The sequence below is a fragment of the Corythoichthys intestinalis genome, chromosome 9 (genome assembly GCF_030265065.1).
Source record: "Corythoichthys intestinalis isolate RoL2023-P3 chromosome 9, ASM3026506v1, whole genome shotgun sequence".
NCBI classification, from domain to species: domain Eukaryota; kingdom Metazoa; phylum Chordata; class Actinopteri; order Syngnathiformes; family Syngnathidae; genus Corythoichthys; species Corythoichthys intestinalis.
In genome coordinates this window covers 17,128,093-17,200,181 of record NC_080403.1, presented here as the reverse complement: position 1 = coordinate 17,200,181, position 72,089 = coordinate 17,128,093, and the positions used below count along the sequence as shown (strand labels likewise).

Genomic DNA, 72,089 nt, shown 5'->3' with positions numbered 1-72,089 from the left:
GCACCGTTCAAGTATCGGCACGACCGGAATTTTCGCGTGACACAGGAAACTTTACAAATGGCCCCGAAAATTTTTCCGTTCGTCCGTAAACGGCAATTTTCCGTGAAAAACAAAAAAGTTTCAAAATGTATCTAGTCCTACAATTTTTGACCAAATCACATAATTTGGGCATCAAAAATTCCGGGACGGGGAGGGGCATAAAAGTTGTATCCAGAATTTGGGAAAAAATTACGCTTCCTCGGAAATTTGCCAAAAACTATCCCATTCATTTCGAATGGGAAAAGTTCCCATTCACTTCCAATGGGATTTCCAATGGAATTTACATTGCATTGATGCCATTGACGGCCATGCATGTCGAATCTACTGATGCCAATGTACTTGGATTCAATTGACTATATGGATGTCGATGCCATTGACTGCCATGGACGTCCAAAATTTTTCCCATTCATTTTCAATGGGGAAAAAACAAAATTACCCCAAATCAACAGAAAATGACCAGATATCAATAGGACGTGTCCCCCAAACTTCCCCAATTCCATTGACGCTTATGAAGGGTGCCGCCATTGACTTACATGGACGTCCAAAATTTTTCCCATTCATTTTCAATGGGGAAAAAACTACATTTCTCCAAATCAACAGAAAATGACCAGATATCAATAGGACGTATACCCCAAACGTCCCCAACTCCATTGACGCTTATGGGGGGTGCTGCCATTGACGTCCATGGACGTCCAAAATTTTACCCATTCATTTTTAATGGGAAATTTTTTTTTTCCCCCAAATCAACAGAAAATGACTAGATATCATTAGGACGTGTCCCCCAAATGTCCCCGATTGCATTGCCGCTTATGGGGGGTGATGCCATTGACGTCCATGGACGTCCAAACTTCCCAATCATTTCCAAAGGCATTTCTTCATATTTGTTCATTCTATTGATGCCAATGTACTTGGATTCCATTGACGCTTATGTAAGTTGATACCATTGACGTCCATGGACGTCCAAAAATTTTCCCATTCATTTTCTATGGGAATTTTTTTTTTTTTCCCCAAATCAACAGAAAATGACTAGATATCATTAGGAGGTGTCCCCCAAATGTCCCCGATTGCATTGCCGCTTATGGAGGGTGATGCCATTGACGTTCATGGACGTCCAAACTTCCCATTCATTTCCAATGGCATTTCTTCATGTTTTTTCATTTTATTGATGCCAATGTACTTGGATTCCATTGACGCTTATGTAAGTTGATACCATTGACGTCCATGGACGTCCAAAATTTTTCCCATTCATTTTCTATGGGAATTTTTTTTTTTTTTCCCAAATCAACAGAAAATGACTAGATATCATTAGGACGTGTCCCCCAAACTTCCCCGATTCCATTAACAATTATGAAAGGTGCCGCCATTGACGTCCATGGACGTCCAATTCTCCCATTCATTTCTAACGGCTTTTACTTTGTTTTTTGCCAATGACTGGCATTATCATCCATTCTATTGATACACCTGAGTGGGGCTAAGATCTGTATCTCCACAGAGGAAAGACCAAGGTGTGTAATTTCTCCCGAAATTGCAGTTTCTAGTTATTATTTATTATATCATCATCTTATTCTCCGCGTTTTTTCGGCGCGCCGCGCAGCCCGAACCGTACCACCGATCGGCACCATTCAAGTATTGACACGACCGGATTTTTCGCGCGACGCGGGGACTTTTTCAAAATCCCCCGAAAAATTTTCCGTTCGCCCGTAAACGGCAATTTTCCGGAAAAAAAAAAAAGTTTAAAAATGTATCTAGTCCTACAATTTTTGACCAAATCACATAATTTGGGTATCAAAAATTCCGGGACGGTGAGGGGCATAAAAGTTGTATACAGAATTTGGCAAAACTTTACGGTTCCCCGGAAATTTGCCAAAAACTCTCCCATTCATTTCTAATGGGAAAAGTTCCCATTCACTTACAATGGGATTTCAATGGAATTTACATTGCATTGATGCCATTGACGGCCATGCATGTCAAATCTATTGATGCCAATGTACTTGGATTCTATTGACTATATGGATGTCGATGCCATTGACGGCCATGGACGTCCAAAATTTTTCCCATTCATTTTCAATGGGGACAAAATACAATTTCCCCTAATCAACAGAAAATGACCAGATATCAATAGGACGTAAACCCCAAACGTCCCCAACTCCATTGACGCTTATGAAGGGTGCCGCCATTGACTTCGATGAACGTCCAAAAATTTTCCCATTCATTTTCAATGGGGAAAAAACTAAATTTCCCCAAATCAACAGAAAATGACCAGATATTAATAGGACGTAAACCCCAAACGTCCCCAACTCCATTGACGCTTATGGGGGGTGCTGCCATTGACGTCTATGGACGTCCAAACTTCCCATTCATTTCCAATGGCATTTCTTCATGTTTGTTCATTCTATTGATGCCAATGTACTTGGATTGCCGCTAATGGAGGGTGATGCCATTGACGTTCATGGACGTCCAAACTTCCCATTCATTTCCAATGGCATTTCTTCATGTTTGTTCATTCTATTGATGCCAATGTACTTGGATTCCATTGACGCTTATGAAGGGTGCCGCCATTGACTTCGATGAACGTCCAAAAATTTTCCCATTCATTTTCAATGGGGAAAAAACTAAATTTCCCCAAATCAACAGAAAATGACCAGATATCAATAGGACGTATACCCCAAACGTCCCCAAATCCATTGACGCTTATGGGGGGTGCTGCCATTGACGTCCATGGACGTCCAAAATTTTACCCATTCATTTTTAATGGGAAATTTTTTTTTTTCCCCAAATCAACAGAAAATGACTAGATATCATTAGGACGTGTCCCCCAAATGTCCCCGATTGCATTGCCGCTTATGGGGGGTGATGCCATTGACGTCCATGGACGTCCAAACTTCCCAATCATTTCCAAAGGCATTTCTTCATATTTGTTCATTCTATTGATGCCAATGTACTTAGATTCCATTGACGCTTATGTAAGTTGATACCATTGACGTCCATGGACGTCCAAAATTTTTCCCATTCATTTTCTATGGGAATTTTTTTTTTTTTCCCCAAATCAACAGAAAATGACTAGATATCATTAGGACGTGTCCCCCAAATGTCCCCGATTGCATTGCCGCTTATGGAGGGTGATGCCATTGACGTCCATGGACGTCCAAACTTCCCATTCATTTCCAATGGCATTTCTTCATGTTTTTTCATTTTATTGATGCCAATGTACTTGGGATTCCATTGACGCTTATGTAAGTTGATACCATTGACGTCCATGGACGTCCAAAATTTTTCCCATTCATTTTCTATGGGAATTTTTTTTTTTTTTTCCCAAATCAACAGAAAATGACTAGATATCATTAGGACGTGTCCCCCAAACTTCCCCGATTCCATTAACAATTATGAAAGGTGCCGCCATTGACGTCCATGGACGTCCAATTCTCCCATTCATTTCTAACGGCTTTTACTTTGTTTTTTGCCAATGACTGGCATTATCATCCATTCTATTGATACACCTGAGTGGGAACCGTACCACCGATCGGCACCGTTCAAGTATCGACACGACCGGAATTTTCGCGCGACGATGGGAATTTTTCAAACCACCCCGAAAATTTTTCCGTTCACCCGTAAACGGCAATTTTCCGATTTTTAAAAAAATTTTCAAAACGCTACTTGTCCTACAATTTTTGACCAAATCACATAATTTGGACATCAAAAATTCCGGGACGGTGGGGGGCATAAAGATTGTATACAGAATTTGGAAAAAATTTACGGTTCCCCGGATATTTGCCAAAAACTATCCCATTCATTTCTAATGGGAAAATTTCCCATTCATTTCAATGGGATTCCAATGGAATTTACATTACATTGATGCCATTGACTGCCATGCATGTCGAATCTATTGATGCCAATGTACTTGGATTCAATTGACTATATGGATGTCGATGCCATTGACGGCCATGGACGTCCAAAATTTTTCCCATTCATTTTCAATGGGGAAAAAACTACATTTCCCCAAATCAACAGAAAATGACCAGATATCAATAGGACGTGTCCCCCAAACGTCCCCAACTCCATTGAGGCTTATAGGGGGTGCTGCCATTGTCGTCCATGGACGTCCAAAATTTTTCCCATTCATTTTCAATGGGGAAAAAACTAAATTTCCCCAAATCAACAGAAAATGACCAGATATTAATAGGACGTATACCCCAAACGTCCCCAACTCCATTGACGCTTATGGGGGGTGCTGCCATTGACGTCCATGGACGTCCAAAAATTTTCCCATTCATTTTCAATGGGAAATTTTTTTTTTCCCCAAATCAACAGAAAATGACTAGATATCATTAGGACGTGTCCCCCAAATGTCCCCGATTGCATTGCCGCTTATGGAGGGTGATTCCATTGACGTCCATGGACGTCCAAACTTCCCATTCATTTCCAATGGCATTTCTTCATGTTTGTTCATTCTATTGATGCCAATGTACTTGGATTCCATTGACGCTTATGTAAGTTGATACCATTGACCTCCATGGACGTCCAAAATTTTTCCCATTCATTTTCAATGGGAATTTTTTTTTTTTTCCCCAAATCAAAAGAAAATGACTAGATATCAATAGGACGTGTCGCCCAAATGTCCCCGATTGCATTGCCTCTTATGGAAGGTGATGCCATTGACGTTCATGGACGTCCAAACTTCCCATTCATTTCCAATGGCATTTCTTCATGTTTGTTCATTCTATTGATGCCAATGTACTTGGATTCCATTGACGCTTATGTAAATTGATACCATTGACGTCCATGGACGTCCAAAATTTTTCCCATTCATTTTCAATGGGAATTTTTTTTTTTCCCCAAATCAACAGAAAATGACTAGATATCAATAGGACGTGTCGCCCAAATGTCCCCGATTGCATTGCCTCTTATGGAAGGTGATGCCATTGACGTTCATGGACGTCCAAACTTCCCATTCATTTCCAATGGCATTTCTTCATGTTTGTTCATTCTATTGATGCCAATGTACTTGGATTCCATTGACGCTTATGTAAATTGATACCATTGACGTCCATGGACGTCCAAAATTTTTCCCATTCATTTTCAATGGGAATTTTTTTTTTCCCCCAAATCAACAGAAAATGACTAGATATCATTAGGACGTGTCCCCAAAATGTCCCCGATTGGATTGCCGCTTATGGAGGGTGATGCCATTGACGTCCATGGACGTCCAAACTTCCCATTTATTTCCAATGGCATTTCTTCATGTTTGTTCATTCTATTGATGCCAATGTACTTGGATTCCATTGACGCTTATGTAAGTTGATACCATTGACGTCCATGGACGTCCAAAATTTTTCCCATTCATTTTCAATGGGAATTTTTTTTTTTCCCCAAATCAACAGAAAATGACTAGATATCATTATGACGTGTCCCCCAAATGTCCCCGATTGCATTGCCGCTTATGGAGGGTGATGCCATTGACGTTCATGGACGTCCAAACTTCCCATTAAATCCCAATGGCATTTCTTCATATTTGTTCATTCTATTGATGCCAATGTACTTGGATTCCATTGACGCCTATGTAAGTTGATACCATTGACGTCCATGGACGTCCAAAAATTTTCCCATTCATTTTCAATGGGAATTTTTTTTTTTTCCCCAAATCAACAGAAAATGACTAGATATCAATAGGACGTGTCCCCCAAATGTCCCCGATTGCATTGCCTCTTATGGAGGGTGATGCAATTGACGTCCACGGACGTCCAAACTTCCCATTCATTTCCAATGGCATTTCTTCATGTTTGTTCATTCTATTGATGCCAATGTACTTGGATTCCATTGACGCTTATGTAAATTGATACCATTGACGTCCATGGACGTCCAAAATTTTTCCCATTCATTTTCAATGGGAATTTTTTTTTTTCCCCAAATCAACAGAAAATGACTAGATATCATTAGGACGTGTCCCCCAAATGTCCCTGATTGGATTGCCGCTTATGGAGGGTGATGCCATTGACGGCCATGGACGTCCAATTCTCCCAATCTTTTCTAATGGCTTTTACTTTGTTTAGTGCCATTGACTGGCATTATGGTCCATTCTATTGATAGACCTGAGTGGGGCTAAGATTTGTATCTCCACAGAGGAAAGACCAAGGTGTAATTTCTCCCGAAATTGCAGTTTCTAGTTACCTTGGTCTTTCTGAAAGAAAGAACAAGGTATTGTTATTGTGCAACTTTATTGTTCTTATTACCTTGGTCTTTCTGAAAGAAAGAACAAGGTATTGTTATTGTGCAACTTTATTATTTTTTTTTATTACCTTGGTCTTTCTGAAAGAAAGAACAAGGTATTGTTATTGTGCAACTTTATTGTACTTATTACCTTGGTCTTTCTGAAAGAAAGAACAAGGTATTGTTATTGTGCAACTTTATTGTACTTATTATTTATTCATCTTATTCTCCGCGTTTTTTTGAGCCAACGCACAGCCCAAACCGTAGCACCGATCGGCACAGTTCAAGTATCGGCACGACCGGAATTTTCGCGTGACGATGGGAATTTTTCAAACCGCCACGAAAAATTTTCCGTTCGCCCGTAAACGGCAATTTTCCGAAAAACAAAAAAAGTTTCAAAATGTATCTAGTCCTACAATTTTTGACCAAATCACATAATTTGGGCATCAAAAATTCCGGGACGGTGAGGGGCATAAAAGTTGTATACAGAATTTGGCAAAAATTTACGGTTCCCCGGAAATTTGCCAAAAACTTTCCTATTCATTTTGAATGGAAAAAAAACGCGCGCTTCACAGCCCGAACCGTTAGACCGATCGGCACCGTTCAAGTATCGGCACGACCGGAATTTTCGCGTGACACAGGAAACTTTACAAATGGCCCCGAAAATTTTTCCGTTCGTCCGTAAACGGCAATTTTCCGTGAAAAAAAAAAAAGTTTCAAAATGTATCTAGTCCTACAATTTTTGACCAAATCACATAATTTGGGCATCAAAAATTCCGGGACGGTGAGGGGCATAAAAGTTGTATACAGAATTTGGAAAAAAATTACGCTTCCTCGGAAATTTGCCAAAAACTATCCCATTCATTTCGAATGGGAAAAGTCCCATTCACTTCCAATGGGATTTCCAATGGAATTTACATTGCATTGATGCCATTGACGGCCATGCATGTCGAATCTACTGATGCCAATGTACTTGGATTCAATTGACTATATGAATGTCGATGCCATTGACGGCCATGGACGTCCAAAATTTTTCCCATTCATTTTCAATGGGGAAAAAACAAAATTTCCCCAAATCAACAGAAAATGACCAGATATCAATAGGACGTGTCCCCCAAACTTCCCCAATTCCATTGACGCTTATGAAGGGTGCCGCCATTGACTTCCATGGACGTCCAAAATTTTTCCCATTCATTTTCAATGGGGAAAAAACTACATTTCTCCAAATCAACAGAAAATGACCAGATATCAATAGGACGTATATCCCAAACGTCCCCAATTCCATTGACGCTTATGGGGGGTGCTGCCATTGACGTCCATGGACGTCCAAAATTTTACCCATTCATTTTCAATGGGAAATTTTTTTTTTTCCCCAAATCAACAGAAAATGACTAGATATCAATAGGACCTGTCCCCCAAATGTCCCCGATTGCATTGCTGCTTATGGAGGGTGATGCCATTGACGTCCAGGGACGTCCAAACTTCCCATTCATTTCCAATGGCATTTCTTCATGTTTGTTCATTCTATTGATGCCAATGTACTTGGATTCCATTGACGCTTATGTAAGTTGATACCATTGACGTCCATGGACGTCCAAAATTTTTCCCATTCATTTTCAATGGGAAATTTTTTTTTTTCCCCAAATCAACAGAAAATGACTAGATATCATTAGGACGTGTCCCCCAAATGTCCCCGATTGCATTGCCGCTTATGGGGGGTGATGCCATTGACGTCCATGGACGTCCAAACTTCCCATTCATTTCCAAAGGCATTTCTTCATGTTTGTTCATTCTATTGATGCCAATGTACTTGGATTCCATTGACGCTTATGTAAGTTGATACCATTGACGTCCATGGACGTCCAAAATTTTTCCCATTCATTTTCAATGGGATTTTTTTTTTTTTCCCAAATCAACAGAAAATGACTAGATATCATTAGGACGTGTCCCCCAAATGTCCCCGATTGCATTGCCGCTTATGGAGGGTGATGCCATTGACGTTCATGGACGTCCAAACTTCCCATTCATTTCCAATGGCATTTCTTCATGTTTGTTCATTTTATTGATGCCAATGTACTTGGATTCCATTGACGCTTATGTAAGTTGATACCATTGACGTCCATGGACGTCCAAAATTTTTCCCATTCATTTTCAATGGGAAATTTTTTTTTTTTTCCCAAATCAACAGAAAATGACTAGATATCAATAGAACGTGTCCCCCAAACTTCCCCGATTCCATTAACAATTATGGAGGGTGCTGCCATTGACGGACATGGACGTCCAATTCTCCCAATCTTTTCTCATGGCTTTTACTTTGTTTAGTGCCATTGACTGGCATTATGGTCCATTCTATTGATAGACCTGAGTGGGGCTAAGATCTGTATCTCCACAGAGGAAAGACCAAGGTGTGTAATTTCTCCCGAAATTGCAGTTTCTAGTTATTTATTCATCTTATTCTCCGCGTTTTTTTGAGCCAACGCACAGCCCAAACCGTAGCACCGATCGGCACAGTTCAAGTATCGGCACGACCGGAATTTTCGCGTGACGATGGGAATTTTTCAAACCGCCACGAAAAATTTTCCGTTCGCCCGTAAACGGCAATTTTCCGAAAAACAAAAAAAGTTTCAAAATGTATCTAGTCCTACAATTTTTGACCAAATCACATAATTTGGGCATCAAAAATTCCGGGACGGTGAGGGGCATAAAAGTTGTATACAGAATTTGGCAAAAATTTACGGTTCCCCGGAAATTTGCCAAAAACTTTCCTATTCATTTTGAATGGAAAAAAAACGCGCGCTTCACAGCCCGAACCGTTAGACCGATCGGCACCGTTCAAGTATCGGCACGACCGGAATTTTCGCGTGACACAGGAAACTTTACAAATGGCCCCGAAAATTTTTCCGTTCGTCCGTAAACGGCAATTTTCCGTGAAAAAAAAAAAAGTTTCAAAATGTATCTAGTCCTACAATTTTTGACCAAATCACATAATTTGGGCATCAAAAATTCCGGGACGGTGAGGGGCATAAAAGTTGTATACAGAATTTGGAAAAAAATTACGCTTCCTCGGAAATTTGCCAAAAACTATCCCATTCATTTCGAATGGGAAAAGTCCCATTCACTTCCAATGGGATTTCCAATGGAATTTACATTGCATTGATGCCATTGACGGCCATGCATGTCGAATCTACTGATGCCAATGTACTTGGATTCAATTGACTATATGAATGTCGATGCCATTGACGGCCATGGACGTCCAAAATTTTTCCCATTCATTTTCAATGGGGAAAAAACAAAATTTCCCCAAATCAACAGAAAATGACCAGATATCAATAGGACGTGTCCCCCAAACTTCCCCAATTCCATTGACGCTTATGAAGGGTGCCGCCATTGACTTCCATGGACGTCCAAAATTTTTCCCATTCATTTTCAATGGGGAAAAAACTACATTTCTCCAAATCAACAGAAAATGACCAGATATCAATAGGACGTATATCCCAAACGTCCCCAATTCCATTGACGCTTATGGGGGGTGCTGCCATTGACGTCCATGGACGTCCAAAATTTTACCCATTCATTTTCAATGGGAAATTTTTTTTTTTCCCCAAATCAACAGAAAATGACTAGATATCAATAGGACCTGTCCCCCAAATGTCCCCGATTGCATTGCTGCTTATGGAGGGTGATGCCATTGACGTCCAGGGACGTCCAAACTTCCCATTCATTTCCAATGGCATTTCTTCATGTTTGTTCATTCTATTGATGCCAATGTACTTGGATTCCATTGACGCTTATGTAAGTTGATACCATTGACGTCCATGGACGTCCAAAATTTTTCCCATTCATTTTCAATGGGAAATTTTTTTTTTTCCCCAAATCAACAGAAAATGACTAGATATCATTAGGACGTGTCCCCCAAATGTCCCCGATTGCATTGCCGCTTATGGGGGGTGATGCCATTGACGTCCATGGACGTCCAAACTTCCCATTCATTTCCAAAGGCATTTCTTCATGTTTGTTCATTCTATTGATGCCAATGTACTTGGATTCCATTGACGCTTATGTAAGTTGATACCATTGACGTCCATGGACGTCCAAAATTTTTCCCATTCATTTTCAATGGGATTTTTTTTTTTTTCCCAAATCAACAGAAAATGACTAGATATCATTAGGACGTGTCCCCCAAATGTCCCCGATTGCATTGCCGCTTATGGAGGGTGATGCCATTGACGTTCATGGACGTCCAAACTTCCCATTCATTTCCAATGGCATTTCTTCATGTTTGTTCATTTTATTGATGCCAATGTACTTGGATTCCATTGACGCTTATGTAAGTTGATACCATTGACGTCCATGGACGTCCAAAATTTTTCCCATTCATTTTCAATGGGAAATTTTTTTTTTTTTCCCAAATCAACAGAAAATGACTAGATATCAATAGAACGTGTCCCCCAAACTTCCCCGATTCCATTAACAATTATGGAGGGTGCTGCCATTGACGGACATGGACGTCCAATTCTCCCAATCTTTTCTCATGGCTTTTACTTTGTTTAGTGCCATTGACTGGCATTATGGTCCATTCTATTGATAGACCTGAGTGGGGCTAAGATCTGTATCTCCACAGAGGAAAGACCAAGGTGTGTAATTTCTCCCGAAATTGCAGTTTCTAGTTATTATTATTATTCAATAATTCTCCGCGTTTTTTTGAGCCAACGCACAGCCCAAACCGTAGCACCGATCGGCACCGTTGAAGTATCGGCACGACCGGATTTTTCGCGTGACGATGGGAATTTTTCAAACCGCCACGAAAAATTTTCCGTTCGCCCGTAAACGGCAATTTTCCGAAAAATAAAAAAAGTTTCAAAATGTATCTAGTCCTACAATTTTTGACCAAATCACATAATTTGGGCATCAAAAATTCCGGGACGGTGAGGGGCATAAAAGTTGTATACAGAATTTGGCAAAAATTTACGGTTCCCCGTAAATTTGCCAAAAACTTTCCTATTCATTTTGAATGGAAAAAAAACGCGCGCTTCACAGCCCGAACCGTTAGACCGATCGGCACCGTTCAAGTATCGGCACGACCGGAATTTTCGCGTGACACAGGAAACTTTACAAATGGCCCCGAAAATTTTTCCGTTCGTCGGTAAACGGCAATTTTCCGTGAAAAAAAAAAAAGTTTCAAAATGTATCTAGTCCTACAATTTTTGACCAAATCACATAATTTGGGCATCAAAAATTCCGGGACGGTGAGGGGCATAAAAGTTGTATACAGAATTTGGAAAAAAATTACGCTTCCTCGGAAATTTGCCAAAAACTATCCCATTCATTTCGAATGGGAAAAGTCCCATTCACTTCCAATGGGATTTCCAATGGAATTTACATTGCATTGATGCCATTGACGGCCATGCATGTCGAATCTACTGATGCCAATGTACTTGGATTCAACTGACTATATAGATGTCGATGCCATTGACTGCCATGGACGTCCAAAATTTTTCCCATTCATTTTCAATGGGGAAAAAACAAAATTACCCCAAATCAACAGAAAATGACCAGATATCAATAGGACGTGTCCCCCAAACTTCCCCAATTCCATTGACGCTTATGAAGGGTGCCGCCATTGACTTACATGGACGTCCAAAATTTTTCCCATTCATTTTCAATGGGGAAAAAACTAAATTTCTCCAAATCAACAGAAAATGACCAGATATCAATAGGACGTATATCCCAAACGTCCCCAATTCCATTGACGCTTATAGGGGGTGCTGCCATTGACGTCCATGGACGTCCAAAATTTTACCCATTCATTTTCAATGGGAATTTTTTTTTTTTTCCCAAATCAACAGAAAATGACTAGATATCAATAGGACCTGTCCCCCAAATGTCCCCGATTGCATTGCTGCTTATGGAGGGTGATGCCATTGACGTCCAGGGACGTCCAAACTTCCCATTCATTTCCAATGGCATTTCTTCACGTTTGTTCATTCTTTTGATGCCAATGTACTTGGATTCCATTGACGGTTATGTAAGTTGATACCATTGACGTCCATGGACGTCCAAAATTTTTCCCATTCATTTTCAATGGGAATTTTTTTTTTTTCCCCAAATCAACAGAAAATGACTAGATATCATTAGGACGTGTCCCCCAAATGTCCCCGATTGCATTGCCGCTTATGGGGGGTGATGCCATTGACGTCCATGGACGTCCAAACTTCCCAATCATTTCCAAAGCCATTTCTTCGTGTTTGTTCATTCTATTGATGCCAATGTACTTGGATTCCATTGACGCTTATGTAAGTTGATACCATTGACGTCCATGGACGTCCAAAATTTTTCCCATTCATTTTCAATGGGATTTTTTTTTTTTTCCCAAATCAACAGAAAATGACTAGATATCATTAGGACGTGTCCCCCAAATGTCCCTGATTGCATTGCCGCTTATGGAGGGTGATGCCATTGACGTTCATGGACGTCCAAACTTCCCATTCATTTCCAATGGCATTTCTTCATGTTTGTTCATTCTTTTGATGCCAATGTACTTGGATTCCATTGACGCTTATGTAAGTTGATACCATTGACGTCCATGGACGTCCAAAATTTTTCCCATTCATTTTCAATGGGAAATTTTTTTTTTCCCCAAATCAACAGAAAATGACTAGATATCATTAGGACGTGTCCCCCAAATGTCCCCTATTGCATTGCCGCTTATGGAGGGTGATGCCATTGACGTCCATGGACGTCCAATTCTCCCATTCATATTTAATGGCTTTTACTTTGTTTCGTGCCATTGACTGGCATTATGGTCCATTCTATTGATAGACCTGAGTGGGGCTAAGATCTGTATCTCCACAGAGGAAAGACCAAGGTGTGTAATTTCTCCCGAAATTGCAGTTTCTAGTTTTAAAATGCCTTTCAAGATGACATATCTGTTCTATGTGTTGGAGTTGATCAAGTAAATTTCCTCCAAAAATGCGACTTCTACTTCGGTGCGACTTATATATGTTTTTTTCCTCTTCGTTGGGCATTTTATGGCTAGTGCGACTTATAGACCCTACTCACCTACGTCACAAAATGACGTGTCGCTGTATCCGGCCGCCATATTGTCCGTCATTTTTAGCCCTATTCTCAATGGTTTCAATTAGTCATGCAATTTATAGAGCAATTCATGGAAGCCCCGGTGTTATCTGACGCTGTAAACTCATTGGATGCGTTGCATAAAAGGCGTTATATGGAAAAGCTTCAGTCTATCCATTCGCCAGATCCATATTTGATGCCTAAATCGATATTTTTCGACTCGCTGTCTTCGCCCTCTCTGCCTGACATCTGCTACCCTGATATCTACAACTGTCTTGTCCACACAAAATCAGCCTATTCTCACGAAAGTTTGAAAAACTTTAAGAGCAGCACTCTAAGCAACATTACCCCGTGTGACCCTTCCAATTTTCTAAAATGGCGACAATCAATAAAAAAAAAAAAAAGACTGCGATGGCTGACACTTCAAGGATAGGTGGATATTGGACTGTTTCTTCAATAAAACACGCAACAACTGTGTCTGCCTCATTTGCAAAGAGACAGTTGCTGTTTTTAAAGAGTTCGATGTGACGCAATAATATTACCGAACAAGACACGCTGACATGTACAACATTACAGGGAAGATACGTAGCGAGAAATTATACCAACTAGAAGCTAGTTTAATTTCACAGCAGCAGTATTTCGCAAGAGCCCGAGTGTCGAAAGAGAACGCCACAAAGGCGAGATTGTTGAAACTATAAATTAATGAAAAAAAAATAAAGTAAATGTGACACACAGAAGGGCTTGCTAAAATTTGTTTAAATATATTGTTCTATGTGAATCAGCCAAGGTAGCCCCCCGCATTTTTACCACACCAAATCTGGCCCCCTTTGAAAAAGGTCTGGACACACCTGTTTAACTGATGATCCGTAGACGAGGCCAGCTTCTTTCACTTGGTACCAGCTAAATATTATTCAAAATGTAATGATGATGGAAGAAATAAGCATCTTGAATTTGAAACTGTATGTTGTCAGCGATTAGCCTCACAATGATCTTAATTGTGGTTGTCAGCCCAAAACCCTCTAAATATATATTAAATGCATCTTACAGATATAAAATGACTACTACATAATCTGTGGTAATCGTTTGGAGCACAGTTTTCTCGTCAAATTGCAGCAGTCCATCTTGCTCTCCTCTCCGGGTCTCTCGGAATACGGTAGAACTTCAAGTCTCTCCGTCCATCTTCTCTGTTACTGCAACCAACCGCCACACACGCCTTCACCATTATGATTATTAATGTTAACGAGCAGAAAAACAAGATAATGGATGGATGGATGGAATAGGAGGAATTTACGAAGCGGTAATGCGTTAACATGACGAGTAGACGGACAACATGGCGCGGAGGCGTGGTTGTGACGTCATGTGAGTAGGGTCTATACTCAGGTGCGACTTATAGTCCCAAAGATATGGTAATAATTTCAAGAATCTCGCAACTAGCCTTTGTGGCGTTCTCTTTCGACTCTCAGCCTCTTGCGAAATAGTAATGCTGTAAAATTACACTAGCTTCAAATTGCTTCAATTTGTCGCTACGTATCTTCGCTGTAATCTTGTTGTACATGTCAGTGTGTCTTGTTTGGTAATGTCGCCTCACATTGAACTCTTTAAAAACAGCGACTGCCTTTTTGCAAATGAGGCAGACATAGTTGTTGTATATTTTAGTGAAGAAATATTTCAATTTCCACCTATTCTTGAAGCGTCGGCCGTCGCAGTCAACTTTTTTTTGTTGTTGTTGATTGTCGCCATTTTAGAGAATTGGGAGTGAAAGGTCACACAGGGTAATCTTGCTCAGAGTGCTGCTGCCTTTTAGTGGGTAAATGAGGAGCAGCATTTAGTGTGTAAGCTACTTCATATGCTGGTAGCAGTAGTGCTGACCAATTTATTAAGTCTGTTTGCGGGCCAGACGTTATTGATTTTATGACAGAGGCTGGGGGCCGGATGAAATTTGACCACGGGCCGCATTTGGCCCCCGGGCCGGACTTTGGACATGTCTGGTGTAGATTATCAGTAGTAAACGTCCAATCCATTTGAAGCGGGAGGGTGGCAGCAAATAAACCATCCCTCTCACTTTAAATGGATTGGACGCAGAGTTGTTTTCATCAACGAAGACGATAATGAAAATATTTCGTCAATGAACACTTTTTTTTGACGACAATGACGAGATAGTAACGAGCTAGAATGCTTTTTGGGAGACTAAAACATAAAGAGTCGAATGCCAGTTTTCGTCTGACGAGACGAGAACAAGACAGAAATACGCAATAGTTTCCGTCGCATGTTTACAATGTGCTACATTTTATGTGTAGTTAGCCTGCATCACAGTAGTGTCTGGGTTAAAGTCTGTCCTGAGTGATCATCACACACTAAATGTAACTGGTAGCGTGAGCATAGCATTTGCATTAAGCTAATGATAACGGCACACGTCCTCTTAAAACTTTTTTTTACATACATTATGTGGCGTCCAGATGGGTATAATTAATTGAAAATAATGTACTGTTTTCCTACTGAGTGTGTATTATCACCAGGTTGGCGTTGTCGTTGTGGACGCTAAAATATGAGCTTGTCTGTCAATGTCCATTTGAAATAACTGAAGACCTTTATTTATTTTTGGAGGATTTTTTTCTAATATTGCAGACGAAAATATTTCCAGTAAACGTCGACAAAAAGTAGACAAAATTAATCTTGAGTTTTCGTCAGCAAAAACTAGACGAAGACGAACACATTTTGAGATGACTAAAATATGTTAGATGACTAACATTAATAAGTATTATCCTCCAAAAGACTGAGACAAAGACGGAAATTAAAATGGCTGCCGAAAACAACACTGATTGGGTGTCTAGCGCAATCATTGGCAGCCAATGAGATAAAAAAAGAAATGTGTTTTTCACCTGCAAGATGCACCCCCTCCCACAAATTAGTTTATCATTAGAAGACGTCCGATCCATTTGAAGCAGGAGGACTCGATGGATTGTGTTTTTGCCTGGTCTGTCATAATGGCAACGGACTGAACTTTGTCCCCTATTCCAACCCGTACAGCAGCCGGTACAGGTGCCTTGCTAAACATTCTGGTGTTCGTTCAACGCATCCGGTTCTCCTGTCCCATACCCGACAAGGAAATGTCAATTTCGAAAATTCTCACTTCGTGAAATATTGTGGCGTATTATCTTAGAATCTTTGCAATTTACGACTAATTTTGCAAAGTCGGATAATATACCGTATTGGCCCAAATATAAGACGGCCCTGATTATAAGACGACCCCCTCTTTTTCAAGACTCAAGTTTGAAAAAAGACTTTTTGAACACCAAATTAATTTTTATCCAGAAAATAATTACAGTACATCCGAAACAAACAATATAACAATATATTTAAGAGAAAAAGCATGTTATTTTGCCTCATTCATGTTTTAATATCAGATCATTTAAATATGTTAATATGTAAGTGCAATCACATTCGTAAATGAATGGCTTCTGGTTTTTGAAAATGTAAATAAACCAATCTATTGTGATAAAACAACAAAATTGCAAAAACTGCATTAACCATCAGAGTGAAGTCTAACTGTAACTGTAGTCTTGAAACAAATCTGAATAAGGAAAACCATTGCAATAAAGTAATGCAAACTGGTTAAACTTGATAGTAGCTGAGATCTGTCATGATAGGACATCGCTTCAATGATATCTGGCGCCATCTAGCGTCGTGAATGGGCAGAGTAGCTGAGATCTGTCATGACAGAACATTGCTTCAATGATATCTGGCGCCATCTAGCGTTTTGAATGGGTATAACGTCTAGACCGCGAATATAAGACGACCCCCTCTTTTTCATTCTCATTTGAATGCAAAAAACACCATCTTATATTCGGGCCAATACGGTACTTTCTGTGAAGTTAATGTTAATTCTTCAAAAATCAGTGAGGTTCTTGCATTATTCCAATCTGAACAGTTTCCGTTTCCAGACCCATCAGCGCTAACAACTCCAGTTTAACCTTGGCTGCTTCTCATCATTCTGAGTAAAATCACCCCTGTGCTATTTACGACCTTGGCCTTCACCTTGCCTCGCGGCGGCCCATCGTGTGGACCCGGAATTATTCTGCTCTGGTAGGCCATGTATGAGCGCCAGATCAATTTTGTTATTGATCGCCCGGTCTGCCACAGCGGCAATGGACATGGTGAATAAATCCTTGCGCCTCGTTACTCAGAGTTGTGAGTTGAGAGTCTGAGAGTTGCTACTTCCTATAGCAGGGATGTCCAAACTTTTTCTGCAAGTAGCCCTATTAGAAAAATCTAAGCATATAAATGCTTAACTTAAAATCCTTTCACTTTCATCCGTTAATCAGAGAACCAGAATAGGGTGAAAAGGGTAATAGGGTAATTTTCAAAAATGAACTCATTGGCTGCCATTGACGGCGATAGACGTCCAATCCAATTTGACTGATTGGGCTGTCAGCGATCGTTCGACCGCTGCCAGCCCCTCAGTCAAATTGGATTGGACATCTATTGCCTACAATGCCAGTGAAAGATGGCCACTCAATTCCAGCCTTCCCTGTTTGAATGGATTTGATGCCTGTAACTGTCACTGGCATCGAATGACTTAAGGGCTACAAGCAACAAAACAATCTCAAGATATAAGGATATTGCAATATATATTTATATACGCTACTGAAACAAAGAGAAAATGTCTAGCGACAGCAAGAGTCGAGGAAATGACAGATATAAGTTTATGTATGACAAAATAATAAAATTTACACACAGTTTCCTACACTGATTTCAATATGTTGACAGGTTTTAAACTAGGGTTGGGAATCTCTGGCATAAAGCCGATTCGATATGTATCTACATACCAGTGTTGTTAATCTTACTGAAAAAAAGTAATTAATTATAGTTACAAATTACTTCTCCCAAAAAGTAATTGCGTTAGTAACTCAATTACCTGAATGTAAGAGTAATTAGTTACTTGGCAAAGTAATTGGTGATAATTACTTTTTTTTTTTTTTCCTCAAAAAAAAAAAAAAAAAAAAAAACATTGGCCACACTATGTGAAGTTTTTTGTATAGGTTTTTGGTACAATTGGCCCGAGCCCAATTCTTTACCCTAATTTACCCTTTACCCTGAATCAACTGTTAAAAGTTGTTAAAATTGCTCCCATTATTGCATTAGTTCCCTTCTCTCTACTTTCGACATATGAAAGTTTTAAAACTGTTTCATCATTTAAAGATAGATACAAGTCAAGATTTTACCGATTTAGAAGTATTTTAGATAAAACGTTACTTAGGTTCGCTAGGAAGGTTCTCTACAACAGAGCCGTCCTAAAATGTCTACTGCTTTAAGATGGCGGCTGTCTACTAACGCATTGAGTGCCATGTCTGTCATTTTGCATCTAGTTATATCTATATACAGTACATGTGATATCTACCATGTCTACCATATCTACCATAACATGCGGGCGTAGTTTGTAGGTTATCGGCTACAACATGTATTATTGGAGCTACCTAGCATCGCGTTTGCTCGGCGTCACAACTTTCTTGCCTCCTCCGCACTCCTGCTCTGCTCTGTCGTCTCGGTGAGTCCGTCTCCCTCAGACTTTTCGACCAATATAGTAACGCATGCCTTTCCGTCCTCAGTAACGGTAACGGCGTTGCCAAGATGAGAAAAGTAATTAATTAGATTACCCACTACTGAAAAAAATAACGCCGTTAGTAATGCCGTTATATTGTAACACCGTTATTAACAACACTGCTAGATACACAGGCTACAATTCGATTAAAAAAACGATACATTTTTAAGGTCGAGCGATTCGATACGATTCAATACAGTTTAAGAACGATACGGTTCGATACAGAGTGGAAACAATACGATAGTAAACATTTGTTGACTGTGTTCATACAGTATTTTAAAAATATAAAAAAAGACCACATTTTTAATAGCAAAATTAAAAAAACAGCATTTCATACCAATGTTATGTTGTTGTTTTTTTTTGTGTGAGAAAAAAAATCAGGCTTACTATACGTATGACCGTCATTTTGTTGGATGGGATTGCTAATAAAATATAATGCCAGTGACAGACAACAATAAAGTGCAGTAATTTAATTACTGCATTTCCTGGTGTTTTGAACACAATAGGTAAGTAATTTAAGTGCAAACGTTCAACGTAAACATCTTACAATCAAAAAATATTCATTATATGCAGCAGCTCTAGAAAAAAAGAATTAAACCTGCTATTGTTATAATAAATAAAATAATAAATTATGCTTTACCACTGGAATAACTGGGAGAATAAAAACATGGTATTTTAGACGGACAGGTCTATAATCATTACTTTAACCTTATACACAGCAAAGTCATTCACTTATGCCTGTGCTTCCACATTTTTTTATTCCTCATCACTGTTTATATCTTTTTCGAAGGGCAGATTTTTCTTGAGGAAGATCAACTGATCCACATGTTCATGTTTAAGTAGACTGCGTTTCGTGGAAAATATATGCCGCCCTTTCCACCATTGTAGTGGGTTATTTTTCAGGGTTAAAAACTCACGATCTCTGTACCGCTTCACGCTTCACACTAGCTCTGTCCCATGCGAACAGATCTGGCTGCCTTCGTCACTTCAAAGTCCGACTTTTGTTTTCCTGGGTGCGATGAAAATCAATCACTGCACGTCGCTGGCGTGGTGTGCAAACTGTCCATTGTTTTAGCATGTTGCTTCGTTGCCACTATTAATTTCATTTTGGGCTGTGAAGAAAACGCTACAGAGCGTGTGTTACAGTGCTTTTGTTAGCTCTCGCTTTATTATGACACCCCCGTGACGATTAGGTAATGACGGCGACTACTAGCGGTTCTGCCAAAATGAATAGGAAGTTGAGGCAACCACGACGGCGGTCACAATCTAAGTGCGCTGTGTGGTGAATGACACAAACGCAGCGTGTGAGGTAAAAGCTAAATTATTATATTAAGCGATGCATTGAACAAGGCATTAGAAGCCGATTCTTGTGCTCGCGATAGCCGAATTCTATCTCTACTATCGGTTCATTGAATATTTAATGGCTAATTACTGTAGAATGGTAACTTTACTATCGATACAGCTGTAACTCTCACCTGTAAAACCGGATATAGGTTGTATCGGTTTATCGTTGTCAAGCATATTTTAAACCCCTGAGCTAATAGAGAGGCAGTTTCAGTGACTAGCTCCATCTAGTGTTAAAGATTATCAGTGCAACAGAATGTAAGCTGAACATAAGCTTCCTGTGTGGCCGATCGAATGATTGCCTCCAACCCCTCCCAGTTGAAATGGATTGGAAGTCTACTGCTGTCAATAGCTGTTTTCTTTATCAAGTTCCCTCTTTTACTACTCCTCCTTACTATTACACAGTATACACTGTTGTAAAAACATACACGTTTTGCTGCATCTCATTTTGCATCTCATTCTGTCATGCATGTGTATCTCACATCGAAGGTAATGCACATGTATGCCTACAAGCTCCTACTAATATGCGTGATGGCACATATATCAAACCAGAGAGGGCAATAAGAGCGCGGCAGTAAATAACTAGTCGACGGCGGAGATCGTGGGAATTTACAGCGCCGGCCTAAAAGGAGCCGGATGGGATTCCGCTGGCTCTCTAGTGCATTCCATCTCATCGGAGCGTCCAAACGTCCCCCGGTGACAGTCAATCCTTTTTTTCAGACCCCCGAGCTGCTACAGCAGACACAATAAGTGTTTGTGTGTGTGTGTGTGTGAACATAACGTGACCTACATAAGTAAGTGTAGTAAGGGAATAGACGAAGAGTGGTCGGAAGAGGGAAGCATCTCTTCCAGGGGTCTTCTAAGCCTTTTATCTGGACTTTGTGATAAGTAGCCTTGCTTTCAAAACACATGCATAAATGGAAGCCTCCTCCACTTAATCCTAATATGTAACATCACTCATTTCTCTGCCAGAGCACGTCACACAAAGTCTCTAAGTCGACTTACTCCTGCACAAACCAGAGCGGAAGTTATGTAACGTCTTCAACGCGAACTACTTTTCTCTTTTGGGGAGGAAAAAACAACAACAGTGTTTTGGTTGCCGTGGAGACCAACTCTAGGCAAAATTTTCCATAGAGGCAATTTGCAGTGCTGATTCCCAGGCTATAAATTTAAAAAGCTGTTTAGTCAGTATGATACTTAGCTACTAACGATTTTTGAAGATTTTGACAGATTTTTTTAAGATTCTAGCGCAGAGGTCTGCAACATGTCTACAACAACAACAATATTGGTCTTTATAGAAATTCCTGTTGGCCAGTCCAAGCATAATTAAAAATATTATTAATACATCTTTGAAAATGGATGATTTAACTATGCAAAATGAGATTTTTTTCTACTAAATAAGTAGATTAAATTTGGTTCCAAATCCTACAAAAATCTAAAGAAAACAGGTTCCAAACGTATAAAAATCACCTCCGCCAGTAGAAGAGTTTTGTTTGTGTTCAAGATAACTAAAGAACGGATAAAATTATTATGACATTAATTAGGTGGGTCGCAATAAGAAATTTTAGTAGGCGATATATTGTCTCATAAATTATTGCCGTTATGTGATATTAATGTCAATTTTTTAAACCAATTCAACCATGATTGTAGTGATAATACATCCGAATAAATCATAATAATAACACCCATTAAATAAAACACAAACTGTTACGACTGTCTAATATTAAAATAATACATTTTAATACATATCTAATAAATAAATACATATAAAACACACGCGCAATGCATAACAAGTCATTTGAAAACTAGCCAAGTGCAGAACAGTGTTGTTTTTGGAAGCCCTTTTAATTTTCGTTTTCGTCTTAGTCTTTTGGACGATAATACTTATTAGTCTTAGTCATATTTTAGTTATCTCAAAATGTGATTGTCTTAGTCTAGTTTCTGTTAACGAAAACTCTTGACTTATTTCGTCTAGTTTGAGTCGACGTTTAATAAAAATGTTTTCATCTGTAAAACTTAAAAAAAAAAAAAACTACACCTATTTCGAATGAACATTGAAGACGAGCACACATTGTAGCATCTACCTGTACAAGGACAACACCAACTTAGTGAGGGTAAAAACACGCTCAGCTGTATACCCACCTAGACGCCACGAACTGTTTGTAAAAAAAAAAATTGTCCAAGAGTTTAGGAATACATTCGCCGTTAGCATTAGCCTAATGCTAACCGGAACGCTATGCTAATGCTACAAGTTACATTTAGTGTGTGATTATCACTCAGCACAGACCTTAAAGGCTGAAGCAACATTATATTCAGCAAGCATATTCTCTCTGGCCAAGATAAGAAAAAAAATCTTACTTTGTGTGCAAGCCCGCATGGGGACTAGAGACGAAACACTGGTGAGTTGGGGGGAGGGGGGCAGCACGTCACATAAGTGACACAAACAGACACTGCTATGATGAAGGCTAACTACACATAAAATTCCACATAGTGAACATGTGACAGAAACTATGGTGCATTTCATCTAGTTCTCGTCTCGTCAGACGAAAACTGGCATTTGTATCGTTATGTTTTAGTCTCCCAAAACACGTTTTTACAGTAGCTCGTGATCGTCTCGTCATTTTCATGAAAAAAAGAGTTTGTTGACGTAATATTTTCGTTATCATCGTCAATGACGAAAACAAAACTGGTGCAGGATATGAAATAGGTCAGAAACCCAATGCCATTTTTGTTCCCTGCCAATTAGAGCCCAACAAAAGCGTTTATTTAATCCAAAATGACTGTCATCTTGTACTGCAAAGAGCACATGTTAGTAAATTTGAAGCCAAATTATTCATAGCCAATCAGACTTTTATAATTGGTGTAATTTTAAAGCTATTCTTTGTGTAGAATCTGAAGTATGTGAGATTAACTCAAGAAATCTTTAACATTTGTTAAGCCGCTAACTGTAATATTTACACTCTGTTTAAAAAAAAAAAAAGTACATGTTTTCGTCACGCATGTGGTGTCAGTAATATATATTTTTTCTTTTTTCGCATCGTTTGCAAATTCTGTGACGCAGCGATTTTTCATATTTGAAGTGTCACCTTTTAAGCACAATTTTGCATTTTGGAGAAGACTCCCAATGTTTTATAGCATGCTAAAGTTGTTAGTAAATTGTCTTTTTTCCATTAGCCTCAATGTAGGAATGCTGACGTTTTACAATGTGTAATATTATTTGTTTCTTTATTTTGTATATCTGAACTTTAATTCTACATCGTGTTGATGACCAGTAAACATCTGTGAAAGGAACTGGAGTCTCATATGCAATCAACAGGCGCATGTGCCGAGTGCCCGCAGCACACACACACACACAAATGTATACACGTACGCACGCGGAGATAAATTGCAGCAGTGAAAGTTACAGGCCTCCTTTTTATTTACCGAGCGATAAACTGACTTAATGCATATCGCGACAGGCTTAATATTAATAGGATATTTTTGTAATTTGAAACGAAATAGGTGATTGAATTATGGGAATGAAGCATTCAAAAGTCACAGGGATCACAAAGGGAATTTTGCGATAAATTGATGATGATGATGATCCAACTCAAATTTGCAGGGTAGGCCATGTAATGAGAAGAGAAAGGGTAAAAGAGGTCAGAAATATGGCGTGCTTTGAATTTGTCTGCTTAGGTGGAAGTCTGTTATCTCCGAGTGCTCTCCTTGTTGTTAATACATTACAGTAATGTGTATAATAGTTACATGACTTTACGATTATTTTCTACTAAATCACAGAATTCAACTTCATGTATATGTAGAGGTGTGTCAAGGTTTACACATACTGGTAACACTGGTCTATAAAATTTTGTAAAATATCTGCTTCAGACATTTTAAAAAAAAAATTTTTTTTAATGACTAAATCGTACTTGCTGAGGTGACATGGATTGGAAAATGATATATTTTAGTGCTGGTTGGCTAAAGTATTCAAGATATTTAAATATTGAATACAAAGATGCATTGGTGTAATCATATAATATCAGTTTTGGAAGTTAGAACATTTGACAAGAGACTGATATTTCAGTGTGTGCCACCGCTTATGAAATGTGAAATATTGAAAACAGCATATTACATTAAAACTCTTGCCTACACGATTATATTCTGAAATGGTTGACATTTTTTTTTAAGTAAATATGTTTCCCCAATAATAACCATTTCCATTTCAATTAATACTCATTTTTTGTATGTATTTAAACATTTCGGCCGGATACAGTATCTCAAAAACTGTAGCCAATTAACACTTTTGACGCCATTTTTTTTTTTTTTTTTGTGACCCAAATTTAGTTAAGTCTCACTATTTCTTATCAAGGGAGCATTCTGCTTGTAGATCAGTGCAATTGAACTGAGAATTTTACAGCTTTTACTATGAGAAGGCGACTGACTATCTATTTACTTGCGCTTCTACAAATGCATAATTAAGCTAAATTTCAGATTTTTACACCTTTTATGATAGAAATCAGCAAAAGCATGATCATTATAGGTCTCTGAAATTTTGGTCGTGCTTAAAGTGAATCAGAAATGTTTAAGCTCTATCAAAACTCCTTGCACGTATGAAAACAAAAAACTAATTTCAATTGTGTTGCACGACAAGCACAACTCCAGGTTGATGACAGGATTGTTTGAACCCAAAACAGATGTATTTTGTACTATCTAATTTAATTCTAAGGCAGAGGTCAGTGTTGACCAAAATGGGGACCCCCTGAGATTAAGGAAAATTGAAGAATTTTTGTGTTCAGGTTTTATTCAATGTACTTTCCACATTAATTGCACATGCAAATTGTTTAAAAAAATATGACTCCAAGCGTTCATTTGACTACCAAAGCCTGCTTTTATTTTGTATCAGCAAAAGAGGTCAATATATATATATTTTTTGATGGATCAGTGGCATCCCTTTAAGAGGATTTTCCTCACTTTGAGTGCTTTACCATATTTGGAAAGGCTTTTCCTCTCTCCAGGTTTTAACATGTTGAAAAGAAAATGAGGCATGCAGAATAGACACCACTGAATCCCATTTGGATTCATTAACTAGCAGCCCACCCTCACCCCGCCCTCACCCCGCGCACGTGCTGCTCACCCCAGACAACGGTGGCCGCTTTTGATGAAGCGTGAAACAACAGCGAGCTGACAAAGGCGCACACGCGGGACACTTTTCATGCTGATTTGGTTCACACGCACAAAATAGGAAATGCTGATTAGTTGTGTGTGTGTTTATGCATAGTGACTGATCTCATTGCTTGCGTTTGTTTGTTTATATGTGTGGCTGACACGTCGGTGCTGTTCAGCACCTCGGAGAGCAACGACACCGCCTCAGCCGAGGCGACCCAATTAGAAGCGCGAAGCTATTGTGTTGCTTTCATCCATCTGCTTTAGGCCACACTGACAACACAATGACAGCTACTATCAGTCCATTTTATGTTAGGGGTGGTCTTATATTAAGGTGCACCTGTATGCTATAATAAGAGACAATATAACATAGGTGTCAAACTAGAAGCCTGGTGGACAGATCTGGCCTGATACTTTGTTTTTCTTTATCAAAGCAAATGGTGGGCTATGAATGGATTTGTTCTTTTTATTTTGACAGTCAGAGTCTGCTTAAATAACATTTTTTCTTCACAATAGACATTTTTGCAAGCTTTTTTTTCCACCATCACATGCATTCTTCCCTCAGTGACGATAAGTGCTCATCTCAGAAACTTTTACTTCAGGTTTTGCATCCTTAATGTATGTTTGAGTGTGCTTTTGTTAGCAGATCAATCCATCATAAGCATTGAACAAAGGGCTGGGGAAAAAATTATCCCTACCCTACATACCCTTCAATCTTCACTCATCAAAACAGAGTGTCATTTTATTCAATACAGTGATCGCTCATTTTTTGTGGTTAATGACGACCAGAACCCGCCGCGATAAATAAAAAAACTGTGAAGTAGTGCGCCCAAAAAAAATATATATTTTTTTTGTGTGCATGTTCAATGTATTTATTCAGTTTTAGCATTGGAAAAATATATCTATAGGATATTTTTTGCACTTTTCCCCAAAATATAATTAAAAATAAAAAAAATTACGTATATATATTTTGAATACTTCAAATGTAATTACGATAAATTTTAAACATATCACGGTCCCACCTAATTAGTTTTAAACAAAAATAAAGTAGAAAAATGTATGTCTTTATTAAATGCTTCATTGAGTGAGTCCACTCAAATCCGCTCAAGCTTCACACACAATGAGTTGCCACAGCAACTATTTAACAAGCTAAATGAGGATTGACGCATGCGGTGCTTTGAAGTTTCGGCTTCCAGGCCAAGATCAAACATTAACGTCTGTCAATCGTTAACTTTATACTATAATATACTTTATGCTATACATCAAAATTAACACACAACTTGAACAACAATTGTCTTTGTGGGATTCAAACCATCACGGCATCAATTCTTATTTACAGTCATGTGAAAAAATTAGGACACCCCATTAAATATTCAGTTCTTTATTAAGAAATGTTCACATATCAATGTCTGATCTTACTTTTCTTTATCTCTGGAAAAGAAAGTGATTGCATATTCTAACTGAGGAAAAAGTTAGGACACCCTACCACCAAATAGCTAGTGTTACCCACTTTGGCTGAAATAATTTCAGTGAGACGTTTTTTTGTAGCCATCTACCCTCTCTTTGACATCAGGTCTAAAGAAACTTTGCCCCGCTCCTCAACGCAGAATACTTTCAGCGGTGAGATGTTTGAGGGGTTTCTTGCATGTACAGCCCGTTTCAAGTCACCCCACAGCATCTCAATTGGATTAAGATGTGGGCTTTGACTCGGCCATTCCAGGACTCTCCATTTCTTCCTTTTCAGCCGGTCCTTGGTGGATTTACTGGTATGTTTTGGGTCATTGTCATGTTGCAAGGTGCAGTTTTGCTTCAGCTTTAATTTTTTTCACAGATGATCTCACATTTTCTTATAGCACCCTCTGATACACAATAGAATTAATGGTGAATTCTATGATGTGAGCTGGCCAGGTCCTGCTGGAGCAAAGCATCCTCAAACCACGACACTTCCACTTCCATGCTTCACAATTGGTATGAGACTATTTTCCTGGAATGCTGTATTGGGTTTACACCAAACATGTCCTCTGTTACGGTGTCCAAATAATTTTAGATTCATCTGTTCAAAGAACATTATTCCAGAAGTCCTGGTATTTGTCTACTTCACTCTGGCAAACTTTAGTCTGGCCTTCATGTTTTTCTTGGCGAGCAAAGGTTTCCTCCTTGCACACCTCCCATGAAGGTTGAACTTGTGAAGTTTCTTTCTGATTATACAGGCATGCACTTTCACGTCAACAGTAGCAAGAGCCTGCTGTAGGTCCCGTGAGGACATTTTAGGGTTTTTGGAGACTTCTTTTAGCATCTTGCGGTCTGCTCTCGAGGTGAACAGACCTGGGCATGTTGGCAGTTGTTTTGACCTCCACTTGTACACTATTTTACAGACAGTGGAATGGCTGATTTTATATTCTTTTGAGATCTTTTGAAACCCCTTACTAGACTCATAAGTGTCTTCAATCTTCTTTCTCAAGGCCTCAGACAGCTCCATTGATCTCACCATGGTGTTTTCTCTCACTTCAACAGTCAGGGGCACACGAAACTAAATGTGAGGTTTAAATAAGGCAAGCCTCCTTCAAAACACTGGGTAATGATGTTCTAATCATGTGCACCTCATGTGATACCCCTGTGTGTGATTTTAGCCATTTTAAGTGGAATTGGATGTGGGGGTCTCCTAATATATTCCTCAACAGAAATTGCATTTATTTAAAATTACATTTTACAGAAAGTTAGTAAAAGAATATTTTTTCCCAGTCCTAATATTTTAGTTCTATTACTTGAATCTCTCAAGACTGTTAAAATTTATATTAAATATCCATATGACCAAATATGTTAGAAAACACACAAGCTTCCATAGCGTGTCCTAATTTTTCACATGACTGCATATTTGTTATCAGAGATACACACAGAAAATTCAAGTTTCCTGGTTTAGTCCAATGACATTTATGTCCCGGCATCAAAACCAGTGTAAAGATAATTTTGGCATTATTGGGCAAAATTGCAGCCTGATGGCTGTAATTAAAATCGAAGAAATGATCTGTTGTTCGTAATTTCACGAACAAAAAAAATCAGTAAAATTGTTCTGTTTTGACCTATTGTGTCACATATTATATATTTTTTTTAACAACACTTAGCATTTAGTTGTCCTGTAACATCCTTTTGACAACACACTAAAAATTAAACCTTTATTTATGCTAGTTTAAGACTATACGTAGATACGTAGACATAACTAAAGATAAACTAACAAAATTCACGAGAGAAGCATGATTGGATGCAACATGATTGGACGTTTATCATCATCTTGGAAAGAGCAACAATTGCTGCTTTTATTTACGGCGGCGTTCATGCGTTGGCCGACCAGCAGTTCAAAACTATAGATCTCAAAGAGTACATACTGCGAAGCATCGAAATGTTATTTCTTAGTTCACCCTTTAACCAGTGATGTAATTTTTGTATACGTCAGTGGCGTCGTTAGGCCTATATTGTTAAGCACCCCTAATTAATTTGTTTTTGTTTTATTAAAAAAAAAAAAAAATACAAAAAATGCTGAAATGTTCACTACGAAGTTGCCAGAATATTAGTTTATATCAATAATCATATAACCTGTCATTATTAATTTAAATATGATCATAAATCTGTCAGTTTCTCCTCATTCCATAAAGTAAGGTAAAGAGCCCCTTCAGTGCGTCGCTGTCCAATCCATTCCACTTGTTCATATAGAGAACGCCTACATATCTGTAAATCCGATCAGCGTTATCCCTGCACCTTGCTAGCAGTTGGTACTACCATTTATTTTTTTCGCAGTTCGTCTCTGCGCACGTCTTACATTTGTTCTTTTGGGGTCAAAAGTTACATCCCATCCCTAAAAAATGCTGCTACTTAGCTGCTGCTGCTAGCTAGTTAGTCTGAAATGCATTGTGAAGGTCCAGGTTGTTTAGAGTTGTCTTTTTACCACTAACTTTAGGGTGACTTCCTTCTGGAGCATCAGCTGTATTTTTCACTTTACGCATGGATGAGTACAGCAGCTGAGCTCATTCACATAGGTGGATATCTGTGGATAGTCATAGTAATACACTAATAATAATCACTTCACCACCTTTATTGACCTGTAGGTCTCGGAGCAAAGGAGTAAAGGTGAGTTGGAAAGTAATGATTAGAAAGTGGAGAAAGCCAAGAAGATGATTATACAGTGGGGCAAATAAGTATTTAGTCAACTAACAATTATGAAAGTTCTCCTACTTGAAAAGATTAGAGAGGCCTGTAATTGTCAACATGGGTAAACCTCAAACATGAGAGACGGAATGTGGGGGGGGGGGGAAACAGAAAATCACATTGTTTGATTTTTAAAGAATTCATTTCCAAATTACAGTGGAAAATAAGTATTTGGTCACCTACAAACAAGCAAGACTTCTGGCTGTCAAAGAGGTCTAACTTCTTCTAACGAGGTCTAACAAGGCTCCACTCGTTACCTGTATTAACGACACTCATTATCGGTATAAAAGATACCTGTCCACAATCTCAGTCAGTCACACTCCAAACGCCACTATGGCCAAGACCAAAGAGCTGTCAAAAGACACCAGAGACAATTGTAGACCTGCACCAGGCTGGGAAGACTGAATCTGCAATAGGTAAAACACTTGGTGTAAAGAACTCAACTGTGGGAGCAATTATTAGAAAATGGAAGACATACAAGACCACTGATAATCTCCCTCGATCTGGGGCTCCATGCAAGATCTCATCCCGTGGCGTCAAAATGATAACAAGAACGGTGAGCAAAAATCCCAAAACCACACTTGGGGACCTAGTGAATGACCTACAGAGAGCTGGGACCACAGTAACAAAGGCTACTATCAGTAACACAATGCGCCGCCAGGGACTCAAATCCTGGACTGCCAGACGTGTCCCCCTGCTGAAGCCAGTACACGTCCAGGCCTGTCTGTGGTTCACTAGATAGCATTTGGACTATCCAGAAGAGGACTGGGAGAATGTGTAATGGTCAGATGAAACCAAAATAGAACTTTTGGGTAGAAACACAGGTTCTTGTGTTTGGAGGAGAAAGAATACTGAATTGCATCCGAAGAACACCATACCCACTATGAAGCATGGGGGTGGAAACATCATGCTTTGGGGCTGTTTTCCTGCAAAGGGACAAGGACAACTGATCTGTGTAAAGGAAAGAATGAACGGGGCCATGTATCGAGAGATTTTGAGTGAAAATCTCCTTCCATCAGCAAGGGCATTGAAGATGAGACATGGCTGGGTCTTCCAGCATGACAACGATCCCAAACACACAGCCAGGGCAACAAAGGAGTGGCCTCGTAAGAAGCATTTCAAAGTCCTGGAGTGGCCTAGCCAGTGTCCAGATCTCAAACTCATAGAAAATCTGTAGAGGGAGTTGAAAGTCCGTGTTGCCCAACGACAGTCTCAAAACATCACTGCTCTAGAGGAGATCTGCATGGAGGAATGGGCCAAAATACCATCAACAGTGTATGAAAAGCTTGTGAAGAGTTACAGAAAACGTTTGGCCTCCGTTATTGCCAACAAAGGTTACATAACAAAGTATTGAGATGAACTTTTGGTATTGCCAAATACTTATTTTCCACCATGATTGTGATTTGTGATTTTCTGGTTTTATTTTTTCCACATTCTGTCTCTCATGGTTGACGTTTACCCATGTTGAAAATTACAGGCCTCTTTAATATTTTCAAGTTGGAGAACTTGCACAATTAGTGGTTGACTAAATACTTATTTGCCCCACTGTATATAGCATACACCCCCCCCCCACACACACACACACTCACAAACTTCTAAACACATATGGAGTACAGGCAACAAGTATGGACACACCATCTCATTCGTGCGTTTTCTTTATTTTCATGACTATTTACATTGTACATTCTCACTGAAGGGAATAAAAGTAGGAATGAATTTATGTGGAATTATGTACTTAAAGTAGCACAACAACAAAAAGGTGAAATAACTTAAAATGTATAACATTCTAGTATCTTCAAAGTGGCCACCCTTCGTTCTGATTACTCTTACTATGAGCTTCATGAAGGAGTTGTCTAAAATGTTTTTTTACTTCACACTTTTCACAGCACTTTTCAGTGTTAATTAGTGGAATTTATTGCTTTATCAATAGGGTTGGGACCTTCATTTGTGGTGCATTGAATGAGGTTTGTCCAAACTTTTGGCCTGTACTGTATGTATGTACGTGTGTATGTAAATATGTTATGTATAATGTTTGGATATATGTTTGTGTGCATGTGTGTGTGTGTAAGGCAAATCAGCAAGACCCAAATATTACTTAAATTTAAGTAATTAGTAGTATTTTTCAGGGTTTCAAATTACGGCCATTTTGTTACATATGTGCCCAAAATGTAATCTGTGACTTACAACTATTTGGGAACAAACAATTACTCTGTTGTGAGTGAAAGTCACGGCATTAGCCTCTATGATTACTATATATATTTAAATTATCAATCTTTGTTAGCTGTTATTGAAGTTTTGTGCTTGTACGCTATGTTCACTTACAACCTGTGTAACTCCTGGGGGCTAAGCGCCCCCTGTTCTTTAAACCTAGTGACGCCCCTGGTGCCCATATAGTAGCAGTATCGATGCAACACAATAACAATGTGGCGACTATAAGCCAAACAAGTAAAATTATTACTCTATCACTTTTGAGGTCCAATTGATTGACTCCAAAATATGGTGCTTTACTCACTGGATGCCATTGACGGCCACAGACGTCCAATCCATATGTCCGGGAGGGTTGGCAGCTTTCATTCGCGTGCATGTGTGCAAAAGAGAGAGAGAGCAAGAGAGAGACATATGTGCGCGCTGTTGGCGGGTGTGTTGTATTTGAGTTGGGGGGGGGGGGGGGGCGCTTGAGCGAGCCATTGCAAAGCGCACGGTGATGGCTGACGGTGGATAGGCGGGTGGCTCGACCTCATCTCTCCGGGCTCCAGTGGGAGAGGCGTGCCGCCCCCCTCCCACGCTCCACCTGTTCCCTCCATCCCACCCGTATGGACCACCGAGACTCGGGCGTGATCCCGTCACCCCCGTCTTCCGTTGGGCAGCGGCTCACACATGACGACGACATGACAGTGGAAAACATCCCGAACGGGTCGAACCCAAACCTGACGCACCTGGGCCGGTTCGATCTGGGTTGCTGCGAGCGCGTAGTCATCAACATCTCGGGTTTGCGCTTCGAGACGCGGCTGCAAACTTTCAGCCAGTTCCCCGAGACGCTACTGGGCGACCCCCGCAAGAGGATGCGCTACTTCGACCCTCTCCGGAACGAGTACTTCTTCGACCGGAACCGACCCAGCTTCGACGCTATTCTCTACTATTATCAATCCGGAGGGCGCATCAGGAGACCCGTCAATGTTCCAATCGATATATTCTCAGAGGAAATTCGATTTTATCAACTCGGCGAGGACGCCATGGAGAAATTCCGCGAAGATGAAGGTTTCATTAAGGAAGAGGAGCGCGTCTTGCCTCAAAACGACTTTCAGAAACAAATCTGGCTTCTATTCGAACACCCGGAGAGTTCGGGTCCGGCGCGAGGGATTGCCATTGTGTCCGTGCTCGTCATCCTAATCTCCATCGTAATATTCTGCATGGAGACCCTTCCAGAGTTCTCCGACGAGCGGGACCGAAACACGACGCTCACCCGGAACAGTACGGACGGCGGGGGACCCCTATCGAACGCCTTTAGCCCCTTCACTGACCCTTTTTTCGTCATCGAGACGTTGTGCATCATCTGGTTCTCCTTTGAGCTCATTGTGCGGTTCTTCTCGTGTCCTAGTAAAACCACGTTCTCCAGGAACATCATGAACGTCATCGACGTGGTGGCCATCATCCCGTACTTTATCACGCTGGGCACTGAGCTGGCTGAAACGGAGAGTAACAGGGGCCAGCAGGCCAGCATGTCCCTCGCCATCCTCCGGGTCATCCGCCTGGTGAGGGTTTTTCGGATCTTCAAGCTGTCTCGACATTCCAAGGGGCTCCAAATCCTCGGGCAGACCCTCAAAGCCAGCATGAGAGAGTTGGGTTTGCTCATTTTTTTCCTTTTCATCGGAGTCATCCTTTTCTCCAGCGCGGTCTACTTCGCCGAGGCGGACGACCCCACGTCCAGCTTCAGCAGCATCCCGGATGCCTTTTGGTGGGCTGTGGTCACCATGACGACGGTGGGTTACGGGGACATGCATCCGGTGACCATCGGGGGAAAAATTGTGGGCTCCTTGTGCGCCATCGCCGGCGTGCTAACCATCGCTTTGCCGGTGCCAGTCATAGTGTCCAACTTCAACTACTTCTACCACCGCGAGACGGACGCCGATGAGCAGCCACCGTCAGGGGAACCCCCGGCCGAGAACTCGCCCAGCGCGGAGCTCCTGCGGCCGCGGGGGTCATTCGACTCCTTCGCCGGAAAAGGAGACCCGCACGTCGACGTGGAGGAGCAAGACAAGCGGCCTCAAATCAACAGTCAGAACTGCGTGAATATCACCAGGATGTTCACAGATGTCTAAATGGGAACACGTAATTTTTTAATTATATTATAGATATATTTTTAAATCTGTCGCTCATATCTGTGGACAGTGAATGTCTGTTTTTTTTGTTTGTTTTTTTTTTTTTTTTTTTGTAATTCAATCAAGCAATGACAAACTGTTTTTTCCCCACGTGGAAAGTAGATTCGAGCTTTGGGGTGAAATTTCAGGATGGAGAAAAAAGTGCTTCTATACAGCCAGGGGCAATTCTAGCCTGAGTGACTCCCTGGGCATGATAACTCCTCAGTGCCCCCTCATACAAACAAATAAATGAATAAATAAAAAATACTAAAGACGAATTATAAAACGGTTATTGGTACAACAGCGTTTCCAATGAAGTGGAAAAAATATCACAAATCCCTTTATTTTGTAAATCACAAAATGAGGCTTTAGACAATTTACGTTGAAATATTTTGAGAATTTGTTTTAGTAGTGTAAATATAAATATGTTTATACTGTAGAATTAATAGTGTTGCATATATATTTATAAATTTTATATTTATACCAGTATATACATATGTTCAATCGTGGCAGCCCCCAGGTCAAATTGGATTTGACGTCTACCACCATGGCAGCCAATGAGTGAATACTTAAAAATAAATTAACACATTTTAAGTTCTTCATAGTCTTTACATCAAACTCTTTTTGACCTGATTCCAATCCTGTGAAAATGATATGATCAGGCACGATATCAGATCCGATCACGTGGATGGGGATCTCTTAAATGAGTACATTTTCTATTTATCTTCATACTGTACATTTTATACTTTTGTTAACTGCAGTTGTCCGATAATGACTTTTTACCCGATATCTCGATATTTTCCACTTTCAAATATCTGATACCGATATATGCGGTTGTAGACTTCACATATTATGGCTAATTGTATTGTGATGCCCCACTAGATGCTTTAATTATGATAAATGTAACAACTTCAAGTTTTTTCCAAACATATATTCTTTAAAAAAAATAAGGGAAGCTGTGCTATGATGTGACCAGCCCTTCTACAAAAGCAAAGGTTTCTCCATTCACTTTAAAGGCAAATGCATATTGGCCCAAAACCAATAATGAAAAACCGATGTCGATATTATCCAATATCATTTTTTAAAATGCTCTTATCGGCTGATATTATTAATATCGGACAACTCTATTTGTGACCCGTTCTACCGATAAATAGGTAAAAATTATTGCATCATTTATCACTGGCTGCAACTGACAGCGACAGACGTCAATTCAGTTATAACTTGGAGATCGACATCCAATCCATTTTTACTCAGAAGAGATGGCGGCGATCATATGTTGCTTGACCCTTCCAGTTCAAAATGGTTCAGACTCTCATTTTGATCATTTATGGAAAATTGGCCCTAACACCCTGCATCTTGGGGTATTGCCTTTATCAACTAATATCTGTAATATTGTTAATGTATTTCAAAATTCAATAAAAACCTCAGGGTATTTTTTATCATGTTTTCTTGATACTTATGATGAGTCTGCTTAATAAGCAGAATTCTAACATAGCTTTAGGATGCAAAATTCAAAGTAAAGGTTTCTAAGGGGAGAGTTTATTCAAGATTCAGTTAGAAAATATCACCCTTTTAAAAAAGGTTTTATAACCTTCCAAAAATGTTTGATTAAAAATGCTCAATGTCAGGTACAATTAAATATGCCAAAGTAAACATAAAACATTCCCTGGCATTTAGCCAAAAGCTGAAAAATAACTACAATTGCATTTATAGGATACCCATCACTGTTTGCTTTTCAGTCAAAATTTATAATACTAATATGCGTTTTGAATAGACAAAAAGTAAATATCATGAAGATTAGTTGAGAAATGAGGACGTTATGTCTTCATTTCAATGTCAATACCTTGCCTTTAATGGAAACGACTGCCACGTAGACACTTCGATTAGCCTACTTGCTATGGCATGCTAGTGCATCTGTTATTTTTATTGAATGATTTTTATTTTTTTTAGGCGAGCATACATGTGGTCCAGCGATGCCCGTGTTGCTTCTTTTGGACCAACTTGCTGTTCATGAGCAAGAAAGCTGTGGGTCAGAATCTGTTGCAATGTGGAAGACTGAAGGCGTCACAAGGAAACACAACAAAACAAAAACACATAAACATTGAAGAGTACTTTTTTTTTATGTAGGAAGTCAAACTATCAAGGTAATAACAGCACATTTTAGGTCCATCCTAAAAATTTACCCCTAAATATTTATGAGAGTTGTATTTTTGAGGCTATATTTAAAGTATTCTTCTTAATCCTGATTTCAATTTTTAAGTATTAATTTATTTTTGTAAAAAAAAAAAAGTATAAATTATGTGGCTTTTAAAATGTCTATATTGTAGCAAACATACATTAATAACCCCTCTTGGTGCCTATATATATATCTTAATGTGGGAGAGGGATGAAAAAGTGATGTCTAATGGGTGAAAAATACAAAATGTACGTTCACTGGTCACTTTATTAGGCATACCCGAACAATGTAATGTACTTTTTTAAAACCACTATAGACTATACGAATGACAACAGGTGTGTTCATAGGTCAAATGTACCTTTTGCCAACTAGTGGAAGATAATGTCATTGTTTTCCCTTTCATTTTATGACAGAACGATACTTACATCTAGTGGCATGTTATGGCTACTGCACCTAATTCTTCCCAATATAAGTGCGTTGATATTATTCGGGTGTGCCTAGTATGTGAAATGTTCTATTGTCTAGTGATTAGTGTTGTTTATATATATATATATATATATATATATATATATATATATATATATATATATATATATATATATATATATATATATATATATATATATATATATATATATATATATATATATATATATATATTTTTTTTTTTTTTTTAATCGTCATAACTTGTGGGGATTATTTATCAGGGATGCATCCACACAAAGTGGTAATCATAATTTTAAACTATACCTTTTAATAAATTCAGAGTTGCCTATATATTGTATAGTTAATTGTAAATAAAATTGTACCTGTGAAGAGATATCTATTTACCTTTTTTGTTGGCTCCCACGGCCAAAAGGAAATCCCGCCACCCTGCCCTAGCTTGCACTTTCAACTGCAGTTTCCATGACAACACCGGTTTCCTCGGCAACAAAAGAGAGGACTTCCCTTTCTTTGCATCCCATAAACAAACAAGTGCTTGATTTATATGGTCATGTCCTGCTTTAGAATCCCTTTTTTTCAATCAGATTTTTAAAATCAGATTATTCCTTCCTTTTCCCCGTAAAGTGTCAAATCTGAAATAAATAGAATCGTTTATCTGGTAATTAAACATAATATTTACAAAATGCATTTTCTTTCTATTTCTTACCAGGGTATGACATTATTTTGAAAGCGTTGTTGCAAATAGTAGCTCAACACTACCATCTAGCGGATAACTTGAGCTAATGCTAGGCCTGTAATTATCATAAATTGGCAACCAGTTCAGGTTTACCCTGCCTCCTGACCGTTGTTAGCTGGCTTAGTTTAGCTAGCTCTAGCATCCCCGCGACCCTCGTGATGATAAGTGGTTCACAAATGAAAGACTGAATGAACGAATGTCCCTATTATGAAAAAAATAAACAAATAGTATAAGTAAAAAAAAAAATTTAATTATTGAAAATTCTTGCTGCCCTTGACTACAGTACACATCCAATGACATATTCTTACCTATTATACGGAGAGGAAAAAGTCTACAAACCCCTTGTTCAATTGCCTGGCGTGTGCGTTTTTACAAAACGAAGCTTTTATAAATCATTATTATGAACTGCTGACTTTCTACATCCCATAATGACATTCACATGCTCTATCTGTTTTGCCGACTGTTCACTTTTGTCCCCATAAAACATGTCAGGTGCAGCCAGGTGCTGCCCTTTTATGCCAGCACTTTGTACCTCTCTTTGCCCTTCAATGACAGTATTTTATGTTCCACAGCATGGTGGACACGTTTGGGACCTCGTTGTTAGCAGATATTGTATCACACAAAATATGTCAGATATAGAGAAGATGCGGTGTGGACAAAATCAGCATTGTCACTGTAGCAATGTTCTATTCTGCCTCGGTTCGGTTGCCACGGAGACCGGATCCCCAGAGATGCTCGTCAGCAGTGGGAGGAAGCCAGGTGCTTCAGGTCACATGACCAGGTTTCACATGGCACATCAGAGAAGAAAGGGGTTGAGATTTGCCATGCGTGTACTAAATTTAACTTATTAGCTGCCATTGACCACGGGAGATGTTGAATCCATTTGAACAGGGAGCGGCTTGCAGCGATCATTCGGTTCAAAAGAACTGGACGTCTATCACTGTCAATGGCAGTGAATGAGTTTTTTTGTTTGTTTGTTTGTTTTTAAATCAAAGCGGTATTGTTATAAAATGTTTACTATACTTAGGCTTGCCACCCGTCCCTTGAAGTACGGAATCGTTCCGTAATTGGGAATTAAAACTTAATACGGAACGCAGTTTATTCCGTATTTCATAATTGTCCCATGGGGCGACGCTGCGCGACCCGCGGCTCCGGTGGCGGGGAGTGGCGGGTAGCGTTGCGCCCAGCCCATGCACGTCTGTCACACACAAACACACACCTCCTGCGCTCATGAGTGACCACTAAGCCAACAATAATGAACAAAAAGGGCAGGAGATATTAAAGACGGCAAGATAGTTATCTGCCTGCCCACTGGTGTCTGCCCTGCAAACCGCTCCGTGCGTTTTCAAAACAAAAATGTCTTTTTCAACAGCAGAAGCTCAGGACACCCCACCTCATCCTCAAAAGGGGAAACGTCTCCAAAAAATAGAGTGGAGTGGAAAGAAAAGAAGGGAACCGTGATTCGATAGAGTCACTGATGATGATTATAAAGCGAACAGCAAGGCAGGCTGGAAAGTTTTTGCAGCGTCTCACGGAGGTGTAAAACAGCATGCTGCAGGGGACCTCCACAAACGGAATATAAGATCCCAGAAGAGCCTTCGTCACAATTCTTTGTACCTGAAACGTCCCCTGAGCTTGATTTGGTATGTTATTTTGCTCTTGTACAGTATATGGATAACATATAGGCTATATTTATATTTACCTTCATACTGTACATCTTGCATTGATAGGAGCATAGCTAGGCTATTTCAGTTGCTACTATGGCTGATTATTTTCAGGAATGTTGATTTTTTTTTTTTTTTTTTTTTTTTTTTGAAGCATGCATTGATTATCAATCAATATGGAATGAATTTATGTACCCATAAAGAACATCTTATTTTGTTACGCTTACTGATGCTCCTCATTTGGAATTATTCCTAATAGATTAACAGCAAATAAACACTGAATAAATAGTCCTACTGCGGATATATACTATCTATTGATTGATTGATAGTGAATTTGACATCATCCCACTCCTACCCTCTAAATTACTGCAGCTGAGGTGACACTGGTATACCACACAGTAAAACGTCACCAAATAGTGCTGACTGTGGACACAGGCTCAATCAGAAGATTTTTATGTGATTCCAAAATGGTGAAGAAAATGACTTTGGGGAGAACAAAGCAAGAGGCACTGTTGAAACAAGTCCTGGGTCCAAAGGCAGCGGGTGATGTGCTCAAGATCTTAAAGCAGGAATGTGAAGTAATTTCATAACATGCCAAAAAGGGTCACAATTAAAGTAATTAAACATTGTCCAACAAATAAAGCATGAAAAAATAATTTATATGTTGTATATTTGACAAAATAATCGCATTTCCGAAGTTCGAGCCTGAAAGGGGACGAACCCGGAAGTGATAGGTCACACCGAGAACAGCGATGGCAGCGCTCCATACGGCCGCCATACAAAGCCCTTCAAACAATGATTCAAACAGCGATATAAGTGATAGATCGAGTGCAAGGGAGGAGATCCAAGTTTTTGAAGAGTTGGAGGAAGAAGAGGAGGTTGGAATTTTATGTTGGACCTTACATATATTAGCCAGACGCTAATCAGGATGCAAACAATGTGCCTAGACTACCTGACATGGAATGCAGACAAGACCCATCGAGATTACAAGATTGGTAAGATATAGGCTGTTATTATTTTCATGATTTGAAGATGCAGGCATTTGCACATAATTTTATGTTTTTGTCTATCTGATGACATTGTTTAAAAAAATAATAATCAAACTTCATGTTCATTTTGGCAGATCCGGCAGCTCTTGTCCATATAAAATAATAATATAAAAACATTGGGGGGAAAGAAGGAGATGAGTCGTTGATGGCTTTCTCCATTTTATTTTGGCAACAATAAGAAAACAAAATAATAGCGGACCGCGAAGTTTTGCTTCTCGCTCATCTTCCCCTCGCCTCCTACTACTCACAGCTCTCCAGTCCCAGCGTCTCTTAAAGAGCATACGACACGAGAAAAAAAAGTCTTAAATGGCATTATTATGTGAATTAGAATCATATTTTGAGACGATTCGACTATATACAACAATTTAGCAAAGCGCAGATGACGAGAAATTAGTCTTTTAATCTGCCAGTTAGCCACGCCTACCATTATAGGGCTTTAGCGTCCCCAACAGGTGGATGACGTCAGCGGTAGACTGGGCTCATCGGTTTTACTATTCAGCCCAATGAGGGGGAATTGTTCAGAACGAGGAAAACGCGACGAAGAGAGCCGCAAAATGTTATTGTTTCAGTCTCTCTACTCCAATATTTTTACAGGATATTCTTTTTATCCAAGTATTTTTCCCCAATAGCTATATAAATGGCTTGAGAAGGACCAGTCAGCCCGTCGAGGGGGAACTATTCACAACGAGGAAAACGCGACAAAGAGAGCGGCAAAATGTCATTGTTTCTGTCTCTTTACTTCAATATTTTTGCAGGATATTCTTTTTATCCAAGTATTTTCCCCAATTGATAAATAAATGGCAAATAACAGTCTTGTGCTAAATGGAATATGAAATAATAAAAATCCATTTATTCAAGACGACGTGGCAAAATTACTCCATAAATGGTCAAAACTGTCAACTTCACCTTTACTGTCGCACCTCTCGAACGATATTTTATGACACCTAAATCGGACATATGTCATTTCCCTTCCCTGGCTTTGGAGAATGTAAACAAACCAGAAGGAGTGACAGCTAGCCGACATGCTAACCCGAACCGAGTGATGTTTCAAAGTCTTCGAAGCGGAAAATCACACATAACTAGCCTGGATTATTTGACATGACGACCCGGTTGTCGATTGTCTTCGTGGATGGGCAAACCGCCCGGCGGAGAGCAATTTACAGTTCGTTCCCCGGATAAGGGTGGCTGGAGTTGTTGTGCAACTAACGTGCTGCTAATGAGCATGAGGAGAGCTTTTTACATGCCTATCAATGATCAAACATAAGTAGTCTTTTATTTAAAGGAAGTTTATAGTGTTTACTTTGTAATCGCTGTATTCGTATTTGACATAATACAAAACAAGATGTTTACTCACTTCCTCGTGAGTCCAATGGTCCCACAGTAAATATCCACGGTGAATGGGAACCTTTTGAAACTCCAAAAAGGCCCATACGCCTCTCCCGCATACAGAATGATTTTTCTGCAGCCGTTTGGCTGGCGTGATGCAAAAAATAAACGTATTAATCCGCAAAATTAGCTGAATCCTTCGTCCTCATACACAACAGTACACTGTATAGTGAAGAGGACGTCTTCTACCGTACACGTCACAGCGCCCTCCTCCTCAATGCAAGACCGAAGCCGGAAGTCACTCATTTTCATGGCGCGGGATTAAAAAAACTAAATAAATATAGCGATCGCTTCCACACACATCCAAGCGGTCCATATCATTCAGGGGCATAAAATACCCCGTGTATTATGAAATAAACATGCTTTTTCGTGTCACATGCACTTTAAACGGATCGTGCATAGTGTCTTGTTATGAGCTTTTTGTTGACAAAGGTATCGAACACACGACGTGCTGACAACTTTGTTTCTTTATTAACACATGGAGCTTACAGTATGAACACAGCTTTGGGCTCTTGGCAGGAAGTGGCGTCTAATGGCGTGAGGAAATGTAGTTTTTTCGCACAAGCGAACAGATTACAAAGCACAACTTCAGTGTTGTCCCGAGACTACTTTTCCTATGATTCACTGCATGACCTGCGCACTCGCTGATTCGCTGCGAGACATTAAAACGAAAACGCTTGTTGTCAACTGTCACCTGTCAGTGGCTCTCGTAAAACACAAACTAGAAACTTCAGTCCAGAGTCTGGGCTCACCAACAAAATGCTGGACTTCATAGAGAATGCAGACGAGTCAGCTGCTGGAATTGTAGCTCTCCTGGAACATTCCCTTAAGAAATTTGGCTTGTCAATGGATCACGTGACCGGATTCAGTGCCGACAACACAAATGTTAATTACGATATTCACAACTTCGTTTTCACTAATCTGCAGGAAAAAAAAAAAAAAAAAATCTGCTGCAAGGAAACTGCCATGCCCACATAGTGCACAATACAGTTTTCTCATCGAAAAATGGATACATTTCTATGCATTTAAGGAGTTTTGGGGATGCCCCTTTTTTTCGCCTTTAAGTCTTTGGGCGCGAGAGGGGCGTCCCTTATTTCTATTTCTGAAAGGTGGCAACCCTAACTATACTTGTAATAATTTTATTTAATAAAAGCAATACAATGTGTGAACTAGAGGAGTACTCGGAGAGAGCCGATGCCGCATAAGCAGCCAAATTCAAAGCATCGCCATATTCGGTAGAGTGGGCACTGTTACTTTGCCGACCTGCCCCAAAATGTCACCACTCATCATATCAGCTACCATGCAAATTTGAGGTAAATGAGATAATCCATTATCATGGAATTCCTTTTCTGACCTTTGTGACCTTTAGACCTCATGACCCCAAAATTAAACCACCTCTTCCGTTTTATATTAAAAACATATCCTGCAAGTTTGGTCTTCAATACAAACATATAGAAAAGCAAACAAACAAGCTGAACTGAAGACATATCCTCCACTGAACCGAATGCATAACCTCCACTGTTGTGGGTTTCACCAACTTGTGGAGGTAAAAGTTTGAGACCGGGCCACCTGACGGTAAATTAATTAGTGCTGATAAAGCATCACTGAATGGTTTTATTTATTTAATGGTTATATTTGACCTAAATCAATGAAAACTAAAAAGCAATTTTGACAGTGTTAGCGTTTTTATTTCTGAAAAATCTAAAAGATGTGTTTTTTTTTGTTTTTTGTGAGGGGGGCATCTTGGTTGATTTCAATTTAATTGTGCTTGGCAATATATCAATACAGGTCTAGAAATTATTCTGAAAAACAAAATTTGGGGGAAAGAAAACTGAACGCATTTTAGAGCAACAAATTCAAGCGACTAAGGACCACCCGAACAGAATTTATTCGATCCAACGTTTTGTGATTGATTGATTCCGCAGTCATTCCAATCCAACCGAAAATGACAATGGCTAGCGATATTAATCAGTGTTCTCAACAATAACAACAACAAAGCGAGTGACCTTTTCCGTCCACCCCAATCGGACTAAAAATTTGTAAAAAATCTGAATCTGCTGTTCCAAAATATATAGAGGTTGACTAAAAACTGTAGTAACATTAGTAAGACAAAGCACAAGAGAATTCTGTGCACTCTGAGTCATTTTTGTTTAGTATCTATGTCCTGCCTTCATCCATTATTTCTAGACCTCCTCAAGGAAACGTCGCTTCCTCCCTCCCATGCTCTCAGGACTTCCTTTTATACAAGCGTAGGCCCCGTAAAGACCAGTGAACTTTATGAAAGCCCCCCGGAGTGCGATTACACAGACGGCAAAGAGCAAAAAGACGGACAGACGGACTTGTGACTGACGACATCCTCGCTTGCCGCCATTTCTGACAGCGCATAGTCACCAACCAGGAAATATCAAGGGTGGCGGGACGGACGGAAACGCTGAGAGCTGTGAATAATTGCAGCAGATGCACACTCGGACTTTTTTGTTATTGTTATGGATGAGCTTCAAGTGAAGTTCAAGTGAGGCCCCAGGCGCAAGGAAAAATGTTAGCATAAACATGCAAATATAATTCAAAAGACATCCAATCATCCTTCTACTGTGAATCCAAATGAGTTTATCATTAGTTGACATCCAATCCATTTGAAGCGGGGGGTTGGCAGCAAATGAACAGTCGTTCTTTCCCCCCTCCTCCCATTCCAAATGGATTGGACATCTTTCGCCGTCAATGGCAGCCAATGAGTTGAATAAGCTAACATTTACATTCTTCTTGACAAGTTTTCATCACCATGACTCGGTGGCTGTAAATCCCTCACGTCCCACCACAACACAGCGGATGTCTCTGCTGCATGCAGTACACTGCAGTACTTTCCCTCCCTCTCTCCAAACCGGACCCTTTTGTTGTAATAACACTAAATCGTGCCAGTCCATGCTAATGATCATCATTATAAATATATCTGATCCTTCCTGAACCTCATACAAAAGGGAGTTTAATTTCAAATGTGACCTTGCTGTAATATAACTCAGTTTTCCCAGGGGAAATGCATCCCTTGACTTGAATTTCACACAGTGCAGGCGCTCATGTATTGACTCAGAAAACAAAAGGGGATCCCTGCTTCAGCGACACTGACTCACCCACCTCCTGAGTCATGCTCTTGTTCAATTTTTTTGGTGAATAGTAACGCCGTGATGTCCTTTCATGCAACCCGGCGCTTTAAAAGCTTGGGAAAAAAAATCCTAATTTCTGTTTTTACATCCCTGTTGTGAAATAGTGTCCCAATAATTTTGTCCATAATAGGTCGACATTTGTCTTCGTAATAAAGAAATGACATACTGTTTGGCCAATGTTTTTGGTCAAAAACATTTGAAACATGTCAATTGTTTTAGTTATATGTTGAAAAAATGAAAAGTTGTACATATGGACGTTGTATTTTTACGTGTCAATGGGATTGAATGGGAAGTTTTTGGTCCAAAACAATAACCGCCATTTTTTTTTTTTTTTTTTTTTTTTTTTGTGGGTCCAAGAGTCGATGATTGCTAATTTCGTTTTGTAATATTTATTTATTTTGTAGAGATGCTTTGACATAACACCCACTAAAGACCCACAAAAACGTTTGCATTAACTCATACTGATTTTTAACACAGACCCACTAAAAAATCTCCATTGGTGGACCCACAAAAATATCCTTTAGTAGTTACCCTTGTGAGAATCCTTTGTTTTGGAGAGCAAAAATCAACAGAGTGACCCAAAGAAGAAAAGATGACACATTCTTCTTTACAATTTTTATCATTCATATATATGTAAATATAAATATATATATTTGAAACAAAGTGCTGTATTTTAAGCCAAAAGAACTGTTGTGTTTGATAGAACAATGTGTTTAAATGCTGCCATAGCAGATTCATGGCACAATAAGCCCCCAAACTATTTTTAATTTGTCCGTTTTACCCTGAATTGCCCGTTTACAGACGTCGCGCAACCACTTTTGTTTCATCCCAGCCATAAAAAGAAGGTAAGTAATCATATTTATTATTTGAAATGTCTATCATTTCCCGTGGCAGTTCCTGGGCGTTCTCCTGCCTCCGCCTTCCCCTCTCTTCTCTGGCTGGGCATCCGCCCTGCGCTCCGTCGCGGGTCGCTGACTGGGCGCCGGTGTATCAGCGGGGTGTCGCCTGCACCGGCGGGGGACCCTGCCTTGCCTGGGGCTTGGTGGGCCGCTGGGAGTCCCGTGGCGTGCCGTGCCGGTTGGGGGGCTGCGGCTGTGGCTCGTGGCCCGGGTGGGCGGGCGGGGGTGGGTGTAGGCGTGGGGTTGGTGATGCGTCCCCTCCTGCCATCCCTGAAGGCCGGTTGATGGGTGCGCGGGTGGCCCGGGGGACCACCCTGGGTCCCGGGGGGGGGGACGATGGTTCCTTTGCTGGGCTGCGGGAGGAGGGATGGGCTGCGAATGGCCCCCCGCCCCCACGACCGCCCTCCCTCCCCGGGCTGGCTGGGTGGGGGCCGTGGCCCTGGGTTGGCGCTCGCGCGGCTTCTCCGCCCGTCTGCGTGGCTGTCGCGCGCCCGGTGGGGCCTGCGTGCTGCTGGATGTGGTAGGGCATTCTCGGGTCGGGGGTCCCGGTGCCGGGATTGGCGATGCGGCGGCGTAGGGTTGGTCGCCAACGGGCTTACTCATAAGAGATTCACACGATTACTGGGTTCTAGATCACAGAACTGATTTGTGTACACTCTACCCCTTTCAATCACTTAGCTTATAGGCTTATAGACACCCCCACCCCCATTCTCCTCTTTCACTGGCCAATAGGCCCCCACATGGTGTAAACCGGAAATACATCTCGCTGACGATAGCACCAGCATATTAGTAACTAGTTTAGATGTTCAATGTATTTCTAGTTGTTGTTTGTGTATGTGTTTCTTTTCCTTCTTCTCTTGTATTTCTTTTCTTCTGTTCCCCCATAATCCCTTCCTGTTCGCTGCTTTGTCATAATAAAAAGGTATTTTGAATGATCACAATGGGAGTATGTCAGACTCTCAATGTGAAACATTAAAACTGTTCAGAATCTGGGCACTTAGACTTCCATTCTCTGTGTCAAACAGCTGAACAGGACAGGTTTTAAAAAAAAAAAAAAAAAAAAAAAAAATGAAATGTCTATCATTTTTAGCTTAGAATCATAATTTATGTCTAATATTTAGTTTAAAAAAAAAGACGACTTTAAAAAACTATTCAATCGCATATTGTAAACCTATAAACAAATTACGTCACAATGAAAAAATTGGCGTCTGTAAAAAAGTCACGAATATCTACCTCATAACTATCGATTAATTGTACTTTTTCGTTACTGTCGCATTTTCCCCAATATTTTAGATGATAAATAATCGATCCAAACAAAGAAAAATGGGGGGAAAAAACGTTTAAAAGGGTAAATATATGAAAATAAAGATCTGGACCACTCCTTGATGTCTGCATCGTGACCCTTGTTATATTACCATGTTTCACCCTTAAAATTCCCAAAAAATGATACATGCTACATGGAGTTTTTGGATTGAAAAGAGGTAGGTACGCGATAATATCTAGTTAAAATCGTGGCGTCTTTAAATCTGCTCTCGCGTGCTCTCGCCACCAGTTAGGGTTTTGCTGTTTGATTTTTTTTTTTTTTTTTTTAATTAAATGCCCTCCTGTTCTACATATTTCTTCCCCCCCCCATAACAAACAAACAATTTTGAAAATTGGCCAAAGTGGGGGTCTGAGAGCGGAACTTCAAGTCACCTGAGATATATATATATGACGGAAAACACTCAGGTGACTTGAAGTTCCACTCTGAGACCCCCATTTATATATCTTTTTTTTTTTTTTTTAATATATTTTAATTGGTTAGATTATTGCGGATTTTTTTTAACCTAAAATCAACAAGAAATGTCCCAAACTCCACATGAAGTGAACCGAATTGCCCCGTAATAAACAGAAAGTAACCCACAAATAAAACAGAACTGATCCAAGAATGCCCTAGTATCTGCATGAGGTGACCAAAAATCAACAGCAAATGACCTGGAACTGCCCTGAATTTAACAAAAAGTGACCAAAGATCAGAATGAAACCTTCCTAATATAATACGTTCTTTCTATCATAATAATTTTTCACATTGTAGGGTCATTTCTTTCTATGAAAATCAATTTAACTGTAACGATTCATTGATATTTTATTTTGTTTTGGCAAGTTACGCATTAAGAATCTCTTAGTTGCTGGCCACAACAAACTGAAACCTCTTTCTGACCCACTGCTTTATTTAAAAAATATATTTTCTCCTGTCCAGATTAATCAAATGCATCGCATGCTTGGACCAAAATTCTTTTCCCCTCCTGCTGGGCTTCCATCTGACAATCCCCAAATTCATCCCCCCTTCATCCCTACTTTCTCTCCATCTGCGCCCCCCTTCTTGTCCCGAACAGCTTTGGAGTGCTTCGCCGTTAAGGGATGTAAGCTGCGTTTACTGGAGGTGGGAGAACAAGGCGCTGGATGAGGATAAGACGGTTTTAGTGTGACAATAATTCCCTGATAAGGATGAAACGCATTGGGGTGGCTGCACGTCGAGATGTGGAACATCGAAAGGGACCAAATCAGTTCATTATCTTGCAAGCTGCCATCGACGGCAATAGATGTCCGATTGCTTTGGACTGGTTCATTCATTTGCCCCCTCCCAGTAACAAAAGGATTGGACGTCTATCGCCGTCTATGACGGTGAGTGAGTTGGTTAAAGTCATCCCCCGACTCAAAAATAATGTCACAGAGAAGCGGGGAAAGCCATTATGGAGCCAGTGAGAGGCATCAGCGTCTGTTGCAGCCTTGATGGAAGCTGCCAACACTAACCTTGGCAAAGCCTCATAAATCACCATCCCCCCTTCTTCTCCCATATGTGATGGGAATCCCGCCGACCTTTAGGCCTCTCTCCCGAAGTCACGTTCGGCCACGGCGCCTTTGTAGTCGCTCGCCTGCACGCTGAGGACACAACGCTATTGAGTCGTGTAGTGTGGACTGCTTAAAATAGCTGCAATGGAGCGTCAGATCTATTTTTGTCTTGGTTTTTTTATCTATTATTAATGGACATTTGTTGCCGGGTAAGCTTGCAGTTCATCCGCTCCTCCCAGTCATAATGAATTGGACGTATAATGCCGTCAGTGGCTGCAAGATTTGTAGCCAATTCTCCCAGTTTAAATGAGTTGGATGTCTATTGTTGTCAATGGTATACTATATGTTCATTTTTAATTTTGGGTCACTTCTTTGTTAATTTTACGGTTGCAAGGTGACATATACTGTTTATTTTTGGTCACTTCCTCTTGATTGTAAGCCATTCCTGGGATGCAATTTCCGAGTCACTTCCTGATTATTGATCACATCGTTTATCGATTTCAGGGCATTTCCCGGTCACTTCCGATTGATTCCAGGTCGCCTTGTGTTGGCCACTTTCTGATAAATTTAAGGCATTCTCGGGCCACTTCCTGTTAATTTTGGGGCAATTCATGGAAGTTTTTTTTTTGTGTGTGTGTGTGAAAAATAATGACCACCAATGGAGATAGTTTTGCAGGTTGAAGTTAAAAAACAATACGGGTGAATGGACGCGTTTTTGTGGGAGTTGAATGAAATACGACACAAAAATTTATGGGGAATTTTTTGTCAAATTTGGGAGGTATTGTGAAATTTCAAATTTTCAAAATGCTACTAGTCCTTCAGTTTTTGCTTGAGTCACATAATTCTCATATAAAAATTTTCAAAAATGTTACCAGCCAGTTTTTGATAAAAGTGTACAGTTCACTAAACGTCCTCATATATTTTCACTGCTCCCATTTATTTCAATTGGTACACTCACTTCTAACAAAAAACGTTTATTCACACTACTGATTTTCAACTCGGACCTGCAAAAAACTTCTACTGGTGGTCATTATTTTTGACAAAAAAAAAAACATTTGAATTGACTCAAAATTAACAGGGAGTGACCCTAAATGTACAGGAAGTAACTTGGGAATGCCCCCAAAATGATCACAAAATGCCCTAAAATAGCAGAAAGTGACCCATAAGAGCCCCAAAACCAGCACGAATCGATCCAAAATCAACAAGAAGGGATTCGTCAGTACTCTAAAATTCATGTTTATCTTTCAGTGCCATTGGCAGTGCTAGACGTCCTTAGGAGGGACAAATGAACAAACGTTAAAGCACCATCGAAGGGGTCGAATTGTGTAACAAGGAAGTAATGTGAAAATTGCCCAAAATTAATAGAAAGTGACCTGAAATCTAAAGAAAGTGCCCCAGTATTTTTCCACATTTTGCATTTACTCTATGTTAGTAATAATTTTATTGGTACAAGTATGAGTATTAAATTAACATATTCTAATTGTGGGGAGTCTAAGATTATATTCAAGATCCTTATAATTTTCTAATATGATTTATATTTAATAAGATATAGTTCATTACTTATAACTCTAATAAAAAGGCATACACTTTTAAAAAGCACTTCAATGTATAATATTTTACATATTGAATTAAGGTAGCAAAAACATTCTCATATTTACATCTTTACATTATGTAGTCTGTGCTTTTTAACATTTAATTTCTCTTACGCAGTGTTCTATTTTTGTCCTCCTTATTTGTCATGTTTTAAATAATTCATTTTGCACACTTAAACACCCATTCTGAAGTTAAAAACAGTTACAGCAAAACATTACTGGTGGTTTTAAGTGGAAAGCTATAGCATTTTAACCAATACAGAACAAACTTTTTACCATCAGTTCCTATACATGACAGTTGTGAGGCTCTATAGCTGTAATTAATTGCGTCATATACTGTAAATCTCAACCTGAAATTAGCTAATCTTACTATCATTTGCCTATTTTATTCACCTTTCATTCCACGTTCCTCCAAAAAATCCTCTTCCTGCAGTCGAACCTTGTCATTTTTTTAACCCTATCATCATCACCATCACGAGTGTGGTGGAAGAAGAAGAGGAGGGAGGAGGAGGGGGTGCGAGGACACACCCGCCCGCGCACCGTCGCCTTCGGCCGGTGCACACGGCGAGGATGCAGCAGAAGCAGCAGCAGCGGCAGTCACCATGAGGTGATCATCACCACTCCCGCATTGGAGAGGCGCTATTAAGATGATTATCACTCATCATTTTATAGATTGAATGCATTTTTCTTCCAAGACATGAGAGTTGGTTGTCTCCAAACTGCAGCAGCAGAAACCCCTAAGATGTCTGCAGGTATGTACATCATACATTAATATTGACATGATTTCCATGTATTTTTCAGTGAATGCATGCCTGCTTTAAAAAAAACAACAACACTGTGACACAGTCCTCCCACTCATCACCCTTGCAGTGAAGAGAATACATTTTTCTTCCCTTGGCTGCTGTTTCCTTCTGCTCTTCAATTATTCACGTGTGTTTTTGAATATTTCAAACACAGCAGCTCAGCGTGTTCTCGATCACCCTCCCTTTAAAAAAGTGATTTATGTTCTGTTTGTTCGGCACCAACCTGAATTAGAAGCAGCCGGTACCTTTTGCATGAGCGCGTGTGCGCGCGTGTGTTGGACTGCAGTGATGTTGTCAGCAGGATGCTGCATGGCACCGGTCGCATTGTCGTGTTCACGCATGGCTTGACGGTGAGGAGAAGGAAAAATAAAACGGTAACCGGTAGGTTTTAGTTAAAAATGGCACAATGCGGCAGATAGGGCGTCCTAATTTACGAGCTGCTGCACCGACTGTGCCTGCATTGAGGTAATTGACATGCAAGGCGCGCAACCTGCTAGTGTATAATTTGCATTGGAGCAAGTTTGAGGCGATTCTTTTATGAGGGTACAAGTTGAGGAAGTATCAAGTGTTGCTTGTCTCAAGTTTACCTGACCTACTTATGCGACTGTTCTACATGCAGTCCCGCCCTGAGAGACGTCCCGGCCGATTCTCCGCACCCTAACGCGATACGGCACAGACAGCCCCAGATTGGTCGACATTTCCTGACACAATGACGGTCGCCACGGGCGATCCGTCCGACGAGGCGGCGGCGCACCCGGGACACCCGCTGGACTACGACCCGGAGGCGGACCACGAGTGCTGCGAGAGGGTGGTCATCAACATCTCCGGGCTGCGCTTCGAGACCCAACTAAAGACCCTCTCGCAGTTCCCTGAGACACTACTTGGAGACCCCAAAAAGAGGATGCGCTACTTTGACCCACTGCGGAACGAGTACTTTTTCGATAGGAACAGACCAAGCTTCGACGCCATTTTGTACTACTACCAGTCAGGTGGGCGATTGAGAAGACCGGTGAATGTCACGCTGGACATCTTTTCCGAGGAAATCCGCTTCTACGAGCTAGGAGACGAGGCCATCGAGATTTTCCGCGAGGATGAGGGCTTCATCAAGGAGGAGGAGCGCCCTCTCCCCGACAACGAGTTTCAGAGACAAGTCTGGCTTCTCTTTGAGTACCCGGAGAGTTCGGGTCCGGCCCGGATTATCGCTATCATCTCCGTCATGGTCATCCTCATCTCCATCGTCAGTTTCTGCCTGGAGACCCTCCCCATCTTCCGCAACGAGGAAGACGGCATGCACAAGTCACACTCTGAGATCTTTTCCCCAGAGACCAACACCACGGTCATCAGGTACACCTCCACCTACTTCACCGACCCCTTCTTCATACTGGAGACTCTCTGCATCATCTGGTTCTCCTTCGAGTTCCTAGTGCGCTTCTTCGCCTGCCCTAGCAAAGCGGGCTTTTTCGGTAACCTCATGAACATCATCGACATCGTGGCCATCATCCCGTATTTCATCACGCTCGGCACCGAGCTGGCAGACAGCCCTGACGACGGTCAAGCCGGACAGCAGGCCATGTCTTTAGCCATCCTCAGGGTGATCCGACTGGTGCGAGTGTTCCGAATTTTCAAGCTCTCGCGTCACTCCAAGGGGCTCCAGATCCTGGGCCAGACCCTCAAGGCTAGCATGAGAGAGCTAGGACTGCTCATCTTCTTCCTCTTCATCGGGGTCATTCTCTTCTCTAGCGCCGTCTACTTCGCCGAAGCCGACGAACGACAGTCCCAGTTCGAGAGCATACCTGACGCCTTCTGGTGGGCTGTGGTGTCCATGACCACGGTGGGCTATGGTGACATGGTCCCGACTACCATCGGAGGAAAAATCGTGGGCTCCTTGTGCGCCATTGCCGGCGTCTTGACCATCGCCTTGCCGGTGCCCGTCATCGTGTCCAACTTCAACTACTTCTACCACCGTGAGACGGAAGGAGAAGAGCAGGCGCAGTACCTCCAGGTCAACGCGCCCAAGAGCGAGTCGGGCGAGGAACTGAAGAAGAGTCGCAGCGGATCCACCATCAGCAAGTCGGACTACATGGAGATCCAGGAGGCGGTCAACAACAGCAACGAGGACTTCCGCCGGGAAAACCTCAAGACTGCCAACTGCACGCTGGCTAACACAAACTACGTCAACATCACCAAGATGCTCACAGACGTTTAGTCTCACCGCTGGGAAAAACAATACAAAGGCAATAGAATTCAAGAGCGAGATGCTCTTCACGCCACGCTTCACACCTGCCCTTAAAACTATCAAACAGGTCCAAATTTGCATGGAGATTCCTGACTGGGAAACTCAAATCTCACACCAATATAAATTAAGCAATGAAAAAAAAGCTTTTTAAAAGATGAAACAACACATTGAAGTCACTTAATCCCTTACTTCCCAGGGTGCACTGCTCTGCTTTAGCCGCAAAATATATGTAGAAGAAAAAACATATCCATTCCCAGGGCTTTGTTTCACTGTTGGTTTTCGCACGGATGATTGACAGCCATGGGCACCACATAGAGTACCCCAGTGGCGGGACACCTTAGTAGTCAGTATCTGATGAGTGACTGAGAACGGCCTCGACGCCTCGCTGCTTTGCTCTTGCGCAACGTGTTGCTACGTTGCAAACTCTCTTCAAGACGCCATTCACCCGAACTGGTCTTATACCACAGAGCTTTGAGGACAACTTGAATGTTTCGTCTCGTCTTCGGTTTTTGTTTGGTTGTTTTTTTTACACGCAAAACCGATTCACATAGCCTGAAATTGCATAGTCTTTATTAGTTTAGAGGGTTCTTAGTTTATAGCAGTCCTGACAGTCCATCAGAATTTACGAGAGATTACATGGTCACGCAGTTACCGCTTTAATTACTGGGTTTTATTTGATTCTTTTACACTGATGGTCTAAAAGTGTTCCAGTCACACAAGTACTTACTGGAAATCAGTGGCAGACCATGCATTATTGTAATCAACGATAATATACAAAATCACTTTAACTGCACACAAATGCACCACATGCTTTATCTGGACCAGTTGATGATGGATATCAACGGTATCTAATAACTTTAAAAAAAAAAAACAAAAAAAAAACAACAACAACAAAAACATCATCTTCACTTGATGCTGAATATCAAATGCGTTAAATAGGGTTGGGCAATGTTTACATTTGTTAAGCGCAATTAATAGTATTTATACTTGCGATTAATAGCGATTAATCAACCCAGAAAAGCGGGCTTCTTCGGCAACCTCTTGAACATTATCGACATTGTGGGCCGTGCAATGATTACATATTTAAAGCGCAATTAATAGCATTTGGTGCTTCAGATTAATTGAGATTAATCACATTGTTATACACAAGGTATGGTATTAGACTTTTATTTTAAATTTAAAATCTGATTGGTTAAAAAAATTAATTTTGACTTAGCAACTGCGTTAATATACTAGTAGGTTATTACCGACGTCTGTACAAACTCAGCTTTCATTCCACGGTAGTTGCAGAATAGGTCCTTTGTGATGTTGCCCCATATGGATAAACATGCTAATTATGCTAAGCCAATTTGTACATCAATGGGCTGTAAACTGTGACACTAGAGCAGGGGTGTCCAAACTTTTTATCCCTGATCTGACCATGTCATTTTCAGAGGAGCCGAGAAAGATAAAAAAGATCGGGTTTTAAAAAATGCAGGTTTTTTTTTTTTTTTTTTTGTTAACATTAACACATTGACTGTCATTGATAGACGTCTAATCCATTTTGACTCGGAGGGCTACCAGCACAAGATCACTCAATGCAAAGCCTTCCCGGATGAAATGGATTTGATGTCTCTAACTGTCTGTTAAGAGCTGAAAGTAACAAAATAATCCAGCGGTGAAAGGATATTGCAATATATTGTATGTATATTTGAAGTTACACTACTAAAACAAACTTTTCAGAAGAAAGAGAAAATGTCTAGTGACAGCAAAAAAAAAAAAAACATTAAGACAATCACACCCAAGATAGCTCAATTTATCACATTCTATTATCATTTTATATAAGTTTATGACTGAAATTTTCAACAGTTTTCTACATTGATTCCAACATGTCAGGTTTCTGAGCGAATGGAAAGGCATTGTTTAAGCGACTAACTCCATATAGTGTTAAAAATTAGATGTGCAAAAGATTCTCGGCCTAATTTTATTTCCTGGTGTGGGCCATATATAATGATATTTTATATAATATATGATATCCTGCTTACATAATATGCTGGAAGCGACAAAAAAAACCCACTAAAAACAAGTTTGGACACCCCTGTTCTAAAGCCACATGTGGCTCTTTTCATACTTTTGCCGTAAATTAAATTACATTTTGACCATTTTGACTACGATGAATTGGCATTGATCATTTGAGGGCGTGCAGGAAAGAGTAGGGTAAGGCAGGGTAAGAGTGCAAATTCATCACCGTCAATGAGTTAGAATTAGCTTGAAATATTTTCTTTAAGATTCCTAAATGCCAAAAACACAAACGTTCCCAAACCTTAGAAGCCTTCGCCAGGTTGCCGTAAAAAGCGCGTTGCCGTCGTGGATTTTACTAACCGTTGCAAAGGCCATTAAGCAGAATGGTTGTAGTCTAGTCTTGCATGACATGCAGTTCATCTCTAGAAGCATGACTTGAAGCTTCGAGAAAAAAAAGATGTATTTATATATCGTATATAGGCATTAAAATATATAGACAACGCATATACAGTAGACTTTCACCAGACACTTGTGATGCAGATTGTTGCCATAATGAACCGTTTCAAATTGAGTGCCAAAGTCCGTCCATCCATCTACGACGGTGGTGTGAATCAGCAGCACTGTAGCATACCTTGACCCCGAACTACAGGTTTGACATTTGGGGGTCCAACGAATGTGAACAGACAGGAGAGACATTTGTCCGTGTGTAGCATGCGGCGTTTTCAATGAACTCTCCCGCCCGCATCTATTTTTAGGCGCAGCACGTGTCACGCCACCGCTGCCGATGCGCCGACCGCCCACGTCCGCTGCTCTCATGCAACACCCCGAAACATACAGAAAAGTCAGAAGAAATAAGACAGAGAAGTGGAAAGAAATTTTGAAGTGAGCCCACTTTGATTCGTGGTGGCTCAAATATACATTTTTTCGCTTATGTATCTTCTTTTTTTTTAACCAATCAAAAAGCACTAGAACTCTGATTATTTGTGATGAAAATGTTCTCGTTGGGAATTTAGTAGGGATGTTTGAGGTATGAGCTCCCTCATATATGGAAGTAAATTGAGTTATGAGTTGAACTGAAGAAAAACAAAACTCAATCATTTTTTAAACTTTTTTTTTTTTTTTTTTAACATTGGATGGACCAAACAGGAAAAGCACATTTGCATACAATGATTTTATATGTCCCCATTCATAATTCCACAGTTGTTGAATTATTCCTAAATAATTCATTAAACTGGGGAACACTGTATTTGTTGAGTTGATAGCTGTTTTTAATTAATCGTTGGGTGCGAAATGGAAAACGTCGTTTTCCTCTGTCACGTCAACCATTGGAACTATATGATCCAGTTTTGTTAAAGATAAGAAAAATTCTGTACTAAACTCTTTCAGGGACAATGGAAAAGTTATCATTAGCTTAACTCATTCACTGCCTGGTCTCAGAGTATGTGTTGTGGAATTTAGTAAAACAAGGGAAATTGATATTGAAAGTACCAATTAACAGCAATAGAAGTCCAATCCATTTGAACTGGGAGGGGCTGGAAGTGTTCGGTCGCTTGCTTCCAACCGCTCCCAGTTCAAATGGAATGGATGCTATTGCCATCAATGGCAGCAAAAGAGTTAAGTTATGTGAGGTCATATAATACAGTGGTACTTCTACATACGAAGTTAATTCATTCCAGGACCTTATTTGTCAAATAGTCGTATGTTGAGCAGGGTTTTCCCATGAGAATACATTATAATTCCATTAATTCGTTCCACAGCCCAAAAATCTACACTAAGTCTTTAATAAATGCTGCTGGTTCTACTGCAAATAGCAATTACGCACAGCAAAACAAATGAATTATGACTAAAAATTGGAATAATAATATAATAATAGTACTACTACTAATGATAATAATAATAATAATACCTGTAATAATGTAACTAAACCTGTTCGAATGTGACAGATATGTTTTGCGTGGTGTACCTGAACGCACCGCGTGGTTGACAGAGTGAGAGAGGGGATTTTTACTTTGACTTTGTTCAGCTGCGGCAGACAGTAGGAATGTTGCGTTGCACAAGTTCTGAAATAAATGGTTAAAAACCTGACAAAGCTGGCAATTATTTGGCGATGTTACCACAATAATAAATGTCACCTTAACTCATGAAGACTGGCGAACGGAGGTCGGAGGAGGACCGTCGAGATCGTAGGCATTCTATGGCCGTACTGTCACGCCAGTTCACCGACGCGCCCACCACGCTCATATTATTCTATCATTTCTATCTTCATTTCAATGGTAAACCTCATCTTGTTCCTTTTTTTCACCACCCGCACTAACATTGTTGGAACCCCTGTTGATTTCTCTCAAAAGAAAATCAGCGTCCGTCGTGCGGGAAAACAAATAAACTGTTGCACTGTCATATATCATCGTATTTCGAGCGTGTCGTCGGATGTAGAAACAAATGGCGAGTCAAATTTTACGTCGACTGTCAAAAAGATCGTGTGTCGAAGCGATCGTATGTCGAGGTACCACTGTATACAGTACACAAAATTTTTTTTATTAAATTCCCACCACAAAATACACACAAGCTACACTTTTTGCATATTTTATTAATATTTTTTCCTCTATTTTTCGGTTTATTATGGTTTGTTTTAACTCATTTTTTAAAGTTTATTTTTTTCAATTAATTAGATTTTTTTTTTTTTTTTAGAATTATTTATATTTTGTATTGTTCATGACTTATTTTTAAAATTGATTTTTTTTTTTTTTTAATAAATATATTTTTGATTTATTACTATTTAACATTTAGGCATTTTAAAAATCAGAATTCCTGCATAACTGCTGTGTTTTTCCAAATTTTGTGCAAGACAAAATAAATAGGTAAGATATGGGGGGGTGGGACTTGACTTGCTAGAAATTACTGCAATTTTGTAAGCAGCATGATCATTTTAGCTTTAACCAGCATTAAAAATTCAACTCAACGAATTTATTTTTGATGCCCAGTTTGATGGAAAAAAAAAAAACAAAAAATGTCACTTTTCTACTAAATCCAGTCACTTTTTGTAAAAGATCCTACTAAATTCTCATGAGAACAGGAATGGGAGTCACAGCTGCGTTGATGCATCATTTATATGTACTGTAACTTTTAAAACAACAACAAAAATCATTTTTGTCTATGCATGTGGAATCCCCCCCATCCACTTCGTTACACCCGCAGTAGCAGAAACGCACAATGTTGACCTTTCTGTTGGAAGCACACCCTGAGTGGATTTGACTCTTTGCATATTTTCCACCTAATTATCAATTATTTCTCTTATATTTCCATTTAAAATGGACTTTGGAGGAAAGCTGGGAAATCTATGCATCGTTTTTCATACGGCACAAACCAATGCTTTCATCAGAAACGACTCCTACCCGAGAAAGTTGCAATATGTGCGGGATATCGCTCTGAACATTTGAAATAGTCGGTCATTTGTTTGACCTGCATGAAAACACACACGTGGATCAAGGTGACCAATATGCAATATGTATGCATGTGTGTGCTCAAGAAAGAGTGACTGTGACTTTCACGTGATATGTACAGTGTTCACCCCTTGTACATAAAAGCAAAGACAGCATCGGCAGGTGGCAAACGGACTCCACAAGTAGTTTGATCTGCACTTTACAAGACAACATGGACAATCTATGGACCTGAGAACAACATTTAGTCCTGATTGATAACGCTGACAAGGAGATATCAATAACAAAGCCAATAATAATAATAATAACTCAAGTGTTTTGTGTTCTTCTCTGCATTTTCAACAACTTGCTTTTCCCCTCCTAGGCTAATTTGAGCCCAAATCGATGAAAGGGCTCTTTGCTGCTATTCTGGGTGCGTTTCTTGGTCTTTGTAGCTGCAGGGAGGCGAGCAGGACACGCTGAAAACGCCTCCCGGTGTCTTCAGCAGCGAGCGTATGGTGCATGCGTTCCCTGCAGCTTGAAAATGAAAGCGGTCTGTGCTATTTTTAGCATTCTGGTTGGAGAAGAAGAGAAGAAGAAGAGGAGGTGGTGAGAAAGGAGACATTAAAGAAGTTAAGTTCTAATGTTGATGCAGTGTGAACATATTGACCAATACCAGCTGTGTTGCAGTAAATTGGATTCAAGTCAGCTGCCTTTTTAGGATTGAAATGGACTATATTCAACAAAGTGCCCAGACACAGGGGCGGGAAAGATGCAAATTCATGACCAAGTTTGGCACTATGCTGTAAAATAACACTTACTAAAATGACCAAAAAAAAAAAAAAGAAAAAAGTTTTTAGTAGGGCTGTCAAAATTATCGCGTTAACGGGCGGTAATTAATTTTTTAAATTAATCACGTTAAAATATTTGACGCAATTAACGCACATGCCCCGCTCAAACAGATTAAAATGACAGCAGTGTCATGATCACTTGTTACTTGTGTTTTTTGTCTCCCCCTGCTGGCGCTTTGGTGCGACTGATTTTATGGACCATGAGCATTGTGTAATTATTGACATCAACAATGGTGAGCTACTAGTTTATTTTTTGATTGAAAATTTTACAAATTTTATGAAAACGAAAACATTAAGAGGGGTTTTAATATAAAATTTCTATAACTTGTACAAACATTTATCTTTTAAGAACTACAACTATCCATGGATCGCTTTAACAGAATGTTAATATTAATGCCATCTTGTTGAGTTATTGTTATAATAAACAAATACAGTACTTATGGACAGTCTGTTGAATGTATATATCCATCTTGTGTCTTATCTTTCCATTCCAACAATAATTACGGAATAATTACAGAAAAATATGGCATATTTTATAGATGGTTTGAATTGCGATTAATTACGATTAATTCATTTTTAAGCTGTGATTAACTCGATTAAAAATTTTAATCGTTTGACAGCCCTAGTTTTTAGTTAATACAATAATGAAAAATTATTGCGTAATTATTATGTAGTCAAAAACAATAATGAAAGCTTTTAGACTTAAAAATAACAAAAATAATAAATCGATAACTGTAGTATAAGCAAATTTCAAGGCTGTTTCATTTTACATAAAATAAAATAAAAACACAGTAGTATATACAGTGGTATGAAAAAGTACCCAAACCCTCTGGAATTTCTCAGATTCCTGCCTAAAATCACCATCAAATGTGACCTGATCTTTGTCAAAGTCACACAGATGAAAAAAAACTGTCTGCTTTAACTAAAACCACCCAAACCTCTATAGGTTTTCATATTTTATTGAGGATAGTATACAAACAATGACAGAAGGGGGAAAAACAAGTAAATGAACCACCGCATTTAATATTTTGTGCCAGTTGAAGTCTTTAGCTGACACTATAGGGTTCTTTTTTACCTCACTGATTATTCCGCGCTGAACTCTTGGCATCATCTTGGGTGGACGGCCACTCCTTGGGCGAGAAGACACAATGCCAAACTCTCTTCATTTGTAGACAACTTCTCTGACTGTCGATTGATGAACATCCAGACTTTCTGAGATGTTTTTTTTTATCCTTTCCCAGCTTTATAAAAATCAACAATCCTTGATCGCAGGTCTTCAGACAGCTGTTTTGACCAAGCCATGATGCACGTCAGACAATGCTTCTCATCAAAACAATTCTTACCAGGTATTGGTTTATAGTGGGCAGGGAAGCTTTAAACCACTCATTAGTGATTGGAAACACACTTGACTTAAATTGTTTGGTAAAAATTGGTTTCAATTGCTCTTTAAATCTCCTTAGGAGAGGGTACACTTACTTATTTTCCCCCTTCTGCCGTTGTTTGCATGCTATCCTCGTTAAAATATGAAAACCTATAAATGTTTGGGTGGTTTTAGTTAAAGCAGACACTTTATTTTCATCGGTGTGATTTTGACAAAGAACCGATCACATTTGATGGTGATTTTATGCAGAAATGTGACAAATTTCAAAAGGTTCAGATACTTTTTCATACCACTGTATTAATTTAATCTTATTGGGTGGCAGGGTGTAAGAGTGGTTAGCATGTCTGTCTCATAGTTCTGGGATCAAGCATTCAATCCCGGGTGCCGGCATCCCTATGTGGAGTGTGTGTGAGTTCTCCCTGTACCTACATGTTTTTTTCCCCTGATTATTCTGTTTCCCTCCATATTCCAAAAATATGCATGCAGAGGTGGGTAGTAATGTGTTACATTACTTGAGTAACTTTTTGAGAAAATGAACTTCTTAGAGGAGTTTTACCACACCATACTTATTACTTTTAATTGAGTAAATTGGTGAAGAAATACTATATTTACTTCGCTACTTTGGGCAACACTAGTGTCATTTTTATTTCTTACTTTACACATTTTACTTTTTTTATGCCAGAGATGCCCACATCGGCTCTACCAGTTTCATCAATGAGATGTCACAACAATCACATGACTCCATTATACCTCTCAGACGTAAGAATAGTCACATGACCACACACAAGCTTGCAATCGGAATAAATGAACTATTTCACATTCAGCGCTGCTGTCAACATTACAAGAAAGCACGGAATGCAGCCGCTCTTCCAGTTTTTAGACCACGGAATACCGGAGATAAGATAATTTTAATTTCTTGGTAGGAAATATGATTTCTCCATTAGAGGGCACTCATGCTCTTTGGATTGGTGATGTTTCATTTCTGTAGATTTTTCCATTTGGAATTCAATTATTTTTGTGTATTTGTTTGGCCTAATGTGGTCATGTAATAGTTTATAGTGCAATATAATAATGTTAGTTCATAAAGATGATGATGTTGTGCCAAGAAAATAATATACCATTGTTTATTTTATTTGATTTTTTTAAGTAAGCAATTGTGTGTAAATTAAAATAAATGTAAGCAATTACTGTATTCATTACTTGAGTATTCTTTTCACCGTATACTTTTTTTTACATGTATGTGAGCAAATTTTTTGGGATGACTACTTTTACTTTTACTTGAGTAATATTATTTTGAAGTAACGCTACTCTTACTTGAGTACAATTTTTGGCTACTTTACCCATGTCTGCATGCCTGGTAGGGTAATTGTACACTCTAAATTCGCCATCAGTGTGATTGTGAATGTGATTGGTTGTTTGTCCATTTGTGTGCCATGATTGCCTGGCAACTAGTTCAGGGTGTAACACACCTCCTGCCCGTAGTTTTCTGAGACAGGCTCCAGCACCCCAGTGACCTTTGTGAGGATAAGCGGTACAGATGATGGATGGATAATATTATTGGATTTATTAATATTCATTTTCATTGAAACTACTAAAGTGTAATTTTCGCAAACAAATTTATTTCATAAAAATCTGCCTGATCAAAGAAAACAATGAAATGAATAAGCATATGTCGCAATATATCTCAGGGATGAAACATTATATATATTTATGTTTCACATAATTTGAAGTACTGTATTATACTGTATAAAAACGTAGAATATCCATGACTTTTAAAATACAATAAAATAAACACTTTTCAAACAAACTTTTCAGAAAAACAAAAAAACTGAAGTCTTTTATTTGGTTTGTATATTTACTAGTAATTTTAATAAACATTAAGTAAATAACAGGCAGTCATTTTATTATATATTTAATACTGAATTTATTTTTGTTTGTACATATTGAAGCTGACAAAAGTGTTCTGTTGGAAAAGTCTAATTTAAAAAAAATCACCTAATAAAACTAAATATTTTATGACTCCAACACATTTCAATCACATAACTGTTACATATTTTTAAGAAACATATGTATTGATTAGAATACAATTTATTGTATTGTTTTCATTAATTATTGTCATGATTTATTGACAATGTTTTTAAGTATTTTTAATTGAAATACTTTTAAGTCCCTGGGCGTTCTCCTGCCTCCGCCTTCCCCTCTCTTCTCTGGCTGGGCGTCCGCCCTGCGCTCCGTCGCGGGTCGCTGGCTGGGCGCCGGTGTATCAGCGGGGTTTCGCCTGCACCGGCGGGGGACCCTGCCTTGCCTGGGGCTTGGTGGGCCGCTGGGGGTCCCGTGGCGTGCCGTGCCGGTTGGGGGGCTGTGGCTGTGGCTCGTGGTCCGGGTGGGCGGGCGGGGGTGGGTGTAGGCGTGGGGTTGGTGATGCGTCCCCTCCTGCCATCCCTGAAGGCCGGTTGATGGGCGCGCGGGTGGCCCGGGGGACCACCCTGGGTCCCGGGGGGGGGTGACGGTGGCTCCTTTGCTGGGCGGTTGGAGGAGGGATGGGCTGCGCATGGATCCCCCCGCCCCCCCGCCCGCCCTCCCTCCCCGGGCTGGCTGGGTGTGGGCCGTGGCCCTGGGTTGGTGCCCGCGCGGTCTCTCCGCCCGTCTGCGTGGCTGTCGCGCGCCCGGTGGGGCTTGCGTGCTGCTGGATGTGGTAGGGCATGCTCGGGTTGGGGGTTCCGGTGCCGGGATTGGCGATGCGGCGGCGTAGGGTTGGTCGCCAACGGGCTTTCACTCATAAGAGATTCACACGATTACTGGGTTCTAGATCACAGAACTGATTTGTGTACACTCTACCCCTTTCCATAACTTAGTTTATAGTCTTATAGACACCCCCACCCCCATTCTCCTCTTTCACTGGCCAATAGGCCCCCACATGGTGTAAACCGGAAATACATCTCGCTGACGATAGCACCAGCATATTAGTAACTAGTTTAGATGTTCAATGTATTTCTTGTTGTTGTTTGTGTATGTGTTTCTTTTCTTTCTTCTCTTGTATTTCTTTTCTTCTGTCCCCCCATAATCCCTTCCTGTTCGCTGCTTTGTCATAATAAAAAGGTATTTTGAATGATCACAATGGGAGTATGTCAGACTCTCAATGTGAAACATTAAAACTGTTCAGAATCCGGGCACTTAGACTTCCATTCTCTGTGTCAAACAGCTGAACAGGACAGGTTTTAAAAAAAAAAAAAAAAAAAAAAAAAAAAAAAAAATGAAATACTTTTAAAAAAAAAACAAAAAAAACATGTACTACGATATAAAGTGTTTTAATTGTAAAATCTATATTTAAAGAAATGTAACTGCATAATCTGTGGGGGCAAAAATGTGGGATTAAATTTTGTTTCCTCCTGAGAGAAATGATATTCTTATTCTACTAATAGTCATTCAATTATTCAATTGTAATGTTGTTATATGATTAACAAAAAAATTTTAATATATATTTATCAGGTAATCCTTTTTTTTTTTTTTGAGATAAAATACAAAGAGAGGCAAAAGGCAGTTATGAGTGTGCAGTGGAACACATCAGCGCTCTCTAGGGGTGAAAATTGAAACTTTTCTACCTGATAAAAACTGATAAGGTTTTGGGAAGGGATGTTCAATCAGACGTCTTGAATGCCATCATGTATGGGGAAAAAAATCTGAAATGAATTAGTGCACTATGCATATATTTACCGTTACACTTTTTCTGTAAGAAAATGCAAATGTCAATTTTTGCCCTTAAAAGGATTAACATGAAAACAAGCTGCATTTCTCTAATCTCACTCTGCAATTCCCTGAAACAAGAGTTCACACGGGGGATGAATACACCGCCACGTCCCCTCCGAGGGTGACATGCGGGGCAAGTTGAGGTCAGCCCCGCGGTGCGCCCGAAATCCTCTTTGACGCCGAACGGGGGAGGGAAGAAAACACAACTGTTATCAGGTGCGGCTAAGCATGTCGGTGTGGTCGTGTTGGCCTTGTGAATTGTCCTGTGTCATCTCAGGCGACAGCGTGTGACAACCAAATAAAGACAGGAGGGTCCAAGTAATTTGTGCACTTCATTTTTGCAACCAATGAGAAAACGGGGAAAGCCTGCAGTGAAGTTTTGATGTGGAGACTTTGGTAAGTCTTTATTACATAATAACTTCCAGGTCAAGTGGTTTGGCAAAGTAGCCGCCCAGCAGAAAACCCCACCCTAACTAAGGGGGCTCTTAACCCAGTAAAGCCTAAGGGGCAGTTTACATGCTGACGCTGCGACACCAAGACACGACAATTATGTTGCGGAATGGCCTCACCTTTATATGGTGATAGCGAAAACGGGAGGCAAAGACGCAAACCTTTGATTCCAGGCTCCAAACTTGAAGGATTCGATTGTGGGGCTTGCTCCGCAACCATTTAGTAAATGGAAAGCTCTCGCGTCGATGACTTCAGCACTCACTTTGGGCGTGCGTAGCATTGCTACTAAACATTAAAAACAGCAAACATGGCGGAACGTTGCCTTTAATTTACTGTTTTTATAATATTTTTTATTTAAATAAGTTTAATGTTTGCATTTTTGTGCCTTTTGGAGCAGAAGAAAAATGCTATTCCTTGGAGTGGGCGGGTATGTTGTCTTCCGGGCTGAGGAGGTTGTTGGTGTCAAGGAAGTGCATGATTGGCTGTCGCTTTGTAAATCTGCACTGCCCCCTGGGGCCTGGCATGAATACTACATCGTTTTATCGCAGAACTGCGACATCGTTCGAATGGAGATGGAACAATATAAATGCACACATAAAATTTGTTGTATTCTCGGAGCGTCATCATGTAAACAGCTACTAAACAATTAAACCCCATGATGCCTATCGTTGCGAAATAGTAACATTCCAGATAAAATGACCCTTAATCCTTTTTTTCACATGCAATTTCTTTGAAGTTGGAACCTTTATTGTACATGGGGGTGGGGGGTGGGGGTTTAATTTTAACCCTTTCTAGGGACAGTGGTCACTACAGTGGACAGCTATTCAAAAGTACGACCTTTAATTATTATTATAATATTTTCTAATTAGTAATCATTGTTGTATTCTTCATCAATCATTGTTGTATTTATTCTATATATATATTTTTTTAAATTAATTTTCAAATGAATACAATGGTAGTTAAGGAAAACTACATTAATTCTATTAATATTATAGGTTTTCTCAATTGCTTTGGTACGTTTCTCAGATCAGAATTGAAATTCTCAAAAGTACTTGTTCAATCTTCACAACATGTCGCAAAAGTAGCAAATCAACATGGATTACCTGCAAAAAAACAGTTTTTGTGCAAAATACTTCGTCTATCGCTCAAAATTAAATTTATGTGTTAATGAACATGTCAGTGCTGTCAGAATGACAAAAAACTGTAACTAGAAAATGCAATTTCTGGAAAAATTGCAATGGTAGCTTTCAGGTAAACCCCTGCTGATTTCAGGTCAGTTACTGATGATTTGGAGACATTTTTGGATACAGATGCACAGTACATGGCAGTCAATGGCAAGGACATACATGGCTGTAAATGGCACATATGTACATTGGTGTCATTAGTATGGATGTACATGGCTGTCAATAGAATCCAAGTACTTTGGCATATAAAAGAATCGACATACATGGCCGTCATTGGCAAAGACGTACATGGCTGTCAATGGCATAGGCGTGTATGGCTGTCAATGGCATCAATTTACTAGGTTGAATGTTAATGGTTGAATGTTAATGGGCTGAAATGGTAAATTTTTGGTCAAAAATCACAACCAACCATGTTTTCCTGTCATTGAAAATGAAGTGGAAATTCTGGCCATTAGAAACGAATGGGAAAGTTTTAGGCGAAATTTGGGGGAACCGTACGTTTTTGGTAAATTCTGTACACAGATTTTATGCCTCTTATCTTCCTGCAATTTTTGATTTACGATTTATGTGAATTGGCTAAAAATTGTAGGACCAGATTTTGATGAAAAAAAACGTTTTCTTTTTTTTTCCGAAAAACCTGCGCTTTGGCGCGAACGGTAATTTTTTGGGGGGGGTCATTCGAAAGATTCCCTGTGTTGCACGGGAATTCCGGTCATTTCAGTATTTGGACAGTCTCGATGGGCAAACAGTTGGGCTGTGCGGCACGCCAAAGAAACACCATTGAAAAAAAAGGAATAACATAGGCAAGGTTCATAGCGCAAGTTTAATGCACTAATCCGATTTTTTCGTGCTTTTCCGACTCAAGTGAGGCATTAACTTGACGGTCTGAACGGGAAAAGTCGCATATGAGTGGACCATTTAAAATCCGATCTAGGTCACTTTTGTATGTGGTTAAAATCCGATCTGGGCCACATTTTTCCATAATGTGGCTGCGGTCTGAACTGTCAAGTTCCCCAAATCGGAGTTCATGCAGCAATTACGTCAGCAAAGAGCGAGACAAACAAGGCGCTATGGTAGCGGTGCAGCTGTGCATTAGCCCCTAGTTTGAATGCGGCTTTTGGGGAAGGGGCGGGCTTGACAATAGTCATTGAAAAATAAAATGGGTTGAGGATAAGCCTGAGTTTTCTCCCTGCTCCAAATGAGCAATATTTCAAGATTGGTTACACCGCCAGGAATCGGGGCAAAATGTCAATGGACAAAGGAAATCTGAACGGGCACGCCAAAAAAAAAAAAAAAAAAAAAAAACCAGATATGACAAAAAAAATCGGAATTGTGCATTAAGACTTGCGGTATGAACCTAGCCATACAATAAATGGTCGCGTTTGCATTACATGCAAAGCTAACATCAATAAAAACAGAAATACACACTGGTTACGGCCCAGAATAACACTTATTCTTTTTAGATATAGCATTTAACTCATTGCATACCATTGAGAGTGAAAGACATCCAATTCATTTAAACAGGAAAGACTGCCTGTAAATGCTCATGTTTCAGGGCAGTTTGATGGCGACGGACGTCCAATCCAATTTGACTGGGAGCTGGCAGCGATAAAACAATCGCCACCAACCCTCCCACTCAAAATGGATTGTACATCTATCGCCAGAAATGCCATTCAATGACTTACCAGTATGCAAATACATTTTAAAAAACTCATCATTTTTTAACAAATGAAAGAGGAAGGGTTTCAAGGAGGAAGCTGCATTTTAAAATGAGGTTTATGGCTTTCGTCAGCATGACTTTCACGCGCTGAAGCAGTTTGGGGGGTGGGAAAAAAATCCATAAACTTTTCATTTCCCTTATTAATATTTTTACAGGTTTATCCGATTTTATGGACATGTCGTTACAGGGGGTACCAAATGGCTGGCATGTCTGCTTCACAATTCTGGGTTCAAATCTCGCTGTTGTCTTCCTCTGTGGTGTTCCGATGTGATGTTTCTCTCGCATTCAAAGTTTACACACTGTTTTTAATGGTGTGACTCATTGTGTGGGCTTTGAAGCGGCTCTCCTCAGAAAAAGACCCCATATGGAGGTAAAATGACAGGAGGCCATCATGTGTTAATAATAAGAATAATCACACAGCCGCATTAGCGTAGGAATGGCTTTTTGATGAAGAACTGCTATTTTCAGCCTTACTTTGCTTTGTGAAGGCCTTTACAATGGGAATTCAGCCGTGCAAATATTAATTCAGGTCTGGTGTTCAAAAGCTTTACTATCCAATGTATCTAAAATTTTATCTTAAGTTATTATAACATAGTGTGTGGTGTGTTCAGAGACAGAGAAAAATAGAACCTTCACTTCAGGTTTCTTTGTTACGATGGAGTAGTAGGGCCACGCAAAGACAGAAAAAAACTACGACAATGAAGTCGTAATATAAGATCTTTAATCATGTAATTTTAGGAGAAAAAAGTCATACATCTTAACATTACAAGATTAAACTGTAATACCACGTAACTTTACGGAATATCACGTGGAAACTGACGCAACGTTACATGATTTTAAATAATATTTTGAGAAAAAAAATCGTAATTTTATGTAATTATATGTAATACTACAAGATTAAAGTCATAACATCATGAGATTAAAGTTGTCATATTACTCATCCTTTCACAATATGTATGATACAGTGCGGCTAATTTTAGCGAAATTAGCTACTACATAATATTAAGAGAACCGGTTACACAGCCTTTGGCACATCTACATCAAATTACAATCAATATATAGATTTATACTAATGCTTTCTCATAGCTCCCTGCCAAGTTAAAATAACTTCCGTAGTTTTACGTATTTACATCACATGCTACATAACGTAAAAATATGAAACATAAACACTGTAATCTTTTAATATTGACTTTTTTCTCGCAATATTATGTAGAATTATGTTCCATGACGGCTTTTTTCGTGAAGTTACATAGTATCACTACTTTAATCTAGTGATATTACAACGTTTCACTTGATGCTCTTAAAATTGCGATTTTTTTTCTCACAGTATTACAATATACAGTGCCTTGCAAAAGTATTCGGCCCCCTTGAATCTTGCAACCTTTCGCCACATTTCATGCTTCAAACATAAAGATATGAAATTTAATTTTTTTTGTCAAGAATCAACAACAAGTGGGACACAATCGTGAAGTGGAACAACATTTATTGGATAATTTAAACTTTTTTAACAAATAAAAAAACTGAGAAGTGGGGCGTGCAATATTATTCGGCCCCTTTACTTTCAGTGCAGCAAACTCACTCCAGAGGTTCAGTGAGGATCTCTGAATGATCCAATGTTGTCCTAAATGACCGATGATGATAAATAGAATCCACCTCTGTGTAATCAAGTCTCCGTATAAATGCACCTGCTCTGTGATAGTCTCAGGGTTCTGTTTAAAGTGCTGAGAGCATTATGAAAACCAAGGAACACACCAGGCAGGTCCGAGATACTGTTGTGGAGAAGTTTAAAGCCGGATTTGGATACAAAAAGATTTCCCAAGCTTTAAACATCTCAAGGAGCACTGTGCAAGCCATCATATTGAAATGGAAGGAGCATCAGACCACTGCAAATCTACCAAGACCCGGCCGTCCTTCCAAACTTTCTTCTCAAACAAGGAGAAAACTGATCAGAGATGCAGCCAAGAGGCCCATGATCACTCTGGATGAACTGCAGAGATCTACAGCTGAGGTGGGAGAGTCTGTCCATAGGACAACAATCAGTCGTACACTGCACAAATCTGGCCTTTATGGAAGAGTGGCAAGAAGAAAACCATTTCTCAAAGATATCCATAAAAAGTCTCGTTTAAAGTTTGCCACAAGCCACCTGGGAGACACACCAAACATGTGGAAGAAGGTGCTCTGGTCAGATGAAACCAAAATTGAACTTTTTGGCCACAATGCAAAACGATATGTTTGGCGTAAAAGCAACACAGCTCATCACCCTGAACACACCATCCCCACTGTCAAACATGGTGGTGGCAGCATCATGGTTTGGGCCTTCTTTTCTTCAGCAGGGACAGGGAAGATGGTTAAAATTGACGGGAAGATGGATGCAGCCAAATACAGGAATATTCTGGAAGAAAACCTGTTGGTATCTGCACAAGTCCTGAGACTGGGACGGAGATTTATCTTCCAACAGGACAATGATCCAAAACATAAAGCCAAATCTACAATGGAATGGTTAAAAAATAAACGTATCCAGGTGTTAGAATGGCCAAGTCAAAGTCCAGACCTGAATCCAATCGAGAATCTGTGGAAAGAGCTGAAGACTGCTGTTCACAAACACTCTCCATCCAACCTCACTGAGCTCGAGCTGTTTTGCAAGGAAGAATGGGCAAGAATGTCAGTCTCTCGATGTGCAAAACTGATAGAAACATACCCCAAGCGACTTGCAGCTGTAATTGGAGCAAAAGGTGGCGCTACAAAGTATTAACGCAAGGGGGCCGAATAATATTGCACGCCCCACTTTTCAGTTTTTTATTTGTTAAAAAAGTTTAAATTATCCAATACATTTTGTTCCACTTCACGATTGTGTCCCACTTGTTGTTGATTCTTGACAAAACATTAAAATTTTATATCTTTATGTTTGAAGCCTGAAATGTGGCGAAAGGTTGCAAGGTTCAAGGGGGCCGAATACTTTTGCAAGGCACTGTATGACTATTCTTGAAATATTAACATTAATCTCCTAATATTATGACTTTTTCTCCTAGTCCTATTTTTATTATCTTTTCTTTGTACGGCCCTAATACGCCGTCGTACTCTGGGACAGTAATCAGTGTGTGTATTTATGAATAAACTTGAGTGTGTCAGGTGCCAGAACTCTGATTAAGATGATTCTTAAGAGAGATTTACAAGTTGTCTCTTCCACAGTCAGCAGTAATCTCAGAGGGTGTCAGGAGCACTTAATTCACGGCACACGAGCATCAGGTAAAATGTTCCCTACTACAAACTTCATTGATGAAATCATCAGTAAATTAATAATTAAAAATGCCCTCAATGGATGTAGTGAATACAATGCTAATTCTGTTGGAATACAAGGAAGCGACAAGCGGGAGTTGAAGGAGTTGGAACGGGACAGGAAACTACGTTCAATACCGTGATGACGGTAAGTTATCCTTTTTTGGGAGACTGTATTGTGAGGTATTAATTTTTTTTATTGTAGCACTTAAATAGACTAAAAATGATAAGAATAATCTATGTCATACTTTGTAAAAAGTTCCACTAGCTTTTATTCTAAAAAATATATCAAACGATTTGAATATTTTTCTGCAATTTTTAAAATAGACTCAAATGCAATTCAATACAAATCCCCCCCCCCCCTTTTTTTTTTATGTAGTTTATTTCGTGATTTTGTGAATTATTTTAATATTTATTGTATATTAAAAAGAAAAATGATATCATAGGTATTTCTATTTTCTGTGATTAAATTGATGACTTCATATTTAAAGATGTTTTTAATCATTTAATCCCCGGAAATTATTATTTAGATTTAGATATTTTTTGGGGGTCATTGGTTTATGGTATGGTTACATGGTTTTGGTTATTTTTTTCTTTTAGATTTTTTATTTTTTTGCCATTGTATGTTTTTTTTTTTTTTTTTCTCATTATTCTTATTTGATTTTTTTTTTTTTTAATCATCTATTAAATTATTCACCTAAACAAAGTTTTAATTTTAAATAGTTCTAAATTTTGATTCAAATTTGTTAATGGTAGAGAGCTCAGGATTAACAGGAATAGCAAAAAATCCATGCATAATTGATGGTCATTATAGTGCATTAAAAAGAAAAGAAAATTAACGCATTATTTTTAAAACCAGAAATTCTAGCTTGCAAGATTTTTCCAAATGTTTAATGAACAAACTCACCCTAGAAACTTTCACTTGAAATGGAACTCTTTCAATGCCATTGACGGCCATATAGGTCCAATCCATTTTGACTGACAGGGCCGTCAATGGCAGTGAAAGAGTTAATCAGTCATGCCTTCTTAAAAACCCTCTAAAAGACATAGCCACAGATTAACATAACTCTACAATGCATTAGAGCTCAGCAATTGTTCCCTCTCACTTGTCACGGGAGTCCACCGAGA

General features: G+C 39.6%; 2 protein-coding genes across 2 annotated transcripts; both read left to right on the top strand.

The window, feature by feature from the left end:
- Positions 1-32,305: 32,305 nt before the first annotated feature.
- Positions 32,306-36,256, top strand: LOC130921712 (potassium voltage-gated channel subfamily A member 3-like). Its single transcript, XM_057845925.1, has one exon. It carries the CDS (start codon positions 32,416-32,418, stop codon positions 33,919-33,921), a length of 1,506 nt encoding a protein of 501 aa, XP_057701908.1. The 5' UTR covers positions 32,306-32,415; the 3' UTR covers positions 33,922-36,256.
- Positions 36,257-50,460: 14,204 nt separating this feature from the next.
- LOC130921924 (potassium voltage-gated channel subfamily A member 2) lies at positions 50,461-58,686 on the top strand. Its single transcript, XM_057846296.1, has 2 exons — positions 50,461-50,648; positions 51,319-58,686. The coding sequence occupies exon 2, from the start codon at positions 51,409-51,411 to the stop codon at positions 52,903-52,905; it is 1,497 nt and encodes a 498-aa protein (XP_057702279.1). The 5' UTR covers positions 50,461-50,648; positions 51,319-51,408; the 3' UTR covers positions 52,906-58,686.
- Positions 58,687-72,089: the final 13,403 nt, after the last annotated feature.

What these genes read in the sequence shown, in the direction of transcription:
- LOC130921712 (XM_057845925.1), top strand. Translation starts at nt 32,416, where the DNA reads ATGGACCACCGAGACTCGGGCGTGATCCCGTCACCCCCGTCTTCCGTT.
- LOC130921924 (XM_057846296.1), top strand. Translation starts at nt 51,409, where the DNA reads ATGACGGTCGCCACGGGCGATCCGTCCGACGAGGCGGCGGCGCACCCG.